The 72,089-nt window shown below is 37.5% G+C and overlaps 2 long non-coding RNA genes across 3 annotated transcripts; one reads left to right on the top strand and one right to left on the bottom strand.

The window, feature by feature from the left end:
- Positions 1-18,381: 18,381 nt before the first annotated feature.
- LOC135087283 (uncharacterized) lies at positions 18,382-60,420 on the bottom strand. 2 transcript variants are annotated; one of them, XR_010260741.1, is made up of 7 exons: positions 60,339-60,420; positions 59,981-60,036; positions 21,406-21,511; positions 20,900-21,076; positions 20,671-20,794; positions 20,230-20,434; positions 18,382-19,469 (listed from the first exon to the last, which is right to left on the bottom strand). It is a non-coding gene; the product is annotated as an uncharacterized LOC135087283 (long non-coding RNA). The 2 variants fall into 2 exon arrangements; XR_010260740.1 differs by lacking the exons at positions 59,981-60,036; positions 60,339-60,420 and having other exon boundaries at positions 21,406-21,990.
- Positions 60,421-62,385: 1,965 nt separating this feature from the next.
- LOC135087358 (uncharacterized) lies at positions 62,386-63,147 on the top strand. The gene is made up of 2 exons (XR_010260766.1): positions 62,386-62,635; positions 62,972-63,147. It is a non-coding gene; the product is annotated as an uncharacterized LOC135087358 (long non-coding RNA).
- The last annotated feature ends 8,942 nt before the right edge of the window (positions 63,148-72,089 follow it).

The following is a 72,089-nucleotide window of genomic DNA, read 5'->3' as shown; positions in this document are numbered from 1 at the left end:
AGCTTCTCAAACAGGTAGTCCGGATTCTTTGACCAAATTACTCTTTTTGTAAGACAGGCATAATGAAGTTCCCTTCTAGCACTCATGTTTAAAATTCCCCCCTTGTTCATATAAGGCGTTACAAAGTCTCGCCTTGGTATTCTGAAACAGAACCTCATGCAAGCGTTCTGGACTCGCTGGATAGCTCTTGCCGTATTAGCATTTAGTCTTGGCCCGTATACTGAGTCACAATAATCGAATGGCGATAATACCAGTGCATTAACTAACCGTACTCGGAGGTGTTCTCCAATATATGCCCTCAATTTGTAAAGCAGCTTCAGTTTAAAAAATGCGTTCCTGATTTTTTCATTTATATGGTTCTCATACTTTTGTTCCCCGTCCAGAATTAGTCCTAAATTTCGCGCATATGGCACCGTTTCAATAGTTCTACCATCGATCTTGACTGACTCAGTACTATTCATTACCTTATGGATTTGGTTTTTTGTCCCAGTTACTACCATTTTAGATTTATCCGGGTTCAACAGCAGTGAGTTTTTCCGTGACCAACATAAAATATTTTGTAGATCTTGATTGACTTTTTTAATAGACTCGTCAACATTATTACCACTAAATGAGTAATAAATCTGCGTGTCGTCCGCGTATAAATGATATTTACAGTGTTCAATGTAAATATAGAAAATATTATTGGACTCAGGATGGAACCCTGAGGCACGCCTCTAGTGAGTTTCCCAACTTTTGAGTATCTCTTTAGACCGTCCGCGCAATCTGAAACCACAATCTGCTCTCTATCTGTTAAATAAGACTTGAACCATAAACAAACGTCATCCGAGAAACCATAATGTGACAATTTGGACAATAACAGTTCTGGATCCAAACAATCAAAGGCGCGCGAGTAATCCAGGAGCACTATAATGCTACTCATTCCATTATCCGAGGCCTCAGTGAGATCATCTGTTACGTGCAGCAATGCCGTCTCTGTGCCGTGTCCTCTACGGAAGCCGGACTGGTATTTTGGTATTATCTTCTTTTCCTGTATATATCCCTCAACTTGTTTCAGCACAACCCTTTCCAGCACCTTGGAGACTACCGGCAAGATCGACACCGGTCGTAGGTCTTGTAGGCGCTCCACAGCACTTTTTTTCGGGATTGGTCTGACTAGTGCTTTTTTCCAGAGAGAAGGGAACGTATTCGACTCAATCGACTTATTTATAATTGTGACTATAATTGGTAGTGTGTAATCCAAGGTAAGCTTGACCATATCTATATTTATAGTATCGTGTCCTGAAGCATTAGTCTTTATGTTGTCTATGATCTTCCTTACCTCCTCTTCAGTTGCAGGGCGTAGTCTAAATTTCTCACCGGTAAGCCTTGCACTTCTTATTGTCACATTTACTTTTTCCGAGTGAGTATTCTTTTCCGGCAATTGCAAGAAATGTTCATTGATCATGTTAGGATCATTTATATGTTCTGGGATGATATCTGCGTTAGTGGTTTCATAAATAGATGTTTTCCTAATATTACTCCATAGTTCTTTAGGTTTATCCAAGTTTTTATTCAAAACATTGTTGTAGTATGCTTTTTTCTCTCGTTCTATAGAGGCTGTGACAAAATTTTTGAGACTGCGATAATATTCTTTAGAGCTTTCAGTTTTTTTTATTTGTGATCTTTGTAATGCCTTGTTCCGTAGTTCCATCATTAGTTTTATTGTGTCTGTAATCCATGGTTTCGGCGGCGATTTAAGAATTTTCCGTTTTATTGGCGCGTGTCTATCAAACAAGTCTATGATAAGCTTATTAAGAGATTTAACCATTACATTCACGTTTGCATTTTCCATTATTGATCCCCATGCCATCGACTTCAGATCTTCCTCGAAAAGCGATATATTGATGTCGTAAATATTTCTTGTGTATTTAATTTGTTTGATAAATTTGGGCTTCCTTACATTAAAATCTACCAAAACCATACCATGGTCACTTAAGCTTCGATTATGAACCACTATTACTTCCCTGCTACAAAGAGTGTCATTTGTGATAACCACATCCAGTAATGTCTCTGATTGATCAGTTATTCTTGTCGCTTCTGTGACTAATTGTTTTAAATTGTGTTGGCGACAAAAATCGAGGAGTTCTTTGGCGCGAGGTGAGTTCTCACGTAACAGGTCAATGTTAAGGTCGCTGAGTAAGCATAAGTAGCCACAGTTAGCAAACTGGTTAATAGACTCGCTTAATGCGTCCCAGGCTATCTGTGGTGAAACGCTTTCTGGTCTATATGCTGTTCCTAGCGCCATTTTACCTCCAGGAAGTTGCAATTCAATCCAAAGCTGTTCCAAACCAGAAGATGGGTGGCGACGGACACGAGTATTGATGTCCTTTCTCACGTAAAAGCCAACTCCACCTCCTCGCTTATTCTTTCGTGCTGTATGTAGAAAATTGTAGTGGGGGACGACTGGTGCCAGGGATTGTTGACCGTGCTCAATCCATGTTTCATTAATTGCTAAGATGTCGGGTTTGAAATTTGCCATTGAAATTAAAAGTTCATCCTCACCTGTATTGAGAGATCTAGCATTCAATAGCCCTATTCTCAAACTTTTAAACTTTGAGTTAGCCATTTTTCATAATATTAATAAAGAGTTTCTCTGTTTTGTAAAAGAAAATGTGAAATAAATGTATTGAAAAAACACACACACATGGGCACAGTCTACCTAAAAACAAATCCAAGCAAGTAACGTTTAAAAACAAAAACAGTAACTCATAAGGTACATTTCTTAAATTGACTAATATTATAATGTTAAGTGTTTCACAAATGTCAACATCACCATCACGTGCGAACACCACCACATCCAAAAACCCTGTTGATATCCGCTTCCGATTTGATGCGATGACGGGGAGCTCCCTGTTCTCGTCGAGCATAGATTCTGCCATCCCGTGTCCAGACGTAATGCCATTTTTCACGACGGGCAGCTTCTCTGGCGTTATAAAACAGATGACGATTTTGCTTTGTTAGTCGCTCATTGATGTAAAAGTTTTTTGGTGAACCAGACAGCCCCAGGCCATCAGTTTGCAGAGACCGGCGGACACGGGCCGCTGCTAACAGCTGCCCTCGCAGGGCGCGGCGGCTCAGACGGATGATGAGCACCCTAGGGCGCGCATCAGGTGTTTCATGTGATGACCCGGCTCGTAATGGTCCCCCTCGCTCAGCATTCACTATGTCACGTTCATCGATAGACACTCCGAGTTTATTGGCCACCGTCAACATGATATGAGCAGCATTTTCACTCTTTTCCTCTGGTATCCCGGCTATTTCAATGTCATTCTGCAAGAGCTCTTGATCTCTGTCGTTAAGGTTTTGCTTCAATTCCGAAATAGTTTCTTGTAGGTTGGGTGTCTCGGTGATGGGGATTATTTTGTTCTGACGCTGCTCCAGGGTCTCGACGCGCGATGTCAGGTCTTCTATACACTGCTTATTATGGTTGATTTCAGCTGTTAGTTGTTGTATTGTGCTCCTGAAGTCAGACATCTCAGCGCGAAGCGCTCGCAGCTCTTCTAAAATCAGTTGAGTATCTGTTTTTATTTCTCCCATATCTATTGGTGTTGGTGATTTTTCTGCATTTCCCTGTCTGCTAGAACCACGGCGCAGTGTAACAAATTCATCGCTAGCCTCCTCTGCCCGCAAGTTGCGTAATGGAGTGGTAGTATTACCGTGTTTAGGTTCGTTGTTTTTACATAATGGGCATTTCCAATTTACCCTATGTTCCTCCGTGAGAGTATTATAAAAACGCTTTTCGGATACATTAGCGCATTGTAGGCAATAGCATTGTGAGCATAATCTGCATTTTAGAAATTGACGGCTCAATATTGCAGCACGACAGCCGCCGCAAACATTGTTTACTTTCTTCGAGTCCTTAGCTACACTCGCCATTGCGGTAAGAAGGTAGTTAAAATAGTTCTTAAATTCACAGTAAGGAGCAGTTCGTCGCGTTTACAACTCAGCGTTAAAGCGCTGAACCAACGTCACTTTGGTTTCAAGACGCAAATATTAAGCGCTGCACTCGCTTGATGGTAACCCAGCGATGTTTTATAATGTTCGCGGCCAAAAGGTCCTAAGCGCCGTGCAAACCGCGGCGCTTACGCGTTATCTTCAACGGCAGAGTTTTTGCACGTTACACTTTCTATAATGGTTTTTTATTTTGAAATTATCCATATTCACTCATTATTTAATTACGATAACTGTATATCACTCTATTCACTGATCGATACTGCACAAGATTTGATAGGTTTTATCCCGAAATAACTAAAGATTCCGCTTCATTTAGGATAAAAATGAGGAGCGGTTCACCGATAGATGTTTACGTTTCGGCGGTCAGCCAGCACTCTCGTTACACTCACTCTAGTTACAACAGGATATTGCAAAATTCCCACGGGAACGGGAGTTAGCGAGAAAAAACATTTGTATGAAAAAATCTAAACCGCGTAAGATAGATGAAGGGGGTATAACGGGATCCACGCGTACGAAGTCGCGGGCGGCCGCTACTGGTATATAAAATCAAAATATGATGCTTCTTTTTGAGGCAACAAAAGTGTTAATTTGAAAAAATTACATTAAAATAACGGATACACTTTTTGCAGCCGAAAAAAAATATTTTATTAGAATAACAGTGCAAGAATACGAATTTTGTCAAAAACAATAAAAATTAGTTTATTAACTTGTAAAAAAAAAATTTTGAATATGGTGTCCTAAAAATAGGACAATGGGGAGGAATGGGTTAAGAGAGGATTTGGGAGTCCGAATCCAACCCAATACAATTGTGGAATCACTCCATAGAACACAACACTTGACCTTTAACCTTAAAGCTGTTCGTATGATTCACCTAACAATTCAGGCGAATGTTGCATTGGAATTACTACAACAAATCGACCGTCAGATTGTCGAGTTGTTGTTTGATTGAAATGAATCTTGCAATGATTTTCTTGATTAGTAGTTTAGATTAGGGGTGATGGAACTGATTCTAATTCAAAAAACCTATCTAATTTATGTTGTAGCTCAACCTCGTTTATGAAATGGCAATGGACTGTAGACATGTGCGTAGATTGAAGACTATTATTCAACCGTTGTGACTGCATCGCACCTGACACCAGCCAACCAAGCTTAGTGTTGTTAAGAATCGGTTTATTTTTTCCTAAAGAAATACGTTCGTTACCTAATACGTTCCAAAAAACATCAGCGCTGAGTAACATATCAATGTCAGAAGGTGTGTTAAAAGTTGGATCAGCTTTAATATTTTTAGGAATATTTAAAGATTGAATTTCAAAGTAACTTGTGGGCAACATCTGAGTAATGCGAGGTATAACGAAACAATTAATTTCTGTACTATATTTTTCAGTTCGTGAAAACAATGTTACATTGGAATGGGAGTGAATGCGAATTGAGTCGCGACTTAATCCCTCAACGGCTGTCGAAGTTGAATAATGGGGAATATTTAATTTATTTAGTAACTTCTTAGTTATAAAATTGGACGTGCTACCATTATCCAGTAAAGCACGGACAGTGTGACGGATGCCATTGCTGTCAACCACGTCAACGAGAACTGTAGACAACAGGACACAGCAGTTGTGAGTGGAAGACAATACAACTTCAGTTTGTTCCGCCGTATCGTCATAATCATGATCAGAACTCGAGTCATTATCATAGCACTCGGGTTCAATGACCTCTTGCGTAGCTAACGTGACACTTTTGTTGCTGTGGGACGAAATGTTAGAGGGTGCGGAACCCTTAGGCTCAACCTGTGACTGTTCCTCTGTATGTAACATCGTGTTATGTCGCTTAGAACAAATCCTACATGAACCGAACCTACATTTGCTAACGTCATGCCCGTGACGCAAGCAGTTAAGACAAAGTTTTAATTGTTTTACTTTATTAATTTTAGCGTGAACAGATAAAAATTTGAATTTTGTGCATTGCACAGTATGTTATGAGACTGTATAATCGGACATTCTCATTTATTTGATAAACCGTATAGAGCTCAGTTATACAAACATGATAGTAAAACTCCCGTTTGAAAATTCCAAGTAGTTTTCGCGGTATAAAAATTCGAAGTTACCTATTTTTTACTTCAAAATTATGCAAAAATATTCTCACTCGTTAACTAATAACATTTAATTCAGAATTGTTATAATACTTCATAGAGCTCTTAAAACTACACGTAAGTGCTTCGTAAACTCATTCAGATAATTAGGAAAAATGATTTTTGTGATTTTTGTTTTTATTTTTTTTCTCAATTGTACCTTAATATATGCAAACATTTTTAATTGCAAGATATAGTCTGATATTTAATCTAATTATATAAAAAAAATCAGCTTTAAATTCCGTGATATATTTGAGAAAAAACATACATACACAGTTATACAGTCCCGTAACACACTGTGCATTGGTAAATAGCGTGATTCTGTTTACATAAAGGACACGAGTAATTTGTTGTTTGTGCGTTCGTGTTAGCAACAAATGCGCGTGACCTTGAAGTGATTGGTTCACTATGTCTACGTTTAACTTGGCTCAAATTGATAGTTTCAAGCAAACTGGCGCGATTTTTAATAAAATTAATGAACTTCTCTAAATCTGGAATTTTATTAAAGTTATTAGTGTATTCCTTCCATTTTCTATTTGTTGAATTATCAAGTTTGCTTGAAGCCATATGAATCAATAAAGTATCCCAGTTATGAGTGGTAATGTTTAACCCCTCAAGTGCCCTGAGATGTTTATTTAAAGAATCTATTAAGTTTCTTAAAGCGACTGACGATTCTTTCGTAATTTGTTCCATATCAAATAACGCTTGAATATGGTTATTTATTAAAACTTTATTAACCGACTTCAAAAAAGGAGGAGGTTATATGTTCGACTGTATGTATGTTTTTTTTTTTTCTATGTATGTTCACCGATTACTCCGTCAATTGTGGACCGATTTTCAAAATTATTTTTTTGTTCGATAGGGTACACTTCTGAGGTGGTCCCATTGTCACCAAGTCAGGATCTGATGATGGGATCCTAGGGAAATCGAGGGCAACCCTCAAATTTTATAGGCACGTATATCGTTTTTCAAACTTTTTCTTAAGTTATTCAAGTATTTGCTCCTGGAAATCATCATCTCATATTGATGAGCTGATGATAGAAGGTAAAACTCCTTAATGCTTAGGAGTTGGAGGATAATTCTTTTAATTTTATAGATAAGTATAGTTTTTAAAGTTATTCAAGTGTTTACATCAGATATTCATCATCTCATCACGATGAACTGGTCATGGTAGGTACAACTCCTTAATGCTTAGGAGTTGGAGGATAATTCTTTAAATATTATAAGTACAAATAGACCAACAGTTGTATTCTTTCATGTTTTTTAAGGTGGGCTGACGGTTTAAGGTCTTTTTAGGTTTCCTATATGGTAACCTGTATTTTGTAGGGAATATTATTTTACACTAGACATGAAGAATATGGTCTTAATGTACTGCCTACCTTCAGTGGTAGCATCAAGGTAATAATTAGTTAACTAAAAAGCAAGAAATAAGTAAAATTTTATTAAAAAAAATAAAACCGACTCCAAAAAACCTACACTAAAAAGTAGAAAAATAATTACTAATTACCTACCATGATTGATACTTTTGGAGTCGGTGCAGGCAAACTTTACATGTTTCATAATCTTGGCACCGACTCCAGAAGTATCAATCATGGTATACCTACCTACATAAATATTAATTCGTCCTAATGAATAAGTAGGTAATTAGTAATTATTTTTCTACTTTTTAGTGTAGGTTTTTTTGCTATGATAACGTTCGCATAATAACTGCCAAGCAATGTCATAATTACTTGCTGAAAAATCCAATGAACATAAAACGTTCGCAGCTTTGTCCTTTAATGACGACTGTAAGTAATGATGCTTGTTAATTTTAGGAATACTATCATTGCAATGTATGAGCGACTTGAAAGTATCGTGAAATCGTAACCACTCCTCAAAATGGCCAGAAAAGGTAGGTAACGCAATAGTAGGTAATGTTAAAGTCGGAGTACCTGCTGTGAGGACAGTACCTGCCGCGGAAGAGGCCGACGCGCCCTCGTCGTGCTGCGCAGAGGTCAACCTGCTTAGGGGGCGTCCATAAATTACGTGAGACAATTTTGGCTATTTTTCAACCCCCCGCCCCCCCTTGGTGAGATTTGGTGAGATTTTGCCTGACCCCCTCCCCCGCCCCCTAATCTCACGTGATATTTAAAAAAATCCGAAATTTAATAGTTTTGGAGTAATTTAACTGAAGGTTTTTTTTGTGTGCTTAGTGCGAGTTTGCATTTACCGTTGTCGCTAACGAGTGCATCAAAAAGATCTATAAATTTTAAGATTTTAGTTCTTGAAAGTATCTGCTATTTTTTTACGCAGTCGCTATCGGATGAGGATCGATATAAACTCGCACTAAGCCCACTGATTAGGTACGAATAGATCCAGAAAAAACACGTGTAGTGACAGCGGTTAGTACTAGGGTCTCATTGTTTTTTTTTTTACAGAAGTACCTAGTCTAATTATTGTTCCTTTCTACATAATCTAGCAAAATCGATTTTGATAAAAAAACTTGTTTTATAATTTTCTTAATTTTGACATTTATTCTGCATTTTAGTATTCACACATGCAGATGGGAGCATTGTTAGTTTTATTTGTTTAGACGGTATAGAATAAAATGTCATTATCATCATAGAAAATATAATTTTTTAGGGTCCCGTAGCCCTGAGGTCCTGACAACGAACCCTTATAGTTTCGATATGTCTGTCTGTCCGAGGTTTTGGTTGGAAACTATTGGCACTAGAGAGCTGTAATTTTGTGGAGGTATGTATATTAATCACGCCGACAAAACGATAGAATAAAATTTTGAAAAAACATTTTTTTATTTTAGGGTAGCTCCCCTACATGTAAAGTGGGGATGAATTTTTTTTCATCTTCTACACCATCGTGTAGGATATCGTTGGATGACTTGGGGGTTTCAAAGACTATTTTTCGATTTAGGGATCCTTTTGCAAACTATTATTAATTGGTTATATTTGGTTCGAGCAGGGCGTCCCCCCCCCCCCCCTCTAAAAACTAGACTGTTGGCTTGAAAAATCTGGAAAATTCACAATAATACTGCTTTTTATGAACTTTCAAGAAACGGTTAGGATAGGTCAGTTAGTTTAAGAGTAATAGTCATTTAACTCATGTATAATAAAATTTCATATCTAATAAAAATTCCTTAGAAGAAAATATTAAAAGCGACTTAAGATGAAGTAATTGCTTGTTTCTGAAATATATTTTGTTAACGACGGACAACTAACAAATTAACAATGACTTATTCAAGGACTTCCAGTTATGCCACTATATCACACCAAATGCTGGAATAAGAACTCTATTAAGAAATATAGAATATAAAATAAAAAGTTATACAAAAAATGACTTTTGTATGATTCTAATTGGAGAGTCCGATTTTGGAATATCACATGACAATACAGCACTTGTGAACTGCATTAGAAAAGCATTGGAAAAAATCACGTTTACAAATATTATAATAGTAACACCTAATTACATCTGCGGCGCACCTATATATAACTACAGAGTAGAGTTATTTAACAACAGTCTCTACAATGATATGAAGACACAAAATTATGGTTTTCTTATTGACTCAAACCGAAATGTTACTTTAGACATGTTCAGTAATATCACTGGAAAGTTGAAAAATTCTGGAATGAAAAGTATTTTGGAAGACGTAGCAGTACTCATGGAAAAAACAACTGGCAACTTGATGGCTGACAGAGTTTCCATGCGCGCTCTAGACGAGGAACCTGAAAAAGAACACCAACTACGGAAGCAGTTTTTTCTCCTACAATAACATTAACATAATTCATCAAAACATATCCGGACTTCTAAATAAAAGCGACGAATTGCTTATACATCTTGACGAGTTACACCAACAAGATAAATCCATTGACGTTATTTGCATAACAGAGCACAATATGGTACCTGAAAACGAAAAACTGTTATATCTACCTAATTTTAAATTGGCTACAAGTTATACACGAGAGAAAAAAAGAGGCGGTTCATGTATTATAGTAAGAAATGGTCTTGTTTTTAAAGTATTGGACTGTATAAAAAAAAATTCAATTAAGTGTTTGATAGAATGTTGTGCTCTGGAGTTGGTTGAACATGGTATTATAATTATTTGTGTGTATAGAGTTCCAAATTCTGACCTAGGCTTATTCCATAACCAGCTTGATAAAGTTTTAAATAAATCTTGTTTTTACAAAAATAAAAAAGTCATACTATGTGGTGACTTTAACATTGATATGTTAAAAAATTCGCGAATGAAACGTGATTTTGAATGCCAATTACTGAGTCACAATTTGAAACTCGCAATTAATGAGCCAACAAGAATGTGTAGTGGTAGTTGTATACAGGGTGGAAACGATAAATGATCTCACTCGATAATTTCTAAACCATACAAGATATCGAAAAACTCGTTACTGACCCTGAAAGTGCTTTACGAACTCTTTCAAACGGTACCAATAACAGGTTACAGAATAAACTGGAAGTATCTGAAAATTCAATGTTTCCAGCTTCCATACTAAATGTATGCCAACCACACAATATTAAGTGTAATTTTTTAAAATTAAACAATGAACCTAAAAAAAACTCGTAAATTGCATTTTTATTTAAAATTATTCAAGGAAAAAAATAGTTTTAGGCTTTACTTGCTATAAAGTGTTGTATCAAGTATCAAGAGATGAGTGCCATGACTGTGGTAGTATGGGGGATGGAAACATTGGATTTTTGGATAGATCCAGTTTATTCTGTAACTTAATATTGATACCGTTGGATAGAGCTCGTGAAGCACTTTTAGGATCAGTAACCAGTTTTACGATACCTTCTGTAGTTTTTAATATTATGAGGCTGTACCAAATGTATGGAAGCCGGAAACATTGAATTTTCGGATAGATCCAGTTTATTCTGTAACCTGTTATTGGTGCCGTTTGAAAGAGCTCGTAAAGCACTTTCAGGATCAGGAACCAGTTTTTCGATATCTTGTATGGTTTAGAAATAATCGAGTGAGATCACTTATCGTTTCCACCCTGTAGACAATTTTGCTCATAACATTAGAGGCTCTAGAGGCGAGGTGATTGAAATGGCTTTATCGGATCACTCAGCTCAAATTTTACAGTGTCCTGTTAAGAGGACCTGCAATATAAAATGGTGGAGCATTGAACGCCGCGACTATAGTAAAGAAAATATTATCAAATTTAATAATTACATAGCGAGCTTAACTTTTAATGATGTTTATACATCCGTTGATGCGGACTCAGCATATAATGCCTTTTATGAAATATTTAAATGTTTGTATGACCTCTGCTTTCCTTTTAGAATAATAAAAAAAACAAATAAAGTGAAACAAAAATGGCTTACTCGTGGAATAAAAATATGTTGCAAAAAAAAAAGAGAACTTCTATGGAAATATAGGTTAAACAAATCTCATGACACGCGAGCAACCCTGAAAGGGTATACTCACAGGTTAAAAAAAAATTATTAAATTGACTCAACGTGCGCAAAATACTCAGTATATTAAGAACTCGGATAACAAATCTAAAGCAACATGGCAAATAATAAATCAAGCTAAATTAAATTATCCAAGAGAACCTATAGATATAATATGTATCAATAACCAGTATATTACTCAGCCAATAAATATTGCAAATGAATTTAACGATTATTTTGTAAATGAGTCAAATAACAAAAAACAACTAATTCCTAACATAAATTTGAGGAATATACAAAGTAATTTAAACTCTATATTCCTGGCACCAACTACACCACAGGATGTGAATAGAGCAATTAAGAATTTAAAAAACACTGGAAGTGTTGGTATTGACGGATTGTGTACTAAAGTCATAAAACAGGTAAGTCAACTGATAGCCGAGCCTCTTAGTCATATAATTAATGTATGTTTTGATAAAGGTGAATTTCCGAATAAACTAAAATCAACAATAGTGACACCTTTGTATAAAAAAGGCGATAGACAAAATATGTCGAACTACCGCCCAATCACACTATTACCTGTTCTGTCAAAAGTTTTCGAAAAAATTATATATAATAACCTTTACACGTTTTTAGAAAAACATAAAATATTGATTAATGAACAGAACGGTTTTCGTAAAAATACTTCAGTGTATACTGCTATTTATGACCTAGTAAAAAGAGCTGCAACAAGCAAATGGATACTAGGAAGCCAGCATGTGCCATTTACATGGACATGACAAAGGCTTTTGACAATGTAGATCATAAAATACTGCTAGATAAACTCCATAAATATGGGGTACGCGGAAACTGTCTTAGTCTATTAAGATCCTACTTAGAAAACAGAATCCAATGTACCGAATTAACACAAATATGTTTAACAACGAAACAAGAAAAAAAGTATAGGTCTATTTATAAGGAAGTAAACCGTGGTGTACCTCAAGGCAGTGTTCTTGGGCCTTTATTATTTTTAACTAGCTTTGGTCGCCCGCTACGCGGGCTACAAAAGCTAGATCTGCGATGCTGGCCGCTCCGGGCTTCGCCCTACGCGGCGCTCGGCCTGCGGCCTCGCATTCGGAGCTCGGCCTTCGGCCTCGCAAAAATTACAGGGGGCGTTTATTGTCTGTCGCGGTGCTCTTGTGCTTTTTTGACGCAACACAAGTAAATCAATAGCGACTGTCGGGATTTGAACCATCGCTCGGCCTTTGGCCTCGCCTTTCAGTCTGTCACTGGGCTCTAGTCCTTTTTTGACGCATTAAAATTAATCTATGGCGACTCACAGGCTTTAAACTATCACTCGGCCTTCGGCCTCGCCTTTTTCTACGTTAGCTAAGCCCCCCTGCATACAATTTGTATGGAGAATTTAGTCCCTTTAGGAAAACGGGTGAACGCTTGGCGGCCATCTTGGATTTCCAAAATTTTGCATTTTTGCCTTAATCTGGACCATTTTCCGCGCCGAACCCCATTTTTACTTTTTTTCTAACTTCACCCAATCCCGAATTCATTTGTTTCTACAATTCCTTATTCCTCCGTTGTCCCAAAACTTTGAGTTCCCGTAACTCCCAGTGTTGCCGGGTGATCGAGTTGAAAATGGTCAAATGTCATTAGTTTGACCTATTTGCAGGAGGCGTCATCAAAATTTCTGACCGGAAGTCGTTATTTCCATTTTTTACATTTTTTGACCAAATCTTCCAAAGTATGGCAACACTGGAAATTTTTGTTTTCCCAAACGATACTCCTTGACAAACTACGTAATCGCCCCATACAACTCGACTTTCCCAAATGTTGCCAACTGCCCGAAAAATGCATTTGAAAAATCAGAAATCTGAAACTTTTTACAAAATGGCCGCTCATTCGGTCGCCATCTTGTTTTTCCATGATTTCGGATTTTTCCCATAATCTGGGTCGTATAACCGACCAAACCCTATTTTCAGATTTTCCCTGCCATATCTTCTTCTGTCCGTCCTTAACTTTAAAGACACCCATGTCGAAAAAAATACTTTTCCCCGTAGCTCCCAGTGTTGCCAGGTGATCGAGATGAAAATGGTCAAATGTCATTTGCACGACCCCTTTGCAGGAGGCGTCGTCCAAATTTTTGACCGGAAGTCGTTATTTCTACTTTCGACATTTTTGAACCAAATCTCCTAAGGTATGGCAACACTGGAGAAATTTCTTCACCCAAGCGAAACTTCTTGACAGGACACACAACCGCCTCATACAACTCGACTTTCCAGAATGTTGCCATGTACTCGAAAAATGAATTCCAAAAATTCGAAATTTTCAACTTTTTACAAAATGGCCGCCCACGCCGCCGCCATCTTGATTTTCTGACATTTCGGATTTTTCCCATAATCTGGGTCGTATATCCGACCAAACGTCATTTTTTTTTTTTTCTGCCATAATTCTTTCTGTCCGTCACTAACTTTAAAGACACCCATGTCGCAAAAAAAACTTTTCCCCATAACTTTCAGTGTTGCCAGATTTTTTTAATAAAAATGGTGAAATGTCATTCGGGTCCCCAAATGTCACCAGATTGCATTCCAAGTTTATGGAATTTTTGGAAATTTCCATTTTCTACTATCCGGGGCCGTGGTGGAAAATTTTCTTCCAAAATGGTAGTTTTTTCCGATTCATGGCAACACTCGAATAACAGACCAACAATCGCCCGGAACATTGTACCCCACTCCGGTGTCGCCATCTACACGAAAATTCGTGTCAAAGTTTGGGAATTTTTTGATCGCAACAAAATGGCCGACGGCTCAGCCGCCATCTTGTTTTTTGATAATCTGTGAATGAGGCTTTAAAGAAGACTATACATGTCACAAATACTCAAAAGAAATTTTTAAAAACAATTGCGCATCTCGGAGTGACACCTCCCTAAAAACACCCCGAAATCGCATTTTCAATCCAAGATGGCGGCGCGGCCATTTTGTTTTTCTAATTTTTTCTAAATTTTTTTAACACATCTTGGCAACCCCAACAAACTCCCAAAAAAGAAAAAATTCAGGACTGAAAACAAAAAAGTTGGTGTTTCAAAAAGTGCCGCCATTTTGTTTTTTGGTTCAAAAAATCTAGTAAAGCTGGCAGTCGAAAAATCTAGTTTAAAACAAACACCAAAAATTTTACCCATCTCCCCTTTAAATACCCCAAAAATACCCCTGATCAGTCAGTGAGTCAGTCAGTGGTAATCGAGCTTTATATAATATAGATATAGAAGACTAGCTTTGGTCGCCCGCTACGCGGGCTACAAAAGCTAGATCTGCGATGCTGGCCGCTCCGGGCTTCGCCCTACGCGGCGCTCGGCCTGCGGCCTCGCATTCGGAGCTCGGCCTTCGGCCTCGCAAAAATTACACGGGGCGTTTATCGTTTGTCACGGTGCTCTTGTGCTTTTTTGACGCAACACAAGTAAATCTATGGCGACTGTCGGGATTTGAACCATCGCTCGGCCTTCGGCCTCGCCTTTCTGTCTGTCACTGGGCTCTAGTCCTTTTTTGACGCATTAAAAATAAATCTATGGCGACTCACAGGCTTTAAACTATCGCTCGGCCTTCGGCCTCGCCTTTTTCTACGTTAGCTAAGCCCCCTGCATACAATTTGTATGGAGAATTTAGTCCCTTTAGGAAAACGGGTGAACGCTTGGCGGCCATCTTGGATTTCCAAAATTTTGCATTTTTGCCTTAATCTGGACCATTTTCCGCGCCGAACCCCATTTTTACTTTTTTTCTTACTTCACCCAATCCCGTAAAACAATTCCTTAAAACCACCCATGTCCCAAAATTTTGAGTTTCCGTAACTCCCAGTGTTGCCAGGTCATCGAGCTAAAAATGGTCAAATGTCATTAGTTTGACCTATTTGCAGGAGGCGTCATCCAAATTTCTGACCGAAAGTCGTTATTTCCTTTTTTTACATTTTTTGACCAATACTCTTAAAGTATGGCAACACTGGAAACATTTAATTTCCCAAACGATACTCCTTGACAAACTACGTAATCGCTCCATACAACTCGACTTTCCCAAATGTTGCCAACTGCCCGAAAAATGCATTTGAAAAATCAGAAATCTGAAACTTTTTACAAAATGGCCGCTCACTCGGTCGCCATCTTGATTTTCTGACATTTCGGATTTTTCCCATAGTCTGGATCGTATAACCGACCAAACCACATTTTTGGATTTTTTCTGCCATATCTCCTTCTGTCCGTCCTTAACTTTAAAGACACCCATGTCGAAAAAAATACTTTTCCCCGTAGCTCCCAGTGTTGCCAGGTGATTGAGATGAAAATGGTCAAATGTCATTTGCACGACCCCTTTGCAGGAGGCGTCATCCAAATTTTTGACCGGAAGTCGTTATTTCTACTTTCGACATTTTTGGACCAAATCTCCCAAAGTGTGGCAACACTGGAGAAATTTCTTCACCCAAGCGAAACCTCTCGACAGGACACACAACCGCCCCATACAACTCGACTTTCCAAAATGTTGCCATGTACTCGAGAAATGAATTCCAAAATTTCGAAATTTTCAACTTTTCACAAAATGGCCGCCCACGCCGCCGCCATCTTGATTTTTTGACATTTCGGATTTTTCCCATAGTCTGGGTCGTATATCCGACCAAACGTCATTTTTATTTTTCTTCTGCCATGAGTCCTTCTGTCTGTCACTAACTTTAAAGTCACCCATGTCGCAAAAAAAACTTTTCCCCATAACTTTCAGTGTTGCCAGACTTTTTTGATAAAAATGGTGAAATGTCATTCGGGTCCCCAAACGTCACCAAACTGCATACCAAGTTTTTGGAATTTTTGGAAATTTCCATTTTCTACTATCCGGGGCCGTGGTGGAAAATTTTCTTCCAAAATGGTAGTTTTTTCCGACTCATGGCAACACTCGAATAACAGACCAACAATCGCTCGGAACATTGTACCCTACTCCGGTGTCGCCATCTACCGGAAAATTGCTGTCAAAGTTTAGAAATTTTTTGATCGCAACAAAATGGCCGACGGCTCAGCCGCCATCTTGTTTTTTGATAATCTGTGAATGGGGCTCTGAAGCAGACTATATAAGTCACAAACACTCAAAAGAATTTTTCAAAAACAAATGCGCATCTCGGAGTGACACCTCCCTAAAAACACCTCGAAATCGCATTTTCAATCCAAGATGGCGGCGCGGCCATTTTGTTTTTCTAATTTTTTCTAAATTTTTTTAACACATCTTGGCAACCCCAACAAACCACCAAAAAATAAAAAATTCAGGACCAGAGACAAAAAAGTTGGTGTCTCAAAAAATGCCGCCATTTTGTTTTTTGGTTCAAAAAATACGATATAGCTGTCTGTCAAAAAATCTAGTAAAAAACAAACACTAACAATTTTACCCCCCTCCCCTCTAAATACCCCAAAAATACCCCTGATCAGTCAGTCAGTCAGTGAGTCAGTGGTAATCGAGCTTTATATAATATAGACTAGCTTTGGTCGCCCGCTACGCGGGCTACAAAAGCTAGATCTGCGATGCTGGCCGCTCCGGGCTTCGCCCTACGCGGCGCTCGGCCTGCGGCCTCGCATTCGGAGCTCGGCCTGCGGCCTCGCAAAAATTACACGGGACGTTTATCGTTTGTCGCAAGGCTCTTGTGCTTTTTTGACGCAACACGAGTAAATCTATGGCGACTGTGGGGATTTGAACCATCGCTCGGCCTTCGGCCTCGCCTTTCTGTCTGTCACTGGGCTCTACTCCTTTTTTGACGCATTAAAAATAAATCTATGGCGACTCACAGGCTTTAAACTATCGCTCGGCCTTCGGCCTCGCCTTTTTCTACGTTAGCTAAGCCCCCCTGCATACAATTTGTATGGAGAATTTAGTCCCTTTAGGAAAACGGGTGAACGCTTGGCGGCCATCTTGGATTTCCAAAATTTTGCATTTTTGCCTTAATCTGGACCATTCTCCGCGCCGAACCCCATTTTTACTTTTTTTCTAACTTCACCCAATCCCGAATTCATTTGTTTCTACATTTCCTTCAAACCAGCCATGTCCTGAAATTTTGAAATCCTGTAACTCTCAGTGTTGCCAGGTGATCGAGTTGAAAATGGTCAAATGTCATTAGTTTAACTTTATTTGGCTCAAAAATCTATTTCGTTTTAAGCAATAATATTATGTATAGAAGGCAATAAATTATGAAAGGTTTCAGTTGTCGTACATAATATGTCTTGATTCAATTAGCTTATCTACCTTAGTTATTTGTTGGCTATATATTACGGAAGTAGGTACCTATGAGATTCTCCTAACAAATTACAAATTATTTTATAATAATCAACTCTATTGTAAAATCTTATGCATTCATAATAATAAAAGTAATAGCTAGTGTACTTGTTTATTAATTTAATTGTCGTGAAGAATGAATGTAGTCTATCATGATAATGTGCTGAAATTACAGAATGCTTTAGAAATAATACCGATAGGAGGCGCATCGTAGCGCTATCATCATTGATTACTATTTAGAATGCGCCACCTATCGATTTTATTTCCAAGCATTCTCTAGTTACCGTTGTTAATGGAGTGCTATGTTACATGAAAGTTTCCTATGTATTACTTTTCTCTATGCATGAAAGTTTGAGTGCAGTTTAGTTTAGTCATATTATTAAAATTTAATCATCTTATGTATGTACCTAAATGAAAGCTGTTTAGGAAACAGATATCAAATATATTAAGCCTGTGTGCGAGATAGTTAAGCCTGTGTGTTAGATATTTAAATCTGTGTGCGAGACAGTTAAGCCTGTGTGTGATTATAACTCAACCTACATTGTGTTTATTAATTAATTAATGAAGAAAAAACAAAAATTTGCTTCAAATAGTATATTTATAATGATTAAACAATTATTTTCTACAACTTTTGAAAGCATACATTTGACTGTAATATTACTATGTCTCTGTAAAGGAGCAATCTACTTTCGTAATTGATCTATCATTTAGTACATTAAATAAAAAGACATAAGCTTATAAGTAAAAAAAGTGCTACATGTAGCTTCAGTGCTGACAGTCGGATTTAAAAATCTAAGTTACCTAGAATGACAGTGGATAAGCTGCAATTTTAATATAAGCGAAAAAATATTAAATTCCAATGATAGTGAAATTCGAGTAATTTTACTTAGCTAAGACATGTTTAATTCCAAAATATGTAATCATAATTTCAAGTGCAATATTTATTTATAATATGAATGCAAATTGACATTAACTAAATAATTAAATAATTATGTTACATTTTCCTATATAAATGAAAATATTAAAAAAGAATCTGGATCAGAGGTGGAATTGTGTAAAGCAATCGTAATCATTTGACAGTTCATAACGAACGATAAAATCAGTTTAAGTGTTTGACAGAATAATCGTACGTCATGTTACGTACGTAACTGTCAAATGATAACGATTGCTTTACACAATTCCACCTCAGTTTTATAAAAAACTTATGGGCTGATTTTTCAACCGTCGTATAACTTTTAACTGAAGAATAGTATGAGATATGTCAAAATGTTTATTCTTTAGCAGATATTCAACGATTAAAAAATCAGTCCCAAGTCACCTAAATATCCGAGTAGCTGGCATTTTATGTTCACTAAATTAATATTAGAAAATGAAAAATAAAAAAAAAAAAACAAAAGAGCCATGATGAGGTTCAGCATAGGCTGCTACAAGTCTTGGGTTATGTTATTATTACTGATCAGTAAACAATATTAATTTGAATAAAAGTGCATAACTACTATGTTTTAATTTGTAAATATCTCTAATTATTATTTTCTTGCTTCCTCTGTAGAACGTCAAGCATCTTCAAATCAGTGTTCATCGATAGTTGACTGCTGTCGTCAATCCAATACCGGAACTTCAACTGAGATTTCAAGTCCAATGTCGATAATTCCATGATACTGATGAACCTGGAAATAAAAAGACAGTTGTAATTATTTCGTTTTAATGATTTCATTCTCTTATATTTTATTCGCAAAAAAGGACTATAGGTAATTAAGAAATGACAACATAGAGGTGAGTGGATGCGTGGTAGTAGGTATTATCACATAATACCTAATTATTAGTTAAAGTGGCATCTAAATAAAATGCGGCAAGCATTTATTGTGTGACATTTGCGTTTAAAATAAGATTTCAAATTAAGTATAAATATCTTTAAATAAATAAATATCTTTGGACAATCTCACACAGCGCCATCTAGCCCCAAAGTAAGCAATTAATATGCTTGTGTTATGGGTATGAAATTATGCATAGAATTCATTTTATAAGAATAATATTGAACATGTCTCGGAAATGGATTTGCAATAATATACAATAGGGATGATGACTGGGTAATGAAATCAAAATTATATTTAGTCCGTCAGACAGATAGAAAATATTAGACTCGTATTTTTTTTTCTATAATCGAATATACAGTATTAATTAATTGAGTTGAAATGTCGCGTGACGTCACTTTTGAGTAAAAATTCTACTCAAGCGTGACGTATCGCGCCATTTCAACTCGATGTAGCACTGTTATTATTTAATTATAAAAGAAAATAAAAAATATGAGTCTAATGTTTTCTAATTATCTGTCTGACGGACAAATAATTGAAATTTTGTCATCTAGCCTATTACTTATCTCATATTTCTTGGTCGTTTAACGTAATAATGTTAGGTAGGTACACTTACTTGTCGTGTCGTGAACTACTATTTGCGTCTTGCGTTTATGTTTTGCCTTCTTTTCTTTCTTCATTCTTAGCCTTCTTGCTTCGTAGAGTAATATTTTACGCATTGAGACAGTAATTTCTTCTTCGCCAAGAAAATATGTTATCGCCATATCACTCCTCCTTCCTTGTGAGATGTGATCAATTCTATTCTATTCATGGCGTTTTACCTGTTGGTTAAATTTTGTTAAAAGTATTTTTTATAAAAAAAAAATGCCTTTAAACAAAGGTAGTAGGCGCGCGTGAACACCTGCCAGTAGAGAGGTTATATGACCTAACGACAGTTGGTGAAAAGAAAAAAGAACACTGGCTGAGTACTCCAAAGATATGTCCAAGCTTAATGTTTATGGTATCTTAACACTTACTATTGATTATTGCGATTGAGTTGTAAAATTGTTTTACTTACATAATCAGAAAAAGGTCGTGTGGTGCATTGTCAGGCTCCGGTTCAGTTCAATATGAAGTAGCGAAACGTAGGTAGCTAAGTATTATATTACATTTTAATTTTTATTATTTCTTCTAGTCTATACCTGAAATAGATGGCATATTAATATTATTAATAGTGAAATGTAATAAGACAATTATAATTGTATAATTTATATAAATATAAATCTGAAGATTGAAGTTGCGTTTACCTTAATTAGTAGTTAGTTCTTTTTATGTTTATGAATTCTTCAAATTTGCATTATTTTGTCAGGGCTGCGTTATTAATGCTTCATCTTGAGGAACTTGACTTGCGAGTAGATGTGGTGAGCACCATCGTAGCAATTTTAACTTTTGCATCACTCAAGTTTCTCTTTTGGCTTCTATACCTGAAATAATTAATATAAAATATGTAGTACCTTGTCCAGCAGTGGACGTCATTTGGCTGAAAAGAAGAAAAAGAAGATGTAGTACAGATTAAAATACTAATACATATTAGAAATGCGAAAATTTGGATGTCTGTTACTTTTTCACGCAAAAACTACTGAACGGATTTTGACGAAACTTTACAGTATTATTGTTTATAACCCAGAATAACACATAGGCTATAATTTATGACGATCTGTGACAAACAAAATTTCACGCCGGTGAAGCCGTGGGCAAAAGCTAGTCTTTTTATAAATTAAATAATAATTTTATTAATATTTTTAATACTTACTCTTAGTATCTTTTGAGTGTACGAGTGACAGTCATCTTGATGTCTAATTGAGTATCTTATCCAGATAAGATATAAACAGTGATATTACTAATAAATCGTTTGTCATCTGTAATATAAAACATATTAAAATTAGATTTATATTTGGCTATGCATTGTTAGAGTTTACATCGATGTATAATTAGAGACACATCAAAGCATTGCACGGCTCATCTGTGTTTTGTGTGAATGAGATGTTTCCACATTTATAAACAAGTTAGCTGCCACACACTGCCAGCCTGGTTAGTCCATCTGCAAGCTCTATAACATGACATACAATGTTAGTAAAAGACAGCCATAAATATTAGTTAAAGCCAGAGCCTCGTCAGTAAGACAGCAGGGAGCACCGCAGCGGAGCGTCTCACTCTCGCGGTGAGCCACGCCGCTGCCGCCAACAGCCGGCTGTTGGCGCGAGCAGGTGAGGTTGGCACATGGGATAGTACCATAACATTAATTTGATCTTATAATTAATTAAAGGCAAGCCAATGGTTAGTAAGATTAGTTTTGTTATGCACTCTCCCTTCTACTCCCCATCTACCTACATGAAATGTATAACATTAAAAACAGATTTTAATCATTCGCGTCCCACCCATTATAACTAAACGTCAAGCAGTGAGTACATACATGTAACTCATTCATAAATATCGCGTCAAGACATACCTAGACACATAGAAAGACACGGGTCTTTCTATTTTAAATAAAAACCATTTCATGTAGTTAGATCGCCCTACTGGGCGAATTCGATCTTCTAGCTACAATTAGTTAGCAAATAAATAATATGAATATGAATGAATTCTAAGCCCAAGCAGCGCAAGCATTTTAAAGCAGCAAGCAATTGCAAAGCAGCTACTGAAATGAATCCAAAATTTGATAGATTTGCCCGGGTAAGCCGATATTGTATATGATGAGTGTTTACGTGTGCAGTAATGTAAGAGAAGATGGGAAAGCAAAGTGAAATGGAATATGAAAAATATCAACCCATTACTGTAAGAGTGGTATATCGGAATATAACGTAATCACTTTGGAATCACCATGACATTAGCGCCTGATTCGGAACAGGAGCCTCCTCAGCCAACCAAACGAAGGAAGAGAGAATGATACCGCTGACTGAACGAACTGATTGACAGGGGAAGACTGTTAGGACGACACCCCCAGCCTGCAGGGGACGTCACTGATCCACGTGGGTGACACAGGCAGACGCCTCAGAGAGGGTGACGCCATCGAAGCGAAGAGTGTGAAGGCGACAGCCAACACAGCACGAGCATAAAGTTGAAGAGGTCGAGCGGAGGGAAGATGCAGGGTTAACGAATCAGGGCAGAGAAAATAACCGGTCGATAATGTCCCGGGTGTCAATCAAACACCTCAGCGTCGACGGAATATCAGGGTGTCCAGGTACAAGTACGACTATGTCAATATAACAAACAACACGTGGTTCAGAAAGCAATGAGCAATGGATGTGTTCAAATGAAGTTAGTTAATGCCGTCATAAGCGAAACTGAACGAAATTGTTCTCACCAGCATAATAAGGATCGTCGTATAATTGTCATTTTGTAAAATTAATAATGTAACCGTCGCCTTTTTTCGCATTTCTTAAATAAACATTGCAAATACATCACAGGTTTCACTAAAAAACAGGTACTTTTAAAGGTATATAAAGTGCAATAAACGGTTACAAAAACAAAGTCAAAATTTATTTATTTGTAATTTTAAATAGTACTTAAATATTAATTAACAAGAATAAACAATAACGTTACTTATTTAATTAGTTATTTATTTCAAGTTTATAAAATGTTTAGTAAAAAAACTTTTAGTTATTGTAAATTTTATGAAATTGATCAAGTAGCAATTCCTGGCAAAGAAAGAAAATGTCACGTCCATTATGAAAACCCTCTCAACAATAAAATTACCTCATGCATGATAGCAACAACAAACTTGTAAATAAAAGGAGTAACTTTAATATTAAGAATGTGAAAGTATAATGGTAATAAAATAATTAGAAAATTCTAAACTGAAAATATAGTAAACATTAGGTACAAAAGAAGTGAAAGCCCAAATAAAAACAAACGGTGTAGTCGATATCCAATGCTCACTTGTCTTCAGCAAGACAAGCGATAGGATGTTTTAACACCTACGACCTACAGTGCTCGAGATCCGTCGCACATCTATCTCATCAACGAGAGAAGAAGGAGGAAAATATTGAACAGAGTAGTTGAAACTGATAAATGATTAATTTTAACTTCAAAGACAAGAGGTAATTAGGATAATATTTAGCGAGGGAACAGACAGCAGTTCCCAAAATGGGACCCATTTTTATCACAATTTCATTGTTAGGTTAAAATGGACGAACATAAAATATGTACCTACGTAGGACATTAAAAACAGTGCACCCAAAACAAAATTCTTATTGTTTAAATATATGAAATTATTAAAAAGTACTATTCTGTAATATGTGAATAAGCTAACAAACATAACAAACTGAATTACAATAAAAACATTATAGGGTAGGTGGTAGTCAATATTCATTATTAATTTATAGTTAATATGTACACATTAAGAGAAAAAAGTTTTTGGTTCTTTATTAAGTTATTGCAAATTTTAATATTATTAACAAAGACAGGTACTAATTAATAAAAAATATTATTTGTTGTGTAGCAACATTTATGACTTAAATGTGATTAAAAATATGAATTCCTTTTAACTATTCGTATAGTGTCGATTCGAATTAAAAAAGTATGTCCTAAATGTATAACAAGAAAAGTAACGTTATGTTTTAAATGTTTTTAGTTATAAAAAAAAAACAATTTCTTGTAAAATTGTTAAAAAATCTTTATATCATTTGGTTTTGGACTATTATGTATTCGTTAAATATTGATTAAAACCCAGTATTCATAAAAAAACTGAATACTCCATGCAACAAAATACGTTAAGAAGTGTTTAGGATTTTAATTATTAACAGTTTAATGTCAGAGTTAGTTCTAGCTTTAACTACAACACGGATATTTAACCGGATAATATGTTCTGCGAAAATTGATTTTCTCGCCAAAAATCTTGTTTAAATCTTCTGCAGCCATAGCGTGCAGTAACTAATAATATGACGTGATTGGATTACTAATGTTTGGTCAAAAACGTTTCCCAAATTATCACATCGCAAACAACTTATTTCATTCTTTTTATCGAAATATTCATTAACAAGAGGTGATTCTGGCGCTCGGCGGCCGCTACCGCGGCACGCTGCGCTCGCCTTCGCGCGTTAATGGTCACTGTTCTAACCTAACCTAACCCACTATTTTCTGCAATACCTACTTTTTGCAAACATACAATTTTATTATTAAAATTATTGTTTAAGAAAACTATGATCATGTGCCTTATGCTTTGATTTGTGGGTAAGTATATGAAGTGTTAATTTGATCAATCAAATTATTTGGATATTTGGCAAAAAACATTTGCTATACAAAAATTTGCCATAAAAAAACTTGAACAAGTAAAATTTTGCCAAATGATAATTTGACCAAATGAATTATCGCATCCCACCGCTCCTGCCAAAAGGCCACGGCATCCTCTCTAATGGTGCGCTTCAATTCCCGGCGCTCCCTGGGGGCCAGTTGGATTCCCTCCTCCGCAAGTCGTCCTGCACGAGAGACTTACAGGTAACGCTGCCGTGCTGCACGACCTGTAAGCCTTCGTGAGTAAAATGAGCGCCGGTCGCTGAGTATTCCCTCCAACCACCTTTCTCATTACAAAAATCGATTCCCTCCAACCACCTTTCTCATTACAAAAATCGACGAGCATCGGTACCATACGGCCGCAGCGTATGTCATCGTGGCCACATAAATGCCTGCGTACAGCACACTTAGGGCGGGGTATCTCACGCCCCATGACGTCTTGCCAAAACCATTGGCAGCTTGTAAATCAATCAATTTCGCATGCGGCACATAGGACCTAGCCTCGTCGAGGGTCACACCAAGCGATTGCGATCGTCACATCGTCTGCGTACGCTATTACGTGTACCCACTCAGGACACGGCAGCATCAGGAGGTCGTTGAGCAGGAGGTTCCAAAGTGTCGGGCCCAACATTGATCCTTGAGGACATCCCATGGTACTGCGCTTCCACGACGTTTGAGCCCCTACATAGAGGCCCACACGCCGGTCTGTAAAGTAACTAACCAATGACCTGAAGATATTAGGTGGAGCTCCGGTCTGTTTGGCCTTCAACAAAATCATCGGCCACCACGCGTTGTCAAAAGCACCGGAGATGTCCAGGAAGATCAGCTGCACGTATGACGCAGTACTGTTCTCGGTGATCGAGTTAATGAACTTGAGCGCCGTGACCGTAGACCGGCCACGGGTGAAACCGTGCTGAGCGTCAGATATATGTCGGTGCAAGCAGGGAGCGCAGGAGATGATGACGCGCTCCAGGATCTTACCCAGGATTGGCAAAAGAGTAATAGGCCTATAGGCCTTCGGGTCAGAGAGAGGCTTACCGTTTCCCTTCGGGAGGACCAATAGTCTACCTACCTTCCAGATGTCTGTAAAAGAACCTTCAGCAAAGGTGGTGCGATAATAACTTTAAAAAAAATAAAACCGACTTCAAATGCGTGAACACAAAAAAAAACTAAAAATTAAAAATATTGCGTATAAAAAAGTTCATCCCCAATTTTCCACCCTTGGGGGTGAAATATTTTCTTCAAATTCGCATGAAACCACCCTTTTGATAATACCTAATTCAACAAAAAAATAATTGTTCAAATTGATTTATAATCGGCGGAGATATTGCGTATAAAAAAGTTCATCCCCAATTTTCCACCCTTAGGGGTTGTTTTTTCTATTATTAAATTTAAATGGGACCACCCTTGAGGTATTACCTATACGCCGAAAAAAGATTTGTTCAAATCGGTTCATAATTGGCGGAGTTATCGCGTAACAAACATAGAAAAAAAACATACGGGTCGAATTGAGAACCTCCTCCTTTTTTGAAGTCGGTTGAAAAGTAACAGTTGCTAAAAGTTTATTTGGGAAATGAAACATTGGCGATAAGTTGTTTGCGAAGCGAAATTTGGCGAAAAGTAATTTGGCCAAACGGAAGGATACCGACGCGATTACTATTAAATCGTAACAAATAAGTTTATGAAATGTTTATTTCTAAATGTAATAATATCAATATAACTTTAAAAAAAAACCGACTTCAAATGCGTGAACACAAATAATACCTATTCAACAAAAAAATAATCGTTCAAATTGGTTCATAATCGGCGGAGATATTGCGTATAAAAAAGTTCATCCCCAATTTTCCACCCTTGGAGGTGAAATATTGTTTTTAAATTTGCATGAAACCATCCTTTTGATAATACCTATTCAACAAAAAAATTATCGTTCAAATTGGTTTAAAATCGGCGGAGATATTGCGTATAAAAAAGTTCATCCCCAATTTTCCACCCTTGGGGGTTATTTTTTTTATTATTAAATTTAAATGGGACCACCCTTGAGGTATTACCTATACGCCGAAAAAAGATTTGTTCAAATCGGTTCATAATTGGCGAAGTTATCGCGTAACAAACATAGAAAAAAAAAACATACGAGTCGAATTGAGAACCTCCTCCTTTTTTTGAAGTTGGTTGAAAAAAAAGGTGGCATAGGGGCCCGAGCGCCAGCCTCGCCGCACCTTAACCTATTTATTACACTGCATTAACTTAAATTATACTGGTAAATTACTAATATTAGTTAACCATGCCACCACCCCAGAGACATTTTAGTGAGAATGACAAATCCAAGATATCTTTTTTCATATTCTAATGATAGTAATAATTCAGACTGAAAAAACTTAAACACAATAAGATTGAAGAGGATCCCTTCCAATCGTGTAATGTTTTATTACCAATAATGTGACTGTTTTGACACTAAAGTAACCAAAAATATTTTTGACTATCTATGGGAACTGTGGCAAAGTAATGCTATAACATCACCCCATCCAAAATTAAAAGCGTAAAAATCTGGACAACTTGGTTTGACCAGTCCCCGAAGGCAGCGCCTGTTCACAGACATGACGGATGAGCCAGCCATCGCTTCACTCGATCATATTTTAGAGAATGTAACGACCCGCCTCACCACGCCACCACCCCAGAGACATTTTAGTGAGAATGACAAATCCAAGACATCTTTTTTCATATTCTAATGATAGTAATACTTTAGACTGAAAAAACTTAAACACAATAAGATTGAAGAGGATCCCTTTCAATCGTGTAATGTGTTATGACCAATAATGTGACTGTTTTGACACTAAAGTAACCAAAAATATTTTTGACCATCTATGGGAACTGTGGCAAAGTAATGCTATAACATCACCCCATCCAAAATTAAAAGCGTAAAAATCTGGACAACTTGGTTTGACCAGTCCCCGAAGGCAGCGCCTGTTCACAGACATGACGGATGAGCCAGCCATCGCTTCACTCGATCATATTTTAGAGAATGTAACGACCCGCCTCACCACGCCACCACCCCAGAGACATTTTAGTGAGAATGACAAATCCAAGACATCTTTTTTCATATTCTAATGATAGTAATACTTCAGACTGAAAAAACTTAAACACAATAAGATTGAAGAGGATCCCTTTCAATCGTGTAATGTGTAATTACCAATAATGTGACTGTTTTGACACTAAAGTAACCAAAAATATTTTTGACTATCTATGGGAACTATGGCAAAGTAATGCTATAACATCACCCCATCCAAAATTAAAAGCGTAAAAATCTGGACAACTTGGTTTGACCAGTCCCCGAAGGCAGCGCCTGTTCACAGACATGACGGATGAGCCAGCCATCGCTTCACTCGATCATATTTTAGAGAATGTAACGACCCGCCTCACCACGCCACCACCCCAGAGCCATTTTAGTGAGAATGACAAATCCAAGATATCTTTTTTCATATTCTAATGATAGTAATAATTCAGACTGAAAAAACTTAAACACAATAAGATTGAAGAGGATCCCTTTCAATCGTGTAATGTGTAATTACCAATAATGTGACTGTTTTGACACTAAAGTAACCAAAAATATTTTTGACCATCTATGGGAACTATGGCAAAGTAATGCTATAACATCACCCCATTCAAAATTAAAAGCGTAAAAATCTGGACAACTTGGTTTGACCAGTCCCCGAAGGCAGCGCCTGTTCACAGACATGACGGATGAGCCAGCCATCGCTTCACTCGATCATATTTTAGAGAATGTAACGACCCGCCTCACCACGCCACCACCCCAGAGACATTTTAGTGAGAATGACAAATCCAAGATATCTTTTTTCATATTCTAATGATAGTAATAATTCAGACTGAAAAAACTTAAACACAATAAGATTGAAGAGGATCCCTTCCAATCGTGTAATGTTTTATTACCAATAATGTGACTGTTTTGACACTAAAGTAACCAAAAATATTTTTGACTATCTATGGGAACTGTGGCAAAGTAATGCTATAATATCACCCCATCCAAAATTAAAAGCGTAAAAATCTGGACAACTTGGTTTGACCAGTCCCCGAAGGCAGCGCCTGTTCACAGACATGACGGATGAGCCAGCCATCGCTTCACTCGATCATATTTTAGAGAATGTAACGACCCGCCTCACCACGCCACCACCCCAGAGCCATTTTAGTGAGAATGACAAATCCAAGATATATTTTTTCATATTCTAATGATAGTAATAATTCAGACTGAAAAAACTTAAACACAATAAGATTGAAGAGGATCCCTTCCAATCGTGTAATGTTTCATTAAAAATAATGTGACTGTTTTGACACTAAAGTAACCAAAAATATTTTTGACTATCTATGGGAACTGTGGCAAAGTAATGCTATAACATCACCCCATTCAAAATTAAAAGCGTAAAAATCTGGACAACTTGGTTTGACCAGTCCCCGAAGGCAGCGCCTGTTCACAGACATGACGGATGAGCCAGCCATCGCTTCACTCGATCATATTTTAGAGAATGTAACGACCCGCCTCACCACGCCACCACCCCAGAGACATTTTAGTGAGAATGACAAATCCAAGATATCTTTTTTCATATTCTAATGATAGTAATAATTCAGACTGAAAAAACTTAAACACAATAAGATTGAAGAGGATCCCTTCCAATCGTGTAATGTTTTATTACCAATAATGTGACTGTTTTGACACTAAAGTAACCAAAAATATTTTTGACTATCTATGGGAACTGTGGCAAAGTAATGCTATAACATCACCCCATCCAAAATTAAAAGCGTAAAAATCTGGACAACTTGGTTTGACCAGTCCCCGAAGGCAGCGCCTGTTCACAGACATGACGGATGAGCCAGCCATCGCTTCACTCGATCATATTTTAGAGAATGTAACGACCCGCCTCACCACGCCACCACCCCAGAGACATTTTAGTGAGAATGACAAATCCAAGATATCTTTTTTCATATTCTAATGATAGTAATAATTCAGACTGAAAAAACTTAAACACAATAAGATTGAAGAGGATCCCTTCCAATCGTGTAATGTTTCATTACCGATAATGTGACTGTTTTGACACTAAAGTAACCAAAAATATTTTTGACTATCTATGGGAACTGTGGCAAAGTAATGCTATAACATCACCCCATTCAAAATTAAAAGCGTAAAAATCTGGACAACTTGGTTTGACCAGTCCCCGAAGGCAGCGCCTGTTCACAGACATGACGGATGAGCCAGCCATCGCTTCACTCGATCATATTTTAGAGAATGTAACGACCCGCCTCACCACGCCACCACCCCAAAGACATTTTAGTGAGAATGACAAATCCAAGATATCTTTGTTCATACTCTAATGATAGTAATAATTCAGACTGAAAAAACTCAAACACAATAAGATTGAAGAGGATCCCTTCCAATCGTGTAATGTGTTATTACCAATAATGTGACTGTTTTGACACTAAAGTAACCAAAAATATTTTTGACTATCTATGGGAACTGTGGCAAAGTAATACTATAACATCACCCCATCCAAAATTAAAAGCGTAAAAATCTGGACAACTTGGTTTGACCAGTCCCCGAAGGCAGCGCCTGTTCACAGACATGACGGATGAGCCAGCCATCGCTTCACTCGATCATATTTTAGAGAATGTAACGACCCGCCTCACCACGCCACCATCCCAGAGACATTTTAGTGAGAATGACAAATCCAAGATATCTTTTTTCATACTCTAATGATAGTAATAATTCAGACTGAAAAAACTTAAACACAATAAGATTGAAGAGGATCCCTTCCAATCGTGTAATGTGTTATTACCAATAATGTGACTGTTTTGACACTAAAGTAACCAAAAATATTTTTGACCATCTATGGGAACTATGGCAAAGTAATGCTATAACATCACCCCATCCAAAATTAAAAGCGTAAAAATCTGGACAACTTGGTTTGACCAGTCCCCGAAGGCAGCGCCTGTTCACAGACATGACGGATGAGCCAGCCATCGCTTCACTCGATCATATTTTAGAGAATGTAACGACCCGCCTCACCACGCCACCACCCCAGAGACATTTTAGTGAGAATGACAAATCCAAGATATCTTTTTTCATATTCTAATGATAGTAATAATTCAGACTGAAAAAACTTAAACACAATAAGATTGAAGAGGATCCCTTCCAATCGTGTAATGTTTCATTACCGATAATGTGACTGTTTTGACACTAAAGTAACCAAAAATATTTTTGACTATCTATGGAAACTGTGGCAAAGTAATGCTATAACATCACCCCATTCAAAATTAAAAGCGTAAAAATCTGGACAACTTGGTTTGACCAGTCCCCGAAGGCAGCGCCTGTTCACAGACATGACGGATGAGCCAGCCATCGCTTCACTCGATCATATTTTAGAGAATGTAACGACCCGCCTCACCACGCCACCACCCCAAAGACATTTTAGTGAGAATGACAAATCCAAGATATCTTTGTTCATACTCTAATGATAGTAATAATTCAGACTGAAAAAACTCAAACACAATAAGATTGAAGAGGATCCCTTCCAATCGTGTAATGTGTTATTACCAATAATGTGACTGTTTTGACACTAAAGTAACCAAAAATATTTTTGACTATCTATGGGAACTGTGGCAAAGTAATACTATAACATCACCCCATCCAAAATTAAAAGCGTAAAAATCTGGACAACTTGGTTTGACCAGTCCCCGAAGGCAGCGCCTGTTCACAGACATGACGGATGAGCCAGCCATCGCTTCACTCGATCATATTTTAGAGAATGTAACGACCCGCCTCACCACGCCACCATCCCAGAGACATTTTAGTGAGAATGACAAATCCAAGATATCTTTTTTCATACTCTAATGATAGTAATAATTCAGACTGAAAAAACTTAAACACAATAAGATTGAAGAGGATCCCTTCCAATCGTGTAATGTGTTATTACCAATAATGTGACTGTTTTGACACTAAAGTAACCAAAAATATTTTTGACCATCTATGGGAACTGTGGCAAAGTAATGCTATAACATCACCCCATCCAAAATTAAAAGCGTAAAAATCTGGACAACTTGGTTTGACCAGTCCCCGAAGGCAGCGCCTGTTCACAGACATGACGGATGAGCCAGCCATCGCTTCACTCGATCATATTTTAGAGAATGTAACGACCCGCCTCACCACGCCACCACCCCAGAGACATTTTAGTGAGAATGACAAATCCAAGACATCTTTTTTCATATTCTAATGATAGTAATACTTCAGACTGAAAAAACTTAAACACAATAAGATTGAAGAGGATCCCTTTCAATCGTGTAATGTGTAATTACCAATAATGTGACTGTTTTGACACTAAAGTAACCAAAAATATTTTTGACTATCTATGGGAACTATGGCAAAGTAATGCTATAACATCACCCCATCCAAAATTAAAAGCGTAAAAATCTGGACAACTTGGTTTGACCAGTCCCCGAAGGCAGCGCCTGTTCACAGACATGACGGATGAGCCAGCCATCGCTTCACTCGATCATATTTTAGAGAATGTAACGACCCGCCTCACCACGCCACCATCCCAGAGACATTTTAGTGAGAATGACAAATCCAAGATATCTTTTTTCATACTCTAATGATAGTAATAATTCAGACTGAAAAAACTTAAACACAATAAGATTGAAGAGGATCCCTTCCAATCGTGTAATGTGTTATTACCAATAATGTGACTGTTTTGACACTAAAGTAACCAAAAATATTTTTGACCATCTATGGGAACTGTGGCAAAGTAATGCTATAACATCACCCCATCCAAAATTAAAAGCGTAAAAATCTGGACAACTTGGTTTGACCAGTCCCCGAAGGCAGCGCCTGTTCACAGACATGACGGATGAGCCAGCCATCGCTTCACTCGATCATATTTTAGAGAATGTAACGACCCGCCTCACCACGCCACCACCCCAGAGACATTTTAGTGAGAATGACAAATCCAAGATATCTTTTTTCATACTCTAATGATAGTAATAATTCAGACTGAAAAAACTTAAACACAATAAGATTGAAGAGGATCCCTTCCAATCGTGTAATGTGTTATTACCAATAATGTGACTGTTTTGACACTAAAGTAACCAAAAATATTTTTGACCATCTATGGGAACTGTGGCAAAGTAATGCTATAACATCACCCCATCCAAAATTAAAAGCGTAAAAATCTGGACAACTTGGTTTGACCAGTCCCCGAAGGCAGCGCCTGTTCACAGACATGACGGATGAGCCAGCCATCGCTTCACTCGATCATATTTTAGAGAATGTAACGACCCGCCTCACCACGCCACCACCCCAGAGACATTTTAGTGAGAATGACAAATCCAAGATATCTTTTTTCATATTCTAATGATAGTAATAATTCAGACTGAAAAAACTTAAACACAATAAGATTGAAGAGGATCCCTTCCAATCGTGTAATGTTTTATTACCAATAATGTGACTGTTTTGACACTAAAGTAACCAAAAATATTTTTGACTATCTATGGGAACTGTGGCAAAGTAATGCTATAACATCACCCCATCCAAAATTAAAAGCGTAAAAATCTGGACAACTTGGTTTGACCAGTCCCCGAAGGCAGCGCCTGTTCACAGACATGACGGATGAGCCAGCCATCGCTTCACTCGATCATATTTTAGAGAATGTAACGACCCGCCTCACCACGCCACCACCCCAGAGACATTTTAGTGAGAATGACAAATCCAAGACATCTTTTTTCATATTCTAATGATAGTAATACTTCAGACTGAAAAAACTTAAACACAATAAGATTGAAGAGGATCCCTTTCAATCGTGTAATGTGTTATGACCAATAATGTGACTGTTTTGACACTAAAGTAACCAAAAATATTTTTGACTATCTATGGGAACTGTGGCAAAGTAATATTATAACATCACCCTATTAAAAATTAAAAGCATAGGAATCTGGACAACTTGGTTTGACCAGTCCCCGAAGGCAGCGCCTGTTCACAGACATGACGGATGAGCCAGCCATCGCTTCACTCGATCATATTTTAGAGAATGTAACGACCCGCCTCACCACGCCACCACCCCAGAGCCATTTTAGTGAGAATGACAAATCCAAGATATCTTTTTTCATATTCTAATGATAGTAATAATTCAGACTGAAAAAACTTAAACTTAATAAGATTGAAGAGGATCCCTTTCAATCGTGTAATGTGTAATTACCAATAATGTGACTGTTTTGACACTAAAGTAACCAAAAATATTTTTGACCATCTATGGGAACTGTGGCAAAGTAATGCTATAACATCACCCCATCCAAAATTAAAAGCGTAAAAATCTGGACAACTTGGTTTGACCAGTCCCCGAAGGCAGCGCCTGTTCACAGACATGACGGATGAGCCAGCCATCGCTTCACTCGATCATATTTTAGAGAATGTAACGACCCGCCTCACCACGCCACCACCCCAGAGCCATTTTAGTGAGAATGACAAATCCAAGATATCTTTTTTCATATTCTAATGATAGTAATAATTCAGACTGAAAAAACTCAAACACAATAAGATTGAAGAGGATCCCTTCCAATCGTGTAATGTGTTATTACCAATAATGTGACTGTTTTGACACTAAAGTAACCAAAAATATTTTTGACCATCTATGGGAACTGTGGCAAAGTAATGCTATAACATCACCCCATCCAAAATTAAAAGCGTAAAAATCTGGACAACTTGGTTTGACCAGTCCCCGAAGGCAGCGCCTGTTCACAGACATGACGGATGAGCCAGCCATCGCTTCACTCGATCATATTTTAGAGAATGTAACGACCCGCCTCACCACGCCACCACCCCAGAGACATTTTAGTGAGAATGACAAATCCAAGACATCTTTTTTCATATTCTAATGATAGTAATAATTCAGACTGAAAAAACTTAAACACAATAAGATTGAAGAGGATCCCTTTCAATCGTGTAATGTGTTATGACCAATAATGTGACTGTTTTGACACTAAAGTAACCAAAAATATTTTTGACTATCTATGGGAACTGTGGCAAAGTAATATTATAACATCACCCTATTAAAAATTAAAAGCATAGGAATCTGGACAACTTGGTTTGACCAGTCCCCGAAGGCAGCGCCTGTTCACAGACATGACGGATGAGCCAGCCATCGCTTCACTCGATCATATTTTAGAGAATGTAACGACCCGCCTCACCACGCCACCACCCCAGAGCCATTTTAGTGAGAATGACAAATCCAAGATATCTTTTTTCATATTCTAATGATAGTAATAATTCAGACTGAAAAAACTTAAACACAATAAGATTGAAGAGGATCCCTTTCAATCGTGTAATGTGTAATTACCAATAATGTGACTGTTTTGACACTAAAGTAACCAAAAATATTTTTGACTATCTATGGGAACTGTGGCAAAGTAATGCTATAACATCACCCCATCCAAAATTAAAAGCGTAAAAATCTGGACAACTTGGTTTGACCAGTCCCCGAAGGCAGCGCCTGTTCACAGACATGACGGATGAGCCAGCCATCGCTTCACTCGATCATATTTTAGAGAATGTAACGACCCGCCTCACCACGCCACCACCCCAGAGACATTTTAGTGAGAATGACAAATCCAAGATATCTTTTTTCATATTCTAATGATAGTAATAATTCAGACTGAAAAAACTTAAACACAATAAGATTGAAGAGGATCCCTTCCAATCGTGTAATGTTTTATTACCAATAATGTGACTGTTTTGACACTAAAGTAACCAAAAATATTTTTGACTATCTATGGGAACTGTGGCAAAGTAATGCTATAACATCACCCCATCCAAAATTAAAAGCGTAAAAATCTGGACAACTTGGTTTGACCAGTCCCCGAAGGCAGCGCCTGTTCACAGACATGACGGATGAGCCAGCCATCGCTTCACTCGATCATATTTTAGAGAATGTAACGACCCGCCTCACCACGCCACCACCCCAGAGACATTTTAGTGAGAATGACAAATCCAAGACATCTTTTTTCATATTCTAATGATAGTAATACTTCAGACTGAAAAAACTTAAACACAATAAGATTGAAGAGGATCCCTTTCAATCGTGTAATGTGTTATGACCAATAATGTGACTGTTTTGACACTAAAGTAACCAAAAATATTTTTGACTATCTATGGGAACTGTGGCAAAGTAATATTATAACATCACCCTATTAAAAATTAAAAGCATAGGAATCTGGACAACTTGGTTTGACCAGTCCCCGAAGGCAGCGCCTGTTCACAGACATGACGGATGAGCCAGCCATCGCTTCACTCGATCATATTTTAGAGAATGTAACGACCCGCCTCACCACGCCACCACCCCAGAGCCATTTTAGTGAGAATGACAAATCCAAGATATCTTTTTTCATATTCTAATGATAGTAATAATTCAGACTGAAAAAACTTAAACTTAATAAGATTGAAGAGGATCCCTTTCAATCGTGTAATGTGTAATTACCAATAATGTGACTGTTTTGACACAAAAGTAACCAAAAATATTTTTGACCATCTATGGGAACTGTGGCAAAGTAATGCTATAACATCACCCCATCCAAAATTAAAAGCGTAAAAATCTGGACAACTTGGTTTGACCAGTCCCCGAAGGCAGCGCCTGTTCACAGACATGACGGATGAGCCAGCCATCGCTTCACTCGATCATATTTTAGAGAATGTAACGACCCGCCTCACCACGCCACCACCCCAGAGCCATTTTAGTGAGAATGACAAATCCAAGATATCTTTTTTCATATTCTAATGATAGTAATAATTCAGACTGAAAAAACTCAAACACAATAAGATTGAAGAGGATCCCTTTCAATCGTGTAATGTGTTATTACCAATAATGTGACTGTTTTGACACTAAAGTAACCAAAAATATTTTTGACTATCTATGCTATGGGAACTGTGGCAAAGTAATACTATAACATCACCCCATTCAAAATTAAAAGCGTAAAAATCTGGACAACTTGGTTTGACCAGTCCCCGAAGGCAGCGCCTGTTCACAGACATGACGGATGAGCCAGCCATCGCTTCACTCGATCATATTTAAGAGAATGTAACGACCCGCCTCACCACGCCACCACCCCAGAGACATTTTAGTGAGAATGACAAATCCAAGATATCTTTTTTCATATTCTAATGATAGTAATAATTCAGACTGAAAAAACTTAAACACAATAAGATTGAAGAGGATCCCTTTCAATCGTGTAATGTGTCATTACCAATAATGTGACTGTTTTGACACTAAAGTAACCAAAAATATTTTTGACTATCTATGGGAATTGTGGCAAAGTAATGCTATAACATCACCCCATCCAGAATTAAAAGCGTAAAAATCTGGACAACTTGGTTTGACCAGTCCCCGAAGGCAGCGCCTGTTCACAGACATGACGGATGAGCCAGCCATCGCTTCACTCGATCATATTTTAGAGAATGTAACGACCCGCCTCACCACGCCACCACCCCAGAGACATTTTAGTGAGAATGACAAATCCAAGATATCTTTTTTCATATTCTAATGATAGTAATAATTCAGACTAAAAAAACTTAAACACAATAAGATTGAAGAGGATCCCTTTCAATCGTGTAATGTGTTATTACCAATAATGTGACTGTTTTGACACTAAAGTAACCAAAAATATTTTTGACTATCTATGGGAACTGTGGCAAAGTAATGCTATAACATCACCCCATCCAAAATTAAAAGCGTAAAAATCTGGACAACTTGGTTTGACCAGTCCCCGAAGGCAGCGCCTGTTCACAGACATGACGGATGAGCCAGCCATCGCTTCACTCGATCATATTTTAGAGAATGTAACGACCCGCCTCACCACGCCACCACCCCAGAGACATTTTAGTGAGAATGACAAATCCAAGATATCTTTTTTCATATTCTAATGATAGTAATAATTCAGACTGAAAAAACTTAAACACAATAAGATTGAAGAGGATCCCTTTCAATCGTGTAATGTGTCATTACCAATAATGTGACTGTTTTGACACTAAAGTAACCAAAAATATTTTTGACTATCTATGGGAATTGTGGCAAAGTAATGCTATAACATCACCCCATCCAGAATTAAAAGCGTAAAAATCTGGACAACTTGGTTTGACCAGTCCCCGAAGGCAGCGCCTGTTCACAGACATGACGGATGAGCCAGCCATCGCTTCACTCGATCATATTTTAGAGAATGTAACGACCCGCCTCACCACGCCACCACCCCAGAGCCATTTTAGTGAGAATGACAAATCCAAGATATCTTTTTTCATATTCTAATGATAGTAATAATTCAGACTGAAAAAACTCAAACACAATAAGATTGAAGAGGATCCCTTTCAATCGTGTAATGTGTTATTACCAATAATGTGACTGTTTTGACACTAAAGTAACCAAAAATATTTTTGACTATCTATGCTATGGGAACTGTGGCAAAGTAATACTATAACATCACCCCATCCAAAATTAAAAGCGTAAAAATCTGGACAACTTGGTTTGACCAGTCCCCGAAGGCAGCGCCTGTTCACAGACATGACGGATGAGCCAGCCATCGCTTCACTCGATCATATTTTAGAGAATGTAACGACCCGCCTCACCACGCCACCACCCCAGAGACATTTTAGTGAGAATGACAAATCCAAGATATCTTTTTTCATATTCTAATGATAGTAATAATTCAGACTGAAAAAACTCAAACACAATAAGATTGAAGAGGATCCCTTTCAATCGTGTAATGTGTTATTACCAATAATGTGACTGTTTTGACACTAAAGTAACCAAAAATATTTTTGACTATCTATGGGAACTGTGGCAAAGTAATGCTATAACATCACCCCATTCAAAATTAAAAGCGTAAAAATCTGGACAACTTGGTTTGACCAGTCCCCGAAGGCAGCGCCTGTTCACAGACATGACGGATGAGCCAGCCATCGCTTCACTCGATCATATTTTAGAGAATGTATCGACCCGCCTCACCACGCCACCACCCCAGAGACATTTTAGTGAGAATGACAAATCCAAGATATCTTTTTTCATATTCTAATGATAGTAATAATTCAGACTGAAACAACTTAAACACAATAAGATTGAAGAGGATCCTTTCCAATCGTGTAATGTTTTATTACCAATAATGTGACTGTTTTGACACTAAAGTAACCAAAAATATTTTTGACTATCTATGGGAATTGTGGCAAAGTAATGCTATAACATCACCCCATCCAGAATTAAAAGCGTAAAAATCTGGACAACTTGGTTTGACCAGTCCCCGAAGGCAGCGCCTGTTCACAGACATGACGGATGAGCCAGCCATCGCTTCACTCGATCATATTTTAGAGAATGTAACGACCCGCCTCACCACGCCACCACCCCAGAGACATTTTAGTGAGAATGACAAATCCAAGATATCTTTTTTCATATTCTAATGATAGTAATAATTCAGACTGAAAAAACTCAAACACAATAAGATTGTAGAGGATCCCTTTCAATCGTGTAATGTGTTATTACCAATAATGTGACTGTTTTGACACTAAAGTAACCAAAAATATTTTTGACTATCTATGGGAACTGTGGCAAAGTAATGCTATAACATCACCCCATTCAAAATTAAAAGCGTAAAAATCTGGACAACTTGGTTTGACCAGTCCCCGAAGGCAGCGCCTGTTCACAGACATGACGGATGAGCCAGCCATCGCTTCACTCGATCATATTTTAGAGAATGTAACGACCCGCCTCACCACGCCACCACCCCAGAGACATTTTAGTGAGAATGACAAATCCAAGATATCTTTTTTCATATTCTAATGATAGTAATAATTCAGACTGAAACAACTTAAACACAATAAGATTGAAGAGGATCCTTTCCAATCGTGTAATGTTTTATTACCAATAATGTGACTGTTTTGACACTAAAGTAACCAAAAATATTTTTGACTATCTATGGGAATTGTGGCAAAGTAATGCTATAACATCACCCCATCCAGAATTAAAAGCGTAAAAATCTGGACAACTTGGTTTGACCAGTCCCCGAAGGCAGCGCCTGTTCACAGACATGACGGATGAGCCAGCCATCGCTTCACTCGATCATATTTTAGAGAATGTAACGACCCGCCTCACCACGCCACCACCCCAGAGACATTTTAGTGAGAATGACAAATCCAAGATATCTTTTTTCATATTCTAATGATAGTAATAATTCAGACTGAAAAAACTCAAACACAATAAGATTGAAGAGGATCCCTTTCAATCGTGTAATGTGTTATTACCAATAATGTGACTGTTTTGACACTAAAGTAACCAAAAATATTTTTGACTATCTATGGGAACTGTGGCAAAGTAATGCTATAACATCACCCCATTCAAAATTAAAAGCGTAAAAATCTGGACAACTGGGTTTGACCAGTCCCCGAAGGCAGCGCCTGTTCACAGACATGACGGATGAGCCAGCCATCGCTTCACTCGATCATATTTTAGAGAATGTAACGACCCGCCTCACCACGCCACCACCCCAGAGCCATTTTAGTGAGAATGACAAATCCAAGATATCTTTTTTCATATTCTAATGATAGTAATAATTCAGACTGAAAAAACTCAAACACAATAAGATTGAAGAGGATCCCTTTCAATCGTGTAATGTGTTATTACCAATAATGTGACTGTTTTGACACTAAAGTAACCAAAAATATTTTTGACCATCTATGGGAACTGTGGCAAAGTAATGCTATAACATCACCCCATTCAAAAATAAAAGCGTAAAAATCTGGACAACTTGGTTTGACCAGTCCCCGAAGGCAGCGCCTGTTCACAGACATGACGGATGAGCCAGCCATCGCTTCACTCGATCATATTTTAGAGAATGTAACGACCCGCCTCACCACGCCACCACCCCAGAGCCATTTTAGTGAGAATGACAAATCCAAGATATCTTTTTTCATATTCTAATGATAGTAATAATTCAGACTGAAAAAACTCAAACACAATAAGATTGAAGAGGATCCCTTTCAATCGTGTAATGTGTTATTACCAATAATGTGACTGTTTTGACACTAAAGTAACCAAAAATATTTTTGACCATCTATGGGAACTGTGGCAAAGTAATGCTATAACATCACCCCATCCAAAAATAAAAGCGTAAAAATCTGGACAACTTGGTTTGACCAGTCCCCGAAGGCAGCGCCTGTTCACAGACATGACGGATGAGCCAGCCATCGCTTCACTCGATCATATTTTAGAGAATGTAACGACCCGCCTCACCACGCCACCACCCCAGAGCCATTTTAGTGAGAATGACAAATCCAAGATATCTTTTTTCATATTCTAATGATAGTAATAATTCAGACTGAAAAAACTCAAACACAATAAGATTGAAGAGGATCCCTTTCAATCGTGTAATGTGTTATTACCAATAATGTGACTGTTTTGACACTAAAGTAACCAAAAATATTTTTGACCATCTATGGGAACTGTGGCAAAGTAATGCTATAACATCACCCCATTCAAAAATAAAAGCGTAAAAATCTGGACAACTTGGTTTGACCAGTCCCCGAAGGCAGCGCCTGTTCACAGACATGACGGATGAGCCAGCCATCGCTTCACTCGATCATATTTTAGAGAATGTAACGACCCGCCTCACCACGCCACCACCCCAGAGCCATTTTAGTGAGAATGACAAATCCAAGATATCTTTTTTCATATTCTAATGATAGTAATAATTCAGACTGAAAAAACTCAAACACAATAAGATTGAAGAGGATCCCTTTCAATCGTGTAATGTGTTATTACCAATAATGTGACTGTTTTGACACTAAAGTAACCAAAAATATTTTTGACCATCTATGGGAACTGTGGCAAAGTAATGCTATAACATCACCCCATTCAAAAATAAAAGCGTAAAAATCTGGACAACTTGGTTTGACCAGTCCCCGAAGGCAGCGCCTGTTCACAGACATGACGGATGAGCCAGCCATCGCTTCACTCGATCATATTTTAGAGAATGTAACGACCCGCCTCACCACGCCACCACCCCAGAGCCATTTTAGTGAGAATGACAAATCCAAGATATCTTTTTTCATATTCTAATGATAGTAATAATTCAGACTGAAAAAACTCAAACACAATAAGATTGAAGAGGATCCCTTTCAATCGTGTAATGTGTTATTACCAATAATGTGACTGTTTTGACACTAAAGTAACCAAAAATATTTTTGACCATCTATGGGAACTGTGGCAAAGTAATGCTATAACATCACCCCATTCAAAAATAAAAGCGTAAAAATCTGGACAACTTGGTTTGACCAGTCCCCGAAGGCAGCGCCTGTTCACAGACATGACGGATGAGCCAGCCATCGCTTCACTCGATCATATTTTAGAGAATGTAACGACCCGCCTCACCACGCCACCACCCCAGAGCCATTTTAGTGAGAATGACAAATCCAAGATATCTTTTTTCATATTCTAATGATAGTAATAATTCAGACTGAAAAAACTCAAACACAATAAGATTGAAGAGGATCCCTTTCAATCGTGTAATGTGTTATTACCAATAATGTGACTGTTTTGACACTAAAGTAACCAAAAATATTTTTGACCATCTATGGGAACTGTGGCAAAGTAATGCTATAACATCACCCCATTCAAAAATAAAAGCGTAAAAATCTGGACAACTTGGTTTGACCAGTCCCCGAAGGCAGCGCCTGTTCACAGACATGACGGATGAGCCAGCCATCGCTTCACTCGATCATATTTTAGAGAATGTAACGACCCGCCTCACCACGCCACCACCCCAGAGACATTTTAGTGAGAATGACAAATCCAAGTTATTTTTTTTTCATATTCTAATGATAGTAATAATTCAGACTGAAAAAACTCAAACACAATAAGATTGAAGAGGATTCCTTTCAATCGTGTAATGTGTTATTACCAATAATGTGACTGTTTTGACACTAAAGTAACCAAAAATATTTTTGACCATCTATGGGAACTGTGGCAAAGTAATGCTATAACATCACCCCATCCAAAAATAAAAGCGTAAAAATCTGGACAACTTGGTTTGACCAGTCCCCGAAGGCAGCGCCTGTTCACAGACATGACGGATGAGCCAGCCATCGCTTCACTCGATCATATTTTAGAGAATGTAACGACCCGCCTCACCACGCCACCACCCCAGAGCCATTTTAGTGAGAATGACAAATCCAAGATATCTTTTTTCATATTCTAATGATAGTAATAATTCAGACTGAAAAAACTCAAACACAATAAGATTGAAGAGGATCCCTTTCAATCGTGTAATGTGTTATTACCAATAATGTGACTGTTTTGACACTAAAGTAACCAAAAATATTTTTGACTATCTATGGGAACCGTGGCAAAGTAATGCTATAACATCACCCCATTCAAAATTAAAAGCGTAAAAATCTGGACAACTTGGTTTGACCAGTCCCCGAAGGCAGCGCCTGTTCACAGACATGACGGATGAGCCAGCCATCGCTTCACTCGATCATATTTTAGAGAATGTAACGACCCGCCTCACCACGCCACCACCCCAGAGCCATTTTAGTGAGAATGACAAATCCAAGATATCTTTTTTCATATTCTAATGATAGTAATAATTCAGACTGAAAAAACTCAAACACAATAAGATTGAAGAGGATCCCTTTCAATCGTGTAATGTGTTATTACCAATAATGTGACTGTTTTGACACTAAAGTAACCAAAAATATTTTTGACCATCTATGGGAACTGTGGCAAAGTAATGCTATAACATCACCCCATTCAAAAATAAAAGCGTAAAAATCTGGACAACTTGGTTTGACCAGTCCCCGAAGGCAGCGCCTGTTCACAGACATGACGGATGAGCCAGCCATCGCTTCACTCGATCATATTTTAGAGAATGTAACGACCCGCCTCACCACGCCACCACCCCAGAGCCATTTTAGTGAGAATGACAAATCCAAGATATCTTTTTTCATATTCTAATGATAGTAATAATTCAGACTGAAAAAACTCAAACACAATAAGATTGAAGAGGATCCCTTTCAATCGTGTAATGTGTTATTACCAATAATGTGACTGTTTTGACACTAAAGTAACCAAAAATATTTTTGACCATCTATGGGAACTGTGGCAAAGTAATGCTATAACATCACCCCATCCAAAAATAAAAGCGTAAAAATCTGGACAACTTGGTTTGACCAGTCCCCGAAGGCAGCGCCTGTTCACAGACATGACGGATGAGCCAGCCATCGCTTCACTCGATCATATTTTAGAGAATGTAACGACCCGCCTCACCACGCCACCACCCCAGAGCCATTTTAGTGAGAATGACAAATCCAAGATATCTTTTTTCATATTCTAATGATAGTAATAATTCAGACTGAAAAAACTCAAACACAATAAGATTGAAGAGGATCCCTTTCAATCGTGTAATGTGTTATTACCAATAATGTGACTGTTTTGACACTAAAGTAACCAAAAATATTTTTGACCATCTATGGGAACTGTGGCAAAGTAATGCTATAACATCACCCCATTCAAAAATAAAAGCGTAAAAATCTGGACAACTTGGTTTGACCAGTCCCCGAAGGCAGCGCCTGTTCACAGACATGACGGATGAGCCAGCCATCGCTTCACTCGATCATATTTTAGAGAATGTAACGACCCGCCTCACCACGCCACCACCCCAGAGCCATTTTAGTGAGAATGACAAATCCAAGATATCTTTTTTCATATTCTAATGATAGTAATAATTCAGACTGAAAAAACTCAAACACAATAAGATTGAAGAGGATCCCTTTCAATCGTGTAATGTGTTATTACCAATAATGTGACTGTTTTGACACTAAAGTAACCAAAAATATTTTTGACCATCTATGGGAACTGTGGCAAAGTAATGCTATAACATCACCCCATTCAAAAATAAAAGCGTAAAAATCTGGACAACTTGGTTTGACCAGTCCCCGAAGGCAGCGCCTGTTCACAGACATGACGGATGAGCCAGCCATCGCTTCACTCGATCATATTTTAGAGAATGTAACGACCCGCCTCACCACGCCACCACCCCAGAGACATTTTAGTGAGAATGACAAATCCAAGTTATTTTTTTTTCATATTCTAATGATAGTAATAATTCAGACTGAAAAAACTCAAACACAATAAGATTGAAGAGGATTCCTTTCAATCGTGTAATGTGTTATTACCAATAATGTGACTGTTTTGACACTAAAGTAACCAAAAATATTTTTGACCATCTATGGGAACTGTGGCAAAGTAATGCTATAACATCACCCCATCCAAAAATAAAAGCGTAAAAATCTGGACAACTTGGTTTGACCAGTCCCCGAAGGCAGCGCCTGTTCACAGACATGACGGATGAGCCAGCCATCGCTTCACTCGATCATATTTTAGAGAATGTAACGACCCGCCTCACCACGCCACCACCCCAGAGCCATTTTAGTGAGAATGACAAATCCAAGATATCTTTTTTCATATTCTAATGATAGTAATAATTCAGACTGAAAAAACTCAAACACAATAAGATTGAAGAGGATCCCTTTCAATCGTGTAATGTGTTATTACCAATAATGTGACTGTTTTGACACTAAAGTAACCAAAAATATTTTTGACTATCTATGGGAACCGTGGCAAAGTAATGCTATAACATCACCCCATTCAAAATTAAAAGCGTAAAAATCTGGACAACTTGGTTTGACCAGTCCCCGAAGGCAGCGCCTGTTCACAGACATGACGGATGAGCCAGCCATCGCTTCACTCGATCATATTTTAGAGAATGTAACGACCCGCCTCACCACGCCACCACCCCAGAGCCATTTTAGTGAGAATGACAAATCCAAGATATCTTTTTTCATATTCTAATGATAGTAATAATTCAGACTGAAAAAACTCAAACACAATAAGATTGAAGAGGATCCCTTTCAATCGTGTAATGTGTTATTACCAATAATGTGACTGTTTTGACACTAAAGTAACCAAAAATATTTTTGACCATCTATGGGAACTGTGGCAAAGTAATGCTATAACATCACCCCATTCAAAAATAAAAGCGTAAAAATCTGGACAACTTGGTTTGACCAGTCCCCGAAGGCAGCGCCTGTTCACAGACATGACGGATGAGCCAGCCATCGCTTCACTCGATCATATTTTAGAGAATGTAACGACCCGCCTCACCACGCCACCACCCCAGAGCCATTTTAGTGAGAATGACAAATCCAAGATATCTTTTTTCATATTCTAATGATAGTAATAATTCAGACTGAAAAAACTCAAACACAATAAGATTGAAGAGGATCCCTTTCAATCGTGTAATGTGTTATTACCAATAATGTGACTGTTTTGACACTAAAGTAACCAAAAATATTTTTGACCATCTATGGGAACTGTGGCAAAGTAATGCTATAACATCACCCCATCCAAAAATAAAAGCGTAAAAATCTGGACAACTTGGTTTGACCAGTCCCCGAAGGCAGCGCCTGTTCACAGACATGACGGATGAGCCAGCCATCGCTTCACTCGATCATATTTTAGAGAATGTAACGACCCGCCTCACCACGCCACCACCCCAGAGCCATTTTAGTGAGAATGACAAATCCAAGATATCTTTTTTCATATTCTAATGATAGTAATAATTCAGACTGAAAAAACTCAAACACAATAAGATTGAAGAGGATCCCTTTCAATCGTGTAATGTGTTATTACCAATAATGTGACTGTTTTGACACTAAAGTAACCAAAAATATTTTTGACCATCTATGGGAACTGTGGCAAAGTAATGCTATAACATCACCCCATTCAAAAATAAAAGCGTAAAAATCTGGACAACTTGGTTTGACCAGTCCCCGAAGGCAGCGCCTGTTCACAGACATGACGGATGAGCCAGCCATCGCTTCACTCGATCATATTTTAGAGAATGTAACGACCCGCCTCACCACGCCACCACCCCAGAGCCATTTTAGTGAGAATGACAAATCCAAGATATCTTTTTTCATATTCTAATGATAGTAATAATTCAGACTGAAAAAACTCAAACACAATAAGATTGAAGAGGATCCCTTTCAATCGTGTAATGTGTTATTACCAATAATGTGACTGTTTTGACACTAAAGTAACCAAAAATATTTTTGACCATCTATGGGAACTGTGGCAAAGTAATGCTATAACATCACCCCATTCAAAAATAAAAGCGTAAAAATCTGGACAACTTGGTTTGACCAGTCCCCGAAGGCAGCGCCTGTTCACAGACATGACGGATGAGCCAGCCATCGCTTCACTCGATCATATTTTAGAGAATGTAACGACCCGCCTCACCACGCCACCACCCCAGAGCCATTTTAGTGAGAATGACAAATCCAAGATATCTTTTTTCATATTCTAATGATAGTAATAATTCAGACTGAAAAAACTCAAACACAATAAGATTGAAGAGGATCCCTTTCAATCGTGTAATGTGTTATTACCAATAATGTGACTGTTTTGACACTAAAGTAACCAAAAATATTTTTGACCATCTATGGGAACTGTGGCAAAGTAATGCTATAACATCACCCCATTCAAAAATAAAAGCGTAAAAATCTGGACAACTTGGTTTGACCAGTCCCCGAAGGCAGCGCCTGTTCACAGACATGACGGATGAGCCAGCCATCGCTTCACTCGATCATATTTTAGAGAATGTAACGACCCGCCTCACCACGCCACCACCCCAGAGCCATTTTAGTGAGAATGACAAATCCAAGATATCTTTTTTCATATTCTAATGATAGTAATAATTCAGACTGAAAAAACTCAAACACAATAAGATTGAAGAGGATCCCTTTCAATCGTGTAATGTGTTATTACCAATAATGTGACTGTTTTGACACTAAAGTAACCAAAAATATTTTTGACCATCTATGGGAACTGTGGCAAAGTAATGCTATAACATCACCCCATCCAAAAATAAAAGCGTAAAAATCTGGACAACTTGGTTTGACCAGTCCCCGAAGGCAGCGCCTGTTCACAGACATGACGGATGAGCCAGCCATCGCTTCACTCGATCATATTTTAGAGAATGTAACGACCCGCCTCACCACGCCACCACCCTAGAGACATTTTAGTGAGAATGACAAATCCAAGATATCTTTTTTCATATTCTAATGATAGTAATAATTCAGACTGAAAAAACTCAAACACAATAAGATTGAAGAGGATCCCTTTCAATCGTGTAATGTGTTATTACCAATAATGTGACTGTTTTGACACTAAAGTAACCAAAAATATTTTTGACCATCTATGGGAACTGTGGCAAAGTAATGCTATAACATCACCCCATTCAAAATTAAAAGCGTAAAAATCTGGACAACTTGGTTTGACCAGTCCCCGAAGGCAGCGCCTGTTCACAGACATGACGGATGAGCCAGCCATCGCTTCACTCGATCATATTTTAGAGAATGTAACGACCCGCCTCACCACGCCACCACCCCAGAGCCATTTTAGTGAGAATGACAAATCCAAGATATCTTTTTTCATATTCTAATGATAGTAATAATTCAGACTGAAAAAACTCAAACACAATAAGATTGAAGAGGATCCCTTTCAATCGTGTAATGTGTTATTACCAATAATGTGACTGTTTTGACACTAAAGTAACCAAAAATATTTTTGACCATCTATGGGAACTGTGGCAAAGTAATGCTATAACATCACCCCATTCAAAAATAAAAGCGTAAAAATCTGGACAACTTGGTTTGACCAGTCCCCGAAGGCAGCGCCTGTTCACAGACATGACGGATGAGCCAGCCATCGCTTCACTCGATCATATTTTAGAGAATGTAACGACCCGCCTCACCACGCCACCACCCCAGAGCCATTTTAGTGAGAATGACAAATCCAAGATATCTTTTTTCATATTCTAATGATAGTAATAATTCAGACTGAAAAAACTCAAACACAATAAGATTGAAGAGGATCCCTTTCAATCGTGTAATGTGTTATTACCAATAATGTGACTGTTTTGACACTAAAGTAACCAAAAATATTTTTGACCATCTATGGGAACTGTGGCAAAGTAATGCTATAACATCACCCCATTCAAAAATAAAAGCGTAAAAATCTGGACAACTTGGTTTGACCAGTCCCCGAAGGCAGCGCCTGTTCACAGACATGACGGATGAGCCAGCCATCGCTTCACTCGATCATATTTTAGAGAATGTAACGACCCGCCTCACCACGCCACCACCCCAGAGCCATTTTAGTGAGAATGACAAATCCAAGATATCTTTTTTCATATTCTAATGATAGTAATAATTCAGACTGAAAAAACTCAAACACAATAAGATTGAAGAGGATCCCTTTCAATCGTGTAATGTGTTATTACCAATAATGTGACTGTTTTGACACTAAAGTAACCAAAAATATTTTTGACCATCTATGGGAACTGTGGCAAAGTAATGCTATAACATCACCCCATCCAAAAATAAAAGCGTAAAAATCTGGACAACTTGGTTTGACCAGTCCCCGAAGGCAGCGCCTGTTCACAGACATGACGGATGAGCCAGCCATCGCTTCACTCGATCATATTTTAGAGAATGTAACGACCCGCCTCACCACGCCACCACCCTAGAGACATTTTAGTGAGAATGACAAATCCAAGATATCTTTTTTCATATTCTAATGATAGTAATAATTCAGACTGAAAAAACTCAAACACAATAAGATTGAAGAGGATCCCTTTCAATCGTGTAATGTGTTATTACCAATAATGTGACTGTTTTGACACTAAAGTAACCAAAAATATTTTTGACCATCTATGGGAACTGTGGCAAAGTAATGCTATAACATCACCCCATTCAAAATTAAAAGCGTAAAAATCTGGACAACTTGGTTTGACCAGTCCCCGAAGGCAGCGCCTGTTCACAGACATGACGGATGAGCCAGCCATCGCTTCACTCGATCATATTTTAGAGAATGTAACGACCCGCCTCACCACGCCACCACCCCAGAGCCATTTTAGTGAGAATGACAAATCCAAGATATCTTTTTTCATATTCTAATGATAGTAATAATTCAGACTGAAAAAACTCAAACACAATAAGATTGAAGAGGATCCCTTTCAATCGTGTAATGTGTTATTACCAATAATGTGACTGTTTTGACACTAAAGTAACCAAAAATATTTTTGACCATCTATGGGAACTGTGGCAAAGTAATGCTATAACATCACCCCATTCAAAAATAAAAGCGTAAAAATCTGGACAACTTGGTTTGACCAGTCCCCGAAGGCAGCGCCTGTTCACAGACATGACGGATGAGCCAGCCATCGCTTCACTCGATCATATTTTAGAGAATGTAACGACCCGCCTCACCACGCCACCACCCCAGAGACATTTTAGTGAGAATGACAAATCCAAGATATCTTTTTTCATATTCTAGACTTGAAAAAATTTAAACATAATAAGATTGAAGAGGATCCCTTACAATCGTGTAATGTTTTATTACCAATAATGTGACTGTTTTGACACTAAAGTAACCAAAAATATTTTTGACTATCCATGGGAACTGTGGCAAAGTAATGCTATAACATCACCCCATTCAAAATTAAAAGCGTAAAAATCTGGACAACTTGGTTTGACCAGTCCCCGAAGGTAGCGCCTGTTCACAGATACGACGGATGAGCCAGCCATCGGTTCACTCGATCATATTTTAGAGACATTTTAGTGAGAATGACAAATTCAAGATCTTTCTTTTTAATTTAATAAAAATAACAATTCAGACTGAAGATAATCTTGACAATGGAGGGGATCACTTTATTGTCATAATGTTTTATTACTAATTTATGATATTAATTTATGCAACATAGTATTAAAAATAGGTCAAGTTGCGGCGGGAGTGGCCACTTGGCCATCCCTAAAGCCAACTGTATTTTTTTACATACAATATAAAAAAAATCGGAAAACCGCGGTTTAGATAGCAAGAAACAAACGGACATATTCATTACGTCACGGTCATTGCATGGGTTCAAATATTATATGTGCTCCCTCGAAAACCTACTCTCTACATAACCGTTTAAAGCACTTTATATATCTATAAAAGTACCTATGTTCTTCAGTGTAACCTACGACGCAGCGTGCATTGCTTATTCAAGTAATGCGAAAAAAAAGGCTACCCCTGTACATTATTTCAGCTTCAACCAAACCAACGCGTGCAGATTGCCATCGCCGGCGCGATCATAGGCCAATGGCTGGTCGTGCGACCTGTCATTCGCCTATGATCGCGTCGGCGATGGTGATTTGCACGCGTTGGTTTGGTTGAAGCTTACTTTTACAAAATGACAATTATACGATATCCATTATATGCTGGTAAGAACAATTCCGTTCAGTTACGCTTAGAACGGCATATAACTAACAAAAAATCAACACACCCATTGCTCATTGCCTCCGGAACCATGCATATGTTTGTTATATTGGCATACTCGTACTTGTACCTAGACTTCCTGACATTCCGTCGACGCTGAGGCATTCAATTGGCACAAGTGGGACATTATCAAGCGGTTATTAACCTTACCTTGATTCGTCACCCCTGCATCTTCTCTCCGGTCTCTTCCCCCTCAACTTCACGCCCGCAGCTATGCGGCTGTCGAACTCCACACTCTTCGCTTCGATGTCGTTACCTTCCCCAAGACGTCCGCCGGTGTTTCCCACAGCATCAGCAACATCAGCCCACAGGCTGGCGTGTCCCCCTAACAGTCGTCCACGTCTATCCTTCAGTTCGCCCTTCAGCGATATCATAACATCTCTTCTTCAATTTGGTTGACCGAGAAAGCTCCTATTCTAAAATCAAACACCAATGTAAATGGATTTATACTCCAAGTGACGACGCTATACCGATCCACCCCTACAGTGTAGAGATGATATTTAACATAGCCCATTCCCCCGATACTTCACTATCTCCACTCACACCACCACACACGCATAACTCATATACACAAAACCAACATGCCCAAACAAAAACCACCAAATTTTGAATTCATGCGAAATGAGTATAAAAAAGCAAAAATAAATAAATAATGCACGTGTATAGGCGTGTCAGCTTGATTTTAATTGATTTTAAAATATATTTACACAAAAGAATTGTCAATTGATTGATGAGGTGAATTATATTTACACTTTCCGAGAAACTGCGTAAAAATAAAAAAATATATAAAAAAAGTAATCTAAAGAAGCTGCGGGTACACTACATTATTAAGCAAAAGTTTATCGTCGACTAATTTATCGCGCGAAACTAAAATTTTGATATCCGATTTTTCTTGGACCCGACCTAACGCTACGTACAATTGGCCATGACTGAACACGTCCGACCGCAAGTCTACGCCTACCCGATTTATAGTCTGCCCCTGACTCTTATGAACAGTCATGGCATAACACAGAGCTAAGGGGAATTGCCGTCGCGTCATTTCGATGGGGCTGTCCGGTTCGATTGGAGCTTTAAACAAGATACGCGGAATCAAAAATTCGTTTGTTTCGCCTGGCTTGCGAACGGTTATTATGCGCGGCGTAGTTTTCACGACGATAACTTTTGTGCCATTGACCAGTCGGTCTGAAAAACTAAGATTGCGGATTATCATGCACACGCATCCTACTTTTAGTGTTAGATCATGTTCTGGAACACCCTTTGGCTGCAGTTTATTTAACGCGTCCGCGCCTAAAAATATATCGTCCGCGTTATCGGAAAGGACTTTATCGATTGAATAAAAGTGTAACGGTTCCGACTCTACTCTATCTAATACTATGGAATTAATTTCCCTAACGTTTTGATTGTGTGTGGTGAGTATTGCTCGACCAGCACACGTGTCCGGTTCAATAATGACAACATGTGAAAAAACAAAATCTATTAAATCGTTCAAATCTGTAACATAAGAAAGGTGGGAAGTTAAATCTACTAAATTTAAAATTGAACGATTTACCTTTACAGTTTGAACCGGCAATTGATTCGATCCCAGTTTTAATAAAAAGTCAGAATACTCTGGGTCGTCTCTGTTACGTTGGGAAGTGCTCAAGTTGAAAATTTTAATTTGTTCCCAAATCGGTGAGGACTTGACTGAACAATTGATTACGTCAGAGTTACTTTTAGCTTTTACTACGACAGGAGGTATCTGACGGAAATCTCCTGCGAAAATTACGATTTTCCCACCAAAAAGCCTGTTACACTTCATCAAATCGCGGAGAGACCTATCAAGCAGGTGAATTAAATATTTGTGAGCCATAGGGGCTTCGTCGTAAATAATAACGTCAGCTTGTCGAACAAGCTCAGCGCGCTGCGAACCATTGGTAATGCTCCAGTAACCAAGATCATCTACGGGGTTGAGGGGGAATTTAAACATGCTATGTGCCGTAATGCCGCCTACGTAATTTTGCGCCGCGATACCTGAACTCGCCGTACACAAGACAATTCCTGAATTTCCGCGTGCGTGTGCAGCAATTACATTTAAAAGCAAAGTTTTACCTGTTCCGGCAGGCCCGTCAATGAAAATGGCAGTATTGTTAGAGTTTCGGAACTCGCTGTCACTCAGGAGAGTGTGAATATAACTAAACACGAGGTTTTGGTCGGGGGATAATTTTGGTAGCCAGCTACTCACGAACGTGTTTAACTCGTCGCGATTATATTCGACGCGCTCGCGGCCTACTTCGGTCGAATCGTCTATAACGCCCGGTAACCCTTGCTCGACAAGGGATGTCCCATGTTTACGCAATAACCGGTCGATTTGGACGAGACAAAGTTTGTACGCTTTTTCTGCGTCATCGGATAAACGCTGCAAAAAATCCTGACCAATTAAATGTTTGTACTTATCCCACAAAGAAACGACCCTAACCCCGTTCACAGCTAAGAGTACGAAAAAGCTACGCAGCCGTGGTCCAGTCAAAAATGTAGATGCTTCCTGCATAGCAATCTCATACTCCGCTTCATCGTCCGCGATCCCGAGAGCTTTCGCAGCTTCCTGGAAAGTTTTGCACAATGGACCACCAAGTTTATATAAATCGTCGTAACTACGACACGGCTGAGACGCTAAAAGAAGACGCAAGTAAAATAATTCACCTCTGTTTGGCGCGACCCAGAATAAACGCGATACTAATTCGCCCCTTTGCCGTCTTGTCAAAAATTTATTATTGCTCAATTCAAAGATTTCTACATTTTTTGTGGTGGGACGTCGTGAATGTACAATAAACCGCTCGTAAAAATCTAAATACGTTATGTTATCAAACTGTTCACCGAGAGGCCTTTTAAAATAAGTTATTAAGTCCGAATGAGCGCGGCGCGCGGCATCTGCTTCGGTTCCCGGCTTGAAAAAGATGGATTGTTGGCCCTCAAGGTGTACGGCGAGCTGCTTTACGTTCGGTTCGCGAGCTGTTACGTCAAACTCTAAAATGCGCCACGTCGCTTCGCAAGAACCAAGGTAACGTTTGGTGACATACTGCTCGATTTCATTGTTTTTATCTGAATCGGGAACGACTGTAACGCGCGATTCGTCAGGACCTTTGGTCATGTATTTGAATAGATATTTGACGATCGCGCGTGCGGAATATGCTAATAAATTTATGTGACAGTCATACTTGAGGAGAAGAGCGGCATTGTACGGAACGACCCACAAATCACTAACCGTTATGTCTCTATTTCTAAATTTAATGGTGGCTTGGTTTTTACTATCACGGCGTAAATGAACAAAACCTTTGTCATCGCAGTAAGTTACAGCCGTTTCAGATTTAGGGAAATACTTTGTGCATTTCATTTTTTCAGTATCCCAACATGGCAAATCTGTTCTATGTGGAGGTCCACATGGGCCGTGTATCATGTGATCAAGCACAGCCTTGCGTAATCTACCACCTGCCTCAGAAGGAGGAGGGATATCTGCCCTTACAAATTGATCGATTTCAAAATTTTGTATGGGACCACCCCCTTCGATTCTAAAACAAATGTGGGCATGGGGCAGTCCTCGTTTTTGAAATTCTATGACATGCATAATATACATACATCTACCAAACCAAGCACCAGTTCTAAGGTCTTTTAAAAGTTGTGCGAGTTTCAAGTTAAAAACTCTCGCACAAATTAAGGGATTAGGCCTTTGTCCTTGTGGAGTAGATTGTTGGATCTCGGGCCACTTTGGATTGCATGTCATCGTTAAAAAGTATGATGGAGTGCCCAGTCTATTGACCAGTGCAATCGCATCCATATATTTAGTTTTCATATACCGTGGACCTCCAGTAAATGTATTGGGCAGATAGACACGTCCCGGCACAACACCGCCCTCTCCCCGTATGGTTTCATCTGCTGCTATCTGGTTACTAATCTCTACTGAGTTTTCTACTTCCTGAAGGGGAGCAGATCTAAGAGCAGCATCTGAGGAATGATTCTGCATGTTAAAAATGTACCTAAGTCGTTCCTCTGAAATTCTACAGAACATATCTACTATCCATTCCTCAGAAAGTCTGCTCAACTCTGAAAACCGCGGCTCAGATAGCAACAAACAACGGACGTATTTATTTTGTGTTAGTTTTACGCCGTTGTTATCGAGTCTATTCGGTAACCAACCGGGATTACCGTGTGGATACAACAAAGGATATTGGAAAGTTTCATACAGCGGATGTAAAATGTCTACAGTGTGCGGTTTTCGAGCACCTATGCGCCATATGACTATAGCTTTAGGAATATAGCGTTCGCGTTCTGTGCTCAGAATTGCGGCTATTTCCGAACCGATTGGCATGTCTCCCAAAATATTACCATGGGAGCGTCGCGACGTGGGTTCAAATATCAAATGTGCCTCCTCGGAAGGCTCCTGACTTAAACGTTTAAAACAATCTATGTACGGACTAACATTATGCATAAAATTGGTAATGCAGCGAACTACCTCCATGTCTAAATTTTGGCTTACAGCTGTCCTTTCCCTTTCGTCGTAAATGTACATACCGATAGGATTATATGTGTCAGTGTAAGCTAAATCAAAAACGCGATGGTAAGTTCGGCCCTGAATTTTTAAGAAAGACACACCGGAATTTGGTTGATGAAAACCATGAGAAACGCCTAATGCGCTAAACGAAAACAAATTATTGAAAGCTCGCGGTCTTAGAAGGAAAGCTGGGTGGGAATAGAACTCTTCAGTTAACGGCGGTAAATTTTGAACATTATATGCTCCAGAACCACAACACCACTTGACTCTACCTTTTTCCTCAACAAAAATTCGCGCCTGACATTGAGGACATCTGTGACTGTCATTTAAAGACAATTTTTTAAAAGAATGGGTCTGAATTGAATCTAGGTCGTCGTTTTGTTTTTGTCCGATCAAAATATTGGAATTACGTAACGCGGGTTCTATGTTCCGATTTACTACGTTGTATTGTTTTGACGATTCTTTATTAACTTCCGGATTTTGTTGAGAGTATCGTTTTACCGCGTCTCTATGAACCGAGGGATTATTTCGCGCGTACCGCTTTACCGCGTCCCTGTTGACGGAGGGATTGTTTTGAGAATACCGTTTGACCGCGTCCCTGTTAACGGAGGGATTTTTGTCAGTGTACCGTATGACCGCGTCCCTATTAACCGAGGGATTTTTTTGTGAGTACTTTTTAACCGCGTCCCTATGAACAGTGGGGTTCTGGGCAGCATATCGTTTAACAGCCTCTCGGTGTCTAATAGTTTTAGTTGACGCTACGTTTTCATCGACCCGATCAATTACAACGACTGGCTTTAATTTCAATTTGACATCAGAATGTGTAGTACTGACGGACAAAGGTTTCGCATCATGGGCAATTTTTAACGCAGTTAAATCTACTCTTTCAAGAACCACAACTGGTTTTAATTTTTCATTAATTAATTTAGATTTTTTCGGTGCGGAAGAATCTACTTTAGATTTAGATGATCTCTTTTTTTTGGGTCGACCTCGTTTGGTTGATTGCACCGGTGCAATGTCTATTGATTCTAACTCAACTTTTTCAAGGACTACGACAGGTTTCAACGTTGTTAATTTCGCGTCGCGTGGCTCGAGTGGGACGACGGGATCTAAGTTTAGCGCAAAATTTACTACAGTTAATTTATGTATAGAATATTGCGCCGAGGTATACGCATGTCCTATGAACAGTAATTTTGCGAGATCTTCTAAATTTTGGCAACAAAACAAACGCGCCTTATTTTGAGTTTCGTCCCGATGATTAAATGTATTATTGATGCCAACCGCATGGCTATTAAATAAATAAAATTTGTTGCCAAATTTCCAAAAAGAAACCGTATAATTGTTCCCGGTGAACAAGTAACTATCCCGAGTATCGTTACGTTCGCGAGTGAATACACGGTCGCGCAAAATATGAACTAACTGCAATGTTGCAACATCAACATCGCGTAGTGAAGCTGGAAAAAGCCCGTTTTCAATCCAGTTGGGTTCCATTGCATTAATTTTAACCGCGAAGTTCCCTACTCGATAATCATTTGGCAATTCGTCTGGTAATAAGAAAACGTGGTCCCGAGGTTTACACTGCAAGTAAAGTAAATCACCGTACTGAAGAATAGTATTGATATCCGCAACATCAAACACGGCCCGATTTTTAATAACTGACAAAGCGGATGCACATGCTGACATGGCTACACACTGTGCATTATTACCTTTATACCGTGCATCGCCTTGATGGGACAATCCTTTACCAGAAATTAATAGTTAATAATAGCCTGATTGACAATGAAGTCGCGCTTATTATGCATTACGAATACATAATTTAAAAGAAAGTAATTTGCTTCGAAATACAAAATGCAGGTGGTTTCTTTATTTTCAGATAATATGCTGATACCTTATCAAGACAAAAATAACGAAAACTCTAAAAAGATTCAAGTCAATCTTCTCTTAAAATTATTGTCATAAAATATAAACGTGTAAAGAATGCAACTTCAGTATCTAAATTGAATGATAAAAAGTGTTATAGATTTATATGACACAGGGAAGATAATTAAAAGATTGGTCACATAATTAATGCTAATTTTCGACTCAGTTATGTAATATTATAAAAATACTTTCATTATCTTCTAACACTCTCCGCTAAAATATCTAAATCATTTTGACAAGGCCTTAGAACATCACCTTAAAGCAATATCAATCATGCTAATTTTGAGGTACACACAGAAAACAAAATGACAAACTATAGTGCCAACAAATTTTCTGAAAATAAATCGTCAATAAATTTATATTAATCAATAAGTTATAAATGGTTATGTAATGAACAAGTGATAAATTTTACAAGCCTACCTGATTAAATACCTTTATTGTTTTGGTAATTGAAATTAAGTTTGTTTTTTACTAATAAATAAAAGAAATTAAAATAAATTTAAAAGTAGATATATTATACCTACCTATAGAGACCTACCTAAACCGAAAATCCAAACTCATACAATTAATAGCAGCTAGTGCTGATAGTAATAAGAAGTTAATGTAAACAAAAGTTTGAAATTTTATTATAATTGAACAACAACATTACCTACTTAAGTAGGTAGGTAATGTATCCAAATTTCTAAAGAAAACAGTAAATTGTATTAAAATCAAATGCCTACAAGTTAAGGTATGTAATGATGGAAATCAATGATTATACAAATTAGTACTAACCTATTTTACTGTAACTGTACCATTTTGCAGTAAGTTCATATTACAACAAGTAATTTTATTAGGCTAATCCTACCTAAAAATGCATTGCATTGATACAATATTTCTTAAAATAAAACTAATGCAAATTCAAATAACAGGCTTACCTAACCCCATTGAGACAATAAGTAGGTACCTACCTACCTAATTTCTGCTTATCAAACATACCTAAATTAAATTAGTAATAATATGAATCAAAAGAAATTTAGAATTTATGTTTCTGTAAAAATGAAAAATATTATAGGACCTTAAATTAATAATCTAAGTAGGTATAGGACCAATTTCAAACATGATGAATATTGATAACTTCAATCAATTGGTGCACATCTATTTGAATTTAATTAATTTATGACAAGAGATAAAAATTAAATGTTATTAATACCACTATTCAAGTAGGTAAATTATAATTAGTATAATTATTAATCTTGATTCATAAAAGGCTAGATATTATGGTCAGATCCAGACGTATAAGTCCTATACCTAGTAAGATGAATGTCAAATCAGAATTCAACACACTAAATTGAAAATATTGATAAATAAATACAAATATAACAAGCGCAGGATATATTTAAGTAGTATCAAATGCAAATAATCCTATTGCAAATCTGAAGGTTTTCAAATAATATTTAAACTGCATTGATATTACCTACCAATATTTGAGAAGGATTCAATCAAGTTCTTATTATTGATTTGATTTCAGAGCAAATCAATTATTTTAACTACAGTGAAACATTAATTAAATTAGATGTGATTCAATAAATGCTTTGTTTATAATAAGAACTAAAGTTATGCTTACTTGTGTATTTTAAATACCTAATGTAACACCAATTTCAACAGTAAATAATCCTACATGTAAAATTATTTTACATAACTATTCATATGAAAATCATCTCAGAGTAAGAAGATCTAAATAACTTTTATTGATAGATAATGTGAATTTATGTTCATCAACAATGAAATGATAACTTGCCTGTTAGGACATTATTAATACAAGTACCTTGTGTGGAATTGACATGTTTCAAAATATAAAGATTTCTTACGTGTTATTAACTATTTACTGTTAGGCATGGACCTTTTTTATAGGTCCATGATTGTAGGTAGGTGTAGGTAATTTAAATAACTTGGCAAATAGAATAAGGGGCTACGCCCTTGTCAACCATATTTAGAAAATGTGTGAAGTTATTGACTTGAAAAAGCTAGATCTTATGCAGTTATGAACTACCTACAACACCATTGCCATGTCAATTATAAAAGAAGAAAAATGGCGGTCCATAACTATTCATCAAAGCCAAACATAGTATATTTTTAACGAACCAAAGGACCTAAATACAGAAAATAATGGAAAGAAGAACAAAATTAAATGAAGACTTTATAAGACTTACCCGTGGCGATGCAGACGGCCGTGGTGGAATCGTAGTTGAAGCGGGGCATCGTGAAACTGCAATTATACACATTTAATGAACTAAAGAACCACAAACTATGGCACTGAAGAACCTAAAATACACTTAAAACTTCGATCATTACACTTTAAAAAGTTGTAACCATAAAAAGTTGTTTGTTTAACATTATTTCATTTGTTTTACAATGGCGTCCCCTTCAACAAAAATGATGCCTACACTAACGGAACGATGAAAAGAAACAATTAAGTTGATATATCATCAAAATTGATTTGTACAATAGTTTTTTATTATTTGACAAACCAATGGATAATAATTTTAATAATATTTACACATAACTTACCGCGATGAAACAAGATGCAAAACAGTTGCGACCGAGAGGGAGGCGGAAGTGAATGAGCGCGAAATGTCTCACTCAACTTTTTTTGGCCACAAAACTTATGACCATAGACAACTTTTGTTTGGTGGTATTTAACCTATTGGTCACCAACCTATTTCGCCTGGAACAGTAAAAAAATATATATTTTGTTTTGAAAATAAAGATTTAGGGTTTTAGGCAATCGCAAAAATACGCATAAAATAACTAAAGCATTTCTATAAGTATTTTTATCAAAGAAATATTGCACGGAAATGTTAAACGTTTTTTATTTTAAAAAAGACCATGGCGCTCTAAAGGATATAGAACGCAACTCAGATTTTATTTAATCTGATTTGATTATGATGATTAATTATGATAGAAAAAGAATTATTAATAACAATCGGTTATTATGAATAATTTGGTAAATGTGATTAAAGAAATCATTCACGTATGTATAAAATTAAATAAACTGCTTAGGGTTGGCCCAAGGTCCACCCCCGCCGCATCTAAACCTATTTATTAAATTTTAAACAGTTCGTTTAAATTTTAAACATTCCAATCTCATTATACTAATTTATATTAATATATTAAGATATCAAAACGTTCAAAATGTGTTGCTGTACACGCTGTACACGAGCCGGTGTTCTCTTTTAAGATATTTGTAAGTGATAAATTAATGTGATTACTTTCTTACTTTTACCTCGACTGTCGGTAATTATTATTAATAACTGGTAAGTAACATAATATACATAAATTAAAACGAACTGTCCCACCCGTGACAGTGACAGGGGGGCGCCACCACCGTCAATACCGAATCGCTGGTTCCGATTTTTGCCACGTTGGAAACTATATAGTTGAAATGATGGTGGCGCCCCCCTGTCAATGTGTTTGGTGACACGGTTCAGTTTAAATTAGTTCATCTATATGACTGTAAGTAATGAACAGCGCAGCCGCCGCCGGTCTTATTGATCCTTGAGGGGGATATTGACATTAATTAATCAGTAAGACGTACTATGGATCGAAATAGCGATTTATGAACATATTGATTTTTTTCTTTCACAATTTCTATTTGAAAAAAATACTTATCAAACGTAACTTACGTTATTCTGATGAATAAATGTCGTTAAAAGTTTTTCTCTAAAATCAATAGTTAGGCTGGAAAAAAATATTTTCCATTTTCGTTGTATGGAATGAAACTTAAAGTGGTCGATTTCGACTAAGCCTATGGCTTGTTGACTATAATCCTAAACTATCAGCGCGCGCCCAAAGTTGCCTGTTCAGAAGTTATAATAAGTAATAGTAATTTAAGGTTAATTTAAATTGTTAACGTATGGAATCTTTATATTTTCGTTGAATCTTTAAAGATATTCCAAAAAAAGTCACTTTTATTTTTTTTTCATTTTTCAGAACCACATAACTTTTGAACGGGCAACTTTAGGCGCGCGCTGATAGTGTACGATTATAGTGTCAACAAGCCATTTCATTCCATACAACGAAAATGGAAAATATTTTTTTTCAACCAAACTATTGGTTTTAAAGAAAATCTAACGACATAATATATTCATCAGAATAACGTAACGTATCGATAGGTATTTTTTTCAAATAAAAATTATGAAAAATATCGCTATGTCCATAAATCGCAATTTCGATCCATAGTGTGACGTAACCTATCAATATGAATTTAAAAAATAGAAGTTGTGAAAAAAAAACGCTGTCCAAAATTTCGCTTTTCGATCGATCCTTAATAGAAGTTTTTTTTTAAAACATGATGATGACATTCACACCGCTAAAAAATTATTATTTTTATCTCATAAAGATAAAAGTAAATTATGCCTGCTCCACTTTTACCTACTTTCGAGGGACCTTAATTTTTCAGTCGTACAAAACAAAATTTGACAGAAGGGCGCTACACGGGTTAAAATTCACATTTTTGTCCTTTGACGTTTCAAAATCTCTTGATTTAAATTTCCGAACGAAACATCCTATCACTCTCTAATCTATGGTCCCTACACCCCCCCTCCCCTCTTGACAAACTGTCAAACAAAAGTTTGTTTTGATTTGGTTGGTGTTGTTTTGTTCGAATGAAATTAATAAGAATAGTTACTTACATACATATCTCAAAGAAATAATCTATAGCTGAAACAAGTGATCTTAAAAATAATAGTAACAGAAGCCTTGTACAATATTGCAACAATATCTGAGTTTTCAATGTGATACTGTTACGTTAACTCTATGCATATTTTGCCTGTGTAAAATAAAGAGAATGGTGATTGCAGCGTAAGGTAATGCTTGATGATAACTATGAAACGTTTGATAATTGATGGCACTATTAATTATTCAATAATATTTAAGAGGTCAAAGTTTTTGAGGATGAATGTTTTTTACTCTTGCACTCTAAAAGTATTGTACAGTTTTGATGAAATTATTTAACTATAAGGCTGGGTTGCACCATCTTACTTTTACAAACATCAAAAATCTATCAAACTTCATTCAGAAAACACCAGTTATCGTTAAAGTTACGGTCAAAGTTATGTAATGCAACTGATCCTTAATGTTTACAACAAAATGTAAGCACAATATCTATCAATTTAATTAAAGTTATATATTTTACTTTTCAGATGTTAAAGTGATCAATAATGATGTACAACTTGTCCCGGAAAACCAATATTTAATGAAAATTAATAAAATCTTAACAAACCAAAGTAATCTGTTCATAATTCCAAAATATTTAATTGAACATAAATTGATTATTATCTTTAAATAAGCCTTCTTAATAAATGAGTGTTTTAAAATTCATTGGGTTTTAATTAATATTAAATATCTAATAAGTTGAGATAAAAATGATATAGGAATGTTATCAACTGTTAGTTACCTAATATACCTACTATAATAAAGTATCAATCAATCATCAATGTTAATGGAGTTCAAGATAATAGTAATATTTTGATGGTAATGATACAGACGGAGACAAGGCTATTTTCATAAATAAAAACTTTTAAATACTATGTCACTTTTAAGAACTTATTCTACATAATAATAGGTTTGGAAGTTCTTTACAAGCTTAAACTTGTTTGTTTGGCTCTTGTGCATAAAATCTTACTTTTACAGGCATGGTATGCAGCTAAATGCATCAAATAAGTTATTAAGTAAATACTTTTATTCTTCTTACTGTTAGAATTTTGCTGTGTGTAGGTTTTTCATATCCAGATTTTTTCTTAGAAATTATTAGTTTTCTTTGTGTAATGAAGTACCTACTATAACACTAACTTAATTTAGCAGTAAGTAGGCAATACTTACCACATTTAGTTTCAACAAATGTCATAATAATACAAGTAAGTACTTTAGTAAGTCCTGTTCTTATATTTTTAAAAATTATTTTGGGACTGGATGGCGCAATACAGGGTGGAATTTTATAATGCCACCTGGAGGGAAAGTACTTTTAATATTGTAGATAGAACTTTTTTCTCAAAGAAAACATTCCTTTATTTTTAAAGAGAACTACATTCAAAGATTTACAAACATTTTCTTGCCACACCCAGAATCAAACCAACTGAAATCTATTAAAAATTACAACCTGTATTTTTATTGCATCAACTGTTAGGGTTAAGTATAAGGATGAAATCTCTTTAACAAACTTGATAAATCAAATGAAATGAAAACCACGAAATCTTAAATTATTTTATTTATGTACGAAATACATTGTATGGTATGGTGGACAATTTTCGAAAATCTTTCAATGCAGTTCTCTTTCTTTTCAAAAACAGAGAAATGTTTTCTTTCAGTAAAATTTTCTATCTACAGTATTATGAGTACTTACTGTACTGATATGTATCATCCTAGACTGCATCTCACTTAACAACAGGTGCGATTGCGGTCAAATACCTGCCTTGTCTAGCATAAAAAAAAACTTTCCCTCTAGGTGGCTTTACAAAATTCCACCCTGTATATCCAATAATATTTATTTATTTAATTAATAACTACAATTTATAACACACAAAAGTTAGTGAGATGGCTGAAAGAAATTTCGGTAAAGGGGGTAAAACGAGATCCACGCGTACGAAGTCGCGGGAGGTCGCTAGTTATTTCATAATGCGCGCTCGTTGCCTCGCACAAGTACCTATATAACCTATGTATGTACAAGTTACTGATTCTTGCTTGAGAAATAATAAGAATTAAAATCTATAAAAATGTGTAGAATATAACTACCCACAAGGGCTGCTCCCATGTGGTGGGGCTTATCACCCTGCCAGATGGGTAGGACCATATGAGTTGAGAACGCGGGACATTACCAGGAGTATTGGCGTGTGCCTCAAACATTCGTCAGCGGTCCCTATTCGGTCTCACACAAGGAAAACGTCATTACGCCTTCGGCTTTCAGTGTGCGGCATGAATGTATTGTCCTGGTGGTCACTGTTCGAGGCCTATTAAAAGGGCAAGTATTATGACCCGTAGCCCGTCAATGCTAGTGTCATCCGGTTGGCAAATGATCATGCTACCCAATGTCGCAGTCACTATGCCTAGACAGCCTCCACCACTCGCCACTGGTACCTCCGGAGCCGTCCTGTGAAACTACCCTTAGTGTAATTAAACGCACTGCCCTCTAATCTATAAATATAAACCAGTTAACCAAGTGCGTGTCGTGCCACGCGCAGTGTAGGGTTCCGTAGTTGCCCGTCATTACCGCAATATATTTCTGAAGCAAGCAATTAGTACTTCATCTTAACACTTTTAATGGGGGTCGCCCTAAGTTACTCGATCAAAAAGTGCTACTTTAATATTTTGCAAACGGGATCCGTTTAAATAAAAAAATAGTCTTAGATACCCCTAAGCCATTATAAAAGACCTATCCAACGATACCCCACAGATGGGGTCGTCGTTCGTCGTTTCAGCCGAAAGACGTCCACTGCTGGACAAAGGCCTCCCCCAAGGATTTCCACAAAGACCGGTCCTGCGCCGCTTGCATTCAGGTACTTCCCGCGACCTTCACCAGATCGTCGGTCCACCTAGTGGGAGGCCTGCCCACGCTACGTCTTCCAGCTCGTGGTCGCCACTCAAGAACTTTCCTACCCCAGCGGCCATCAGCTCTTCGAGCTATGTGCCCCGCCCACTGCCACTTGATTTTAGCGATTCTGCGGGCTATGTCAGTCACTCTGGTTCTCCTACGGATCTCCTCATTTCTGATTCGATCACGCAGGGAAACTCCGAGCATAGCACGCTCCATCGCTCTTTGGGTGACCTTGACAGATGGGGTAGAAGATGAAAAAAAAATCCCCACTTTATACAGGGTGTTAGGTAAATGGGTATGTGAGCCGACACTAACCCATGTTAACATGGTCATATAAATGGTATGGTGAAGTCAGAAAATTTATATCTTCATTTTAATTATTTTAATTTTCATACAAATCGGATTTTATAAAATTTATTTTGTATGAAAATTAAAAAAATTAAAATGATGATATCAAATTTCTGACCTCACCATACCATTTATATGACCATGTTAACATGGGCTAGTGTCGGCTCATATACCCATTTACCTAACACCCTGTATAGGGAAGCTACCCTAAAAATATTTTTTTAAATTTTGTTTTATTACTTTGTCGGCATGATTAGAATACATACCAATGGTAAAGTGGCAATACCTCCTAACTAACAATACTAAATTTTTTTAAGAAATCGATTTAATTTCCTGTGGACATTTTCCATTCGAAATTTTTCTCCTAACTGATATTTCTTTTTAGATAGCAATCAAACTTTGTGGAAATAGCTGCTATATGCGCAAGTAATATTCTTACCCATCAAAAACAATACTTGTCAAAAAAACCAAGTCTCGCAACTCAGTTGTTCTACGGTAAAAAGTTGTGAGATCCATGTACCTAATACCAAGTCCAGGCCAGGAAATCTTTAACGTTTTACATAAATTATTGACTTGGCCATCGCACTAAATAATTTAATTTACACGTGTTTTCATGCGATGGCCAAGTCAATATATTTATGTAAAACGTTAAAGATTTCCTGGCCTGGACTTGGTATTACATGGATCTCACAACTTTTTACCGTAGAACAACTGAGTTGCGAGACTTGGTTTTTTTGACAAGTATTGTTTTTGATGGGATCTCATTTCTTTTTGTATTTTGTAGACAGCAGTTATGTATCTAGAAAACTGGACCAAAATTGAAAAATTTTACTCGACTTGGCGGTTGCGCTACCGTGCCCCTAAATATTTTAGTTTTTCCTTGATTCATACACCAAACACTACTTATATTCCAAATTTGAAGCTTCTAGGTCTGCTAGAAGTGCCTTAGAGTTTTGATGATCGGTGAGTCAGTGAGTCAGTGAGTGACAAAATTAAGTAACTTTGACCCGTTATAATTCTTAAACTACTGGTTCAAATTGAATGAAATTTTAAATATACCGTGTCTTTACAATGCCTGCATAGCTAATGAAAATTCAGCCTTCTAGTTTTATCCACAACGAAGTTACAGGCGGTCGAAAATGGCCTGAATTGCTTCGAGAAAAGGATGGTACGGCCGTGCCGCTTTTTTGCTCGACTTGGTGGGGGCACTGCCGTGCCCCCAGATAACACTGGGCTGCAATCCTGTCTTAAATATTAAAATTAAATTTATGGAAAGAAAGAAAGAAAGAAACATTTATTGCCATGGACATCACAGAAGACAAAAGATGTAAATAATAGAAAAAAAAAGTAAATAAGACATAGGTGACATAAAGCATACAATGAAAGTGAAAGCACAGTGAAAGTAAACTGAGCAGTGCCACCCTGTCGCACAGCGATGTCCATCGCAATGGACTCCACTCAGCATATTCCATGGCCAATGTGGCGATTTTCGTTCTTTGAACTATCGTTCGGCCTTGGGTCTCGCCTTAGTAAGCTCCTGTATACAATTTGTATCGAGAATTTAGTTCGGTTACGAAAGCGATTGACAGCTTGGCGGCCATCTTGGATTTTCAAAATTTTGTATTTTTTCTTTGATCTGGACTACTTTCCGCACCGAACCCCATTTTTACTTTTTCTCTAAGTTTACCGAGTTCCGAACAGCAATGCCTTAAAAACCTCATGTCCAAAAATTGTGTAATCCCGTAACTCCAAGTGTTGGCAGGTCATCGAGATAAAAATGGTCAAATGTCATTAGTTTCACTTATTTGCACACGTTTCAGTAAAAAAAATCATCACCGGAAGTCATTATTTCCATTTCTTTCATAAAATATAAGGCCACCAATACCAAATCTCCAATAATATGGCAACATTGCAGAAATTTCTTTACCCAAGCGATACCTCTTGACAAGACACATGAACGCCTCATACAACCCAATTTTCGCGAATATTGCCAACTACCCTAATAATGCATTTTAAAAATTAGAAAAATGAAACTTTTTACCAATTGGCCGCTTGCTCCGCCGCCATCTTGATTTGCCATGATTTTTATTTTTCTAACAATTAGGGTCATATAACTGACCAAACACCATTTTTAGATTTTTTCTGCCATATCTCCATCTCTCCGTTCCTTAACTATACCTTAACCTACCCATGTCGCAAAAAATACTCTTTCTCATAGCTTCCAGTGTTGCCAGGTGATCGAGAAGAAAATGGTCAAATAACCTTTTTAGGATTACTTTGCACGAGTTCACATTCAAATTTTTGACCGGAACTCATTATTTACATTTTTTAATTTTTTTTTGACCAAATCTCCCAAAATATGGCAACACTGGTGAAACTTCTTTACCCAAGCGACACCTCTTGACAAAACACACATACAATTCGACTTTCCCAGATGTTACCAACTACCCGAAAAAAGCATTGGAAAAATAAAAAATCTGAAACTTTTTACAAAATGGCCGCGCACTCGGTCGCCATTTTGATTTTCTGATATTTCGGATTTTTCCTATAATGTGGGTCGTATAACCGACTAAACTCCATTTTCAGACTTTTTCTGCCATAACTCCTTCTGTCCGTCCTTAACTTTAAAGACACCCATGTCGCAAAAAATACTTTTCCCCATAACTTCCAGTGTTGCCAGGTGATCGAGATGAAAATGGTCAAATGTCATTTGCACGACCCCTTTGCAGGAGGCGTCGTCCAAATTTTTGACCGGAAGTCGTTATTTCTACCAGTTTTTTGGACCAAATCTCTCAAAGTATGGCAACACTGGGGAAATTTTGTCACCCAAGCGACACCTCTTGACAAGACACACATCCGCCTCATACAACTCGGCTTTCCAAAATGTTGCCAACTACTCGAAAAATTAATTCCAAAATTTCGAAATTTTCAACTTTTTACAAAATGGCCGCCCGCTCAGCCGCCATCTTGATTTTTTGACATTGCGGATTTTCCCCATAATTAAGATCGTATATCCGACAAAACCTCATTTTTAGTTTTTTTCTGCCTCAACTCCTTCTGTCTATCCTTAACTTTAAAGTCAGACATGTCGCGAAAATTTATTTTCCCCGTAACTTTCAGTGTTGCCAGACTTTTTTGATAAAATAGTGAAATGTCATTCGGGTCCCCAATCGTCACCAAACTGCATACCAACTTTTTGGAATTTCTAGAAATTTCCATTTTCTACTATCCGAGGCCGTGGTGGAAAAATTTCTACCAAAATGGTAGTTTTTTCCGATTCATAGCAACACTCGAGGCACAGACCAACAATCGCTCGGAACATTGTACCCTACTCCGGTGTCGCCATCTACCGGAAAATTGGTGTCAAACTTTAGGGAATTTCATAATTGCAACAAAATGGCCGACGGCTCAGCCGCCATCTTGTTTTTTGATAATCTGTGAAAGTGGCTCTTAAGAAGACTATACATGTCACAAATATTCAAAAGAAATTTTCAAAAACCATTGCGCAACTCAGAATGACAACTCCCTAAACACACCCCTGAAATCTAATTTTCAATCCAAGATGGCGGCGCGGCCATTTTGTTTTTCCGTTTTTTTCTCACATTTTCGAACACCAAATGACAACTTCAACCGGCCCCCAAAAAATAAAAAAATCAGGACGAAAAACGAAAAAGTTGGTGTGTCAAAAAAGGCCGCCATTTTGTTTTTTAGTACAAAAAATCTGATAAGCTGCGTGTTGAAAAATCTAGTTCAAAACCAGTGCTGTTACTCGTACCCTCCTCCTCTCTAAACCCCCCAAAAATGGCCATGATCAGTGAGTCAGTCATTGAGTGGTAATCGTGCTAAGCATACAATTTGTATGGAGAGATTAGTTCAATTACGAAATCGGCTGAAAATATGGCGGCCATCTTGGATTTCTAAAATTTTGCATTTTTCCCTTAATCTGGACCATTTTCCGCGCCGAACCCCATTTTTACTTTTTTTCTATCCTCACCCAGTCCCGAGGAGCAACGCCTTAAAAACACCCATGTAACAAAATTTTGTGTTCCCGTAATTCCCAGTGTTGCCAGGTGATCGAGATGAAAATGGTCAAATGTCATTAGTTTGACCTATTTGCAGGAGGCTTCATCCAAATTTTTGACCGAAAGTCGTTATTTCAATTTTTTTCATTTTTGGATCAAATCTCTCAAAGTATGGCAACACTGGAAATTGTTGTTTTTCCAAACGATACTCCTTGACAAACTACACAATCGCCACAAACAACTCGACTTTCCCAAATGTTGCCAACTACCCAAAAAATGCATTTGAAAAATCAGAAATCTGAAACTTTTTACAAAATGGCCGCCCGCTCAGCCGCCATCTTGATTTTCTGACATTTCGGATTTTTCCCATAATCTGGGTCGTATAACCGACTAAACCTCATTTTTGGATTTTTTCTCCCATATATCCTTCTATCCGTCCTTAACTTTAAAGACACCCATGTCGAAAAAAATACTTTTCCCCGTAGCTCCCAGTGTTGCCAGGTGATCGAGATGACAATGATCAAATGTCATTTGTACGACCCTTTTGCAGGAGGCGTCATCCAAATTTTTGACCGGAAGTCGTTATTTCTACTTTCGACATTTTTGGACCAAATCTCCTCAGGTATGGCAACACTGGAGAAATTTCTTCACCCAAGCGAAACCTCTCGACAAGACACACAATCGCCTCATACAACTCGACTTTCCAAAGTGTTACCAACTACTCGAAAAATGCATTCTAAAATTTCGAAATTTTCAACTTTTTACAAAATGGCCGCCCACGCCGCCGCCATTTTGATTTTCTGACATTTCGGATTTTTCCCATAATCTGGGTCGTATACCCGACCAAACGTCATTTTTATTTTTTTTCTGCCATAATTCTTTCTGTCTGTCACTAACTTTAAAGACACCCATGTCGCAAAAAAAACTTTTCCCCATAACTTTCAGTGTTGCCAGACTTTTTTGATAAAAATGGTAAAATGTCATTCGGGTCCCCAAATGTCACCAGACTGCATACCAAGTTTTTGGAATTTCTGGAAATTTCCATTTTCTACTATCCGGGGCCGTGGTGGAAAATTTTCTTCCAAAATGGTAGTTTTTTCCTATTCATGGCAACACTCGAATAACAGACCAACAATCGCCCGGAACATTGTACCCCACTCCGGTGTCGCCATCTACCGGAAAATTCGTGTCAAAGTTTGGGAATTTTTTGATCGCAACAAAATGGCCGACGGCTCAGCCGCCATCTTGTTTTTCGATAATCTGTGAATAGGGCTCTTAAGAAGACTATACATGTCACAAAAACTCAAAAGAAATTTTCAAAAACAATTGCGCATCTCGGAATGACACCTCCCTAAAAACACCCCGAAATCGCATTTTCAATCCAAGATGGCGGCGCGGCCATTTTGTTTTTCCGTTTTTTTCTCACATTTTTGAAGACACCTTGGCAACCCCAACCAACCACCAAAAAAGAAAAAATTCAGGATGAAAAACAAAAAAGTTGATGTCTCAAAAAATGCCGCCATTTTGTTTTTTGGTTCAAAAAATCTAAAAAACCTGGGTGTCAAAAAATCTAGTAAAAAATAAACACCAACAATTTTACCCCCCTCCCCTCTAAATACCCCAAAAATACCCCTGATCAGTCAGTGAGTGAGTGAGTCAGTGGTAATCGAGCTTTATATATTATAGATTTACATCAATGACATTATTACGTGTACTAAACATCCACTAATATTATTTGCTGACGATAGCACTATATTTATTGAATCTGACATTGATATTGACTATAATAATGACATTACTAATACTATAAAAAACATTGCAATTTGGTTGAGTGACAATAATCTCAAAATAAATTTAGAAAAGACAAACATAATGCATTTCTCTCAAAGAAAACTTACTCAGAATGTGAATATCAATATTCGAGGGGCAAATATCAATAATACAAATACTGCTAAGTTTTTGGGGGTTATTATAGACAGCAATATGACTTGGGAATCACATTCTTTGAATGTTTGTAAAAAATTACATACATCCTCTTTCGCACTTTATAAGCTCTCTAAAGTGGTGGATCAGAGAGCACTGTTAATGGTGTACCACGGACATGTAGTTGCAACCCTACGGTATGGCATTATATTTTGGGGGAATTCCTCTTACAGAGAGATTATTTTTAAGGCACAGAAAAAATGCGTTAGGGCCATTTGTGGACTGAAACCAACAGAGAGCTGCCAGCCATATTTTAAGTCTCTACGTTTGTTAACCTTTCCTAGCCTATACATCTATGAATGCTGCAAGTTTGTTAAATGCAATCCACACCTATTTCAATTGATAGAATCCGCTAAGGACGTTCGCCTTCGCCCCAGG

Source organism: Ostrinia nubilalis (assembly GCF_963855985.1).
Source record: "Ostrinia nubilalis chromosome W unlocalized genomic scaffold, ilOstNubi1.1 SUPER_W_unloc_1, whole genome shotgun sequence".
Lineage (NCBI taxonomy): Eukaryota > Metazoa > Arthropoda > Insecta > Lepidoptera > Crambidae > Ostrinia > Ostrinia nubilalis.
The sequence above is the reverse complement of the archived record's forward strand: the minus strand, read 5'-3'. Positions and strand labels throughout refer to the sequence as shown.